Source organism: Pinus tabuliformis, chromosome J (genome assembly GCF_031772625.1).
Source record: "Pinus tabuliformis cultivar Carrire ecotype Pingquan chromosome J, CPIR1, whole genome shotgun sequence".
NCBI lineage: Eukaryota > Viridiplantae > Streptophyta > Pinopsida > Pinales > Pinaceae > Pinus > Pinus tabuliformis.
The window spans coordinates 797831268-797903356 of record NC_142295.1 but is presented as its reverse complement, the minus strand read 5'-3'; the positions used below and the strand labels follow the sequence as shown (position 1 = coordinate 797903356).

The 72089-nt window shown below is 36.5% G+C and overlaps 1 protein-coding gene across 1 annotated transcript; it reads right to left on the bottom strand.

Annotated features, from left to right (window-relative positions):
* Positions 1–24867: 24867 nt before the first annotated feature.
* LOC149229130 (MA3 DOMAIN-CONTAINING TRANSLATION REGULATORY FACTOR 4-like) lies at positions 24868–48862 on the bottom strand. The gene is made up of 4 exons (XM_089378491.1): positions 48419–48862; positions 47105–47561; positions 28764–28858; positions 24868–27174 (listed from the first exon to the last, which is right to left on the bottom strand). Exons 2-4 carry the CDS (start codon positions 47484–47486, stop codon positions 25345–25347), a joined length of 2307 nt encoding a protein of 768 aa, XP_089234617.1. The 5' UTR covers positions 47487–47561; positions 48419–48862; the 3' UTR covers positions 24868–25344.
* Positions 48863–72089: the final 23227 nt, after the last annotated feature.

Here is a 72089-nt window from a genome sequence, read left to right as displayed (position 1 = left end):
CATTATATCAAATCAGGATAGTAGGTTCCTGAGCACATTCTGGTCGAGCATCATGACACTATTGGACACCAAGCTCACCAAGTCAATAAAATTCAATCCCCAGACTAGTGGCTAGACAGAAGTCATCAACAGGATGATAGAGCACATACTGGGCATGTACAAATCCAAGCATCCATGAACCTTGGATGAAAGTATTCCTTATGTGCAACACAACTATAATAGAGATCTTTATAGCTCCACTAGTTGTATTCTCTTTCAAGTGGGTTTGGGATTTCAACCATTATGTCTTATAGATGTTGTCATGCCTCATGTGACTACATAGATAGAATCGACACATGTATAGTATGATATTAATAAAGCAATCAGTGTTATTGAACACATCCAACACATCTGCCAACAGGTTCAGGACATCTTGGATAAGTCGAATGCCAAGTACAACCAACGACATGATCAACATCGGGTGCCACACAAGTTTCGGGTGGGTGACAAAGTTTGGCTGCATTTGCAAAAAAGAATGTCTTACTTGAGCCCATCGATAGCTCAGATCACTCTGATATGGGCCTTACACCATCACCAAGGTTTTAGAAGACAATTATTTTGAGCTCATCATTCCCCCATTCTTTGGCCTACACTCAATGTTCAATGAGGACCGCCTTCGATCATACTCTCCACCATTACTAGACACATCAGACATTGCAGAGCATCTCACACCAACAGAGTTAAACTCAGACTGCATGGAATAAGCCATAACTAATCAGATCATGGACATGCGGATAAAGAACACTCGCTAGCAGAAGATCCAAATGTATCAGTTTGTCAAAGCTAACCAGCTCTTACACCAAGGCAAGTGGCTCACTAGGGACCAAGTTTAGCAGAAGTTTCTCGTCTCATGGAGGCACTCAACGCAATGGGGACCATTGCTCCCTAAGGGGGGAGGACTGATCCAAGTGGATATTGGTGGTCACCCACCTATTCCACTTGGACCCCCACCATTGTTGTTTTTCATTTTCCTTAATTGTAGCACAGTTTACTATTTTTGGCATTTTTCTGGGTCCTAAACTTTCAAAGTTTTTTTGAGGCCCTAAACGACATTTTTTTAGAAAAATGGAAAACCCATAACTTGTAGTATGGGTTTGCAATTGAAATTTGTAGTCATCATATAGATATTTCTAACGAGGTATCATACACGTTAAACAAAGATCGTATATCAAAGTTACGACTCCGGGAAGTTGATGTACCAATTTACCCCAACAAGGCCCATGGAGTTTTGGTGCTTCATCTCCTTTGGTTAGGTTTTTGGATGTTTATGGATTTTCATTGTTTCTCAATAATAAATAGGCCTTCAAGCCTCATTTTAACACAGTTCAGAAGGCATGTAACCACCAAATCTCTTCTCATAGATAAGCTACCATTGTTTGAGCTAGTTTATTGTAGGAATTTACAGGGTAAGTTCCTCAGACAGAACACCAAAGGACACCGCTCACAACCAGATCGCATATCAATACACCAGTATTTTTGACGTGGTTAAAACCCTCAAAGAGGGAAACATTCCACGGCCTGAGCCAACACAGCCACTTCAGGCAATTTATTAATAAAAGAATGAAAATTTACATAAGCTTCTCTCATAGACGGATTACCCTACAAATGACCCTCCATGCGCTTTAAATAGAAATCATGGACCAATCGGGTGTCAAGCCACGGATCAAGTGTCGGTAATACCGAGGAGAGAATGAACCGTCGGATCACTACATATCGTGACCGTCGGATTGTAAGTTACAAAATGTACAAGGTAAAGAAACACACTTTACCTAACTCTATACCTAACTCTATACTAGACCAAGTTGTACTTAACTATTTCCTATGTGTCGGAATATCCTAACATCCCCCCTTAAGAACAACTTGGGATAGGATTGAAGGATTTACAAATATGACACAATAGGAGAAGGAAGGAGGCACTAGAGCCTATCCCCCCTTAGTGACAACTTCCTGAACTCCAACCATAAATCGAAGTTTAGTGAACTTCGCCTCTGTGAGAGCCTTTGTAAAGATGTCTGCAACTTGATCATCTGTTGAACAATATTTCACTTCAAGAACATGGTCATGAATGAGCTTTCTGATGAAGTGCATGTGCAGTTCAATGTGTTTGTTGTGTTGATGTTGGACTGGATCTTTGCATAGCTAAATGGCACTTTGATTATCACACCAAAGTGTAGTCGGATGCTGTTGCTGAAAGCCAAACTCTGACAGGATCTGACGAAGCCACAAGGCTTCCTTACTAGCTTCTATGGCACCACGATATTCTGCTTCTGCTGAAGAAAGAGAAATGGCACCTTGTTTCTTGCAAGCCCATGTAATAGGTCCTGAACCAAGAGTGAACACATAACTTGCAGTAGACTTCCGATCATCAGGGTCACCAGCCCAATCGGAATCAGTGAAACCAACCAATAGAGGAGATGCTTCGGCACTGTAATGAATCCCAAACTGAACTGTACCTCGAACATAACGAAGTATTCTTTTAGATGCTTTCCAATGACTTTCACAAGGGTTTTGCATAAACCGAGCAACAAGGCCAACAGCAAAGGAAAGGTCAGGACGAGTATGGGTTAGATACAAAAGTTTTCCTACAAGTTGACGATATAAGGTAGCATCAACTTCAGGAGAAGTACAAGTGACTGAAAGTTTGACTCCAGACTGGAAGGGCGAAGGGGCTGGCTTACAGTCTTCCATGTGAAAATGGCGTAGAATATCACAGGCATACTTGGACTAGGAAATGGAAATACCCTCCTTGGATTGCAAGACTTGAAGACCGTAATGTAAGTGTCCTAAGTCTGTCATTTCAAATTTCTTTTTAAGTTTGGACTTCACATGGTTTATAAGGTTGGGATCACTACCGGTAAGGATAAGATCATCAACATAAAGAACAAGAATGATAAGAGACTTGCCCACTTTCTTGGTGTAGACAGTATTGTCAGAATGACACCTCGAAAAGCCAGATTCTAAAAGAAAGCTATCCATTTTGGCATACCAAGCTCGAGGAGCTTGCTTGAGACCATAAAGGGATTTCTTAAGCCGACATACAAGGCTCGACTCTGTTTTTATGAAGCCAATGGGTTGTTCCATGTAGATTTCTTCATGCAAGTCCCCATGCAAGAAGGCAGATTTAACATCCATCTGATGGACTTCCCATTTGAACGAGGCAGCAAGGGAAAGAACAAGGCGTATAGAGTTCATTTTGGCAACAGGGGAGAAGGTTTCAGTGTAGTCAATGCCTTCAACCTGTGAAAAACCTTTAGCAACAAGACGAGCTTTATGTTTATCAACTTTCCCATCTGGTCCATACCTGGTTCTGTAAACCTATTTGCATCTAACAAGTTTTCGTCCCTTTGGTAGAGGAACAAGACCCATGTATCATTTGCCAATAATGAATGATATTCTTCATTCATAGCTGCTTCCCAATCTGGATGGCCTGAAGCTTCTACAAAGGTGTCAGGATCATAATTTACTGGAGCTTGAGCCAGTAAAGAAGAGGCTCTGTCAAACTGAGAACGTGTGCATCGCTGATCTGTAGGATCACCGGCAAGATCACCTGCTGCATCTCGAGTAGCACGAACCCATTTTGGAAGCTGAGGAGCTGAAGGAGGATCCTGAGATGGTGGGGGAGGATTGTCATCCTCACTTTCATCATCTGAAGAAGAAATGTTTTCAAAAGTAGAAGAGATAGGGAGAGGTGGCACATCCGTCGGACTAGGCTCGCAGGCCGATATATTTTCATCAAATTTTACATCTCTTCTAATGATAACATTTTTGGACTTAGATGGAATAAGTCTATAGCCTTTGACATCTTCAGAATATCCAACAAAAGTACATTTTTCACTCTTAGGTTCTAAAGCTTTATGCTTTTCATCTGGAATATGGGCCCACGCTTCACTTCCAAAAACACGAAAGTGACTTACATCTGGTTTGATTGAGCTCCATGCTTCTTCTAGAGTGATATTCTTTAAAGCCTTAGTAGGAGTGTGATTAATTATGTAATTTGCACAGTTAATTGCTTCTGCCCAAAAACTAAGACCAAGTCCTTTAGATTGTAGCATACAATTAGCCATTTCCTTTAAGGTGTGATTCTTCCTTTCAGTTACACCATTTTGTTGTGGAGTATATGGAACGGTATGTTGCATTTGAATTCCATTCTCAGTGCAAAAGTTGATGAATGTGTTTTTAACATATTCTCCGCCATTATCAGATCTTAGCTTAAGAATTTGATGTCCAGATTGTTTTTCAACAAAGGCCTTGAAGGCCAAAAATGTGTTAAATACTTCACTCTTGAGTTTTAAGAAGTATACCCAAGTGCGTCTGGAGAAATCATCAATGAAAGTTAAGAAATACTTGCAGCCAGAGAATGAAACAACTGGAAGTGGACCACATAAATCACTATGCACAAGCTGTAAAGGGGCTGAGGCGTGCCAAGAGGCACGTTTTTCAAAACTGTCCCGATGATGTTTTCCGAGTACACATCCAGAACAAACACCATCTCTGCAAGATACCATAGGAAGACCTGTCACCATATTTTCTTTACATAGATGCTGAAGGGAGCGATAGCTTAAGTGACCAAATCGCTCATGCCAAAGTTTGCTCACTTCATCGTTATGAGCAACAAATACTGAGGGAAGATTTGATGACCCAAAGTTGTGAAACTTATACAACCTTATAGAATCATCAGCAATGCCAGTAGCTAAAATCTGTTTAGGATCTCTTAGGTCCTTGATTACAACATCATGAGGTGAAAATTCAACGATTTTACCTTCACCTGAATGAGTTATTTGATATACAGATAGAAGGTTGCATGATAAGGTTGGAACGCATAATACATCATTAAATTGACCATTGTCTAGATGAATAGTTCCAGTCCCTACAACATTAAGAGATCTATCATCACCAACATATATATTTTTGGTGTTACAATCATTTAAAGAAGAAAACATGGCTTTGTTTTTGGCCATGTGATAAGAAGCTCCAGAATCAATGAGCCACTCATGAGAATGAGAAGAAGAAGATACATTTAATGCATAACCAGACCGAGATGATTGACAACCACATGCAGAAAGTGCCATTCCTGAAGATGAAGTTGAAGGTGAAGAATGCTCCAAATGGATGTTATGTTTCTTCATCGCTGCTTCCAAGGCTTCCATCTTCTTAAAGCATTTGGATTCTAAGTGGCCATCTCGATTACAAAAGTTGCAATGTCTATCCGTCTTCTTACATTTGTTTTTATTTGTCTTATCATTTTGTTGAAATGATTTTTCATTTTGAGGCTGAGATTGCTTAGGACCCTTGTTTGGTTTAGGACCATACTTTTTAGGATATGACTTCTTAGGATTCTTTGAATTTGGTTGCTACTGGGCGGCTAACGCTTTCTTAGAAGAGTTTCCAAGATTAAGAAGACCAAGGTGTAAGAGTTTTTCTTGTTCTCTTATTAAAGAATCACAAAAAGAGTCAAAGGAAGGGGACTTGTAGTCTGTTCCTTGAGAAATGAAGGCTTCTCTTGTAGAATGGAAGGTGGAAACAAACACAGAGTAGGCTGGTCCCAACTTAGTAAGAATGGAATAGATAAGGTTACTATCTTCTTTCTTAACCTTAACACCTTCCAAGAGATATCTAAGGGTCTTGAACTTGGACAAGAAATCTTCAATGCAAGAAAAATTATTAGGGTCCAATGTAAGCAACTCATTTTCAAGTTGATGGGCTCTAAGTTCATTTTTAATCCCAAAAACTTTATTGATTTGTTTCATTGCTTCATCAGGAGTATCAAGTTCTGCAATATGGAATCTAAGATCTGGAGAAATAGACATCCATATCAATCCACGTGCTTGATCTTGCATATTTTCCCATTTAGCAGCCTTCATCCTTTGGTTTCTTTTCTTGGCCTGAGGCTATTCTGTAGAGACCTTTACTTGTAAGTAAATCCTCAATGTAGGACAACCATTAGAAGTAGTTGGTGCTGTCAAGGGTAACTTGGTATTGACTTTCCATTTCAACGGAAACTGAAGCTAAAGATGTTGAAACTAAGTGTTCCAATGGATAGATCTCGAAAAATTAGGCTGGTTTAAAAAAAACGGCTCTGAAAACAGCTTCCGAATGAAGAAGTTATGGCTTTTTGAAAAAAAGTTGTTGAAGATGCCGACGAAGTGCGGGAATGTGCGGAAATGAAAAATCCGCCCTCACAAAAAGGAGATTTGAACCCAAGACCTCTACTCTCTTAAAATAGCTTTGAACCAATTGAGCTATACAAAAAATTTGAGAGAGAGAGAGAGGGGGGGTTGATGCTTTGGGTTGCGTGCTTGCTTTGAGAAAGCTCTTTTTTTCCCTACAAAACAAAAAACACAAAACCCAACACGGACATACAAAAAAACCTTGCGGCTCGAAGTTAGCTTTAGCCGGAAACTAAATATTTTCCTCAATGTTTCTGATTTTCCAAGATCACACTAAGGCGCAGGGAAAAGAGCATACGCATGAGAAAAATCCTTCCTTTCTGTTTCTGATTTGCCCAGATCGCACAGAGTCGCAGGGCAAAGAGCATACGCAGAAATGAAAGGTATAGATCCAGTAATAAAAAAAGCTAAATAAACCGAAACCGAAATAAACAGAGAGAAAATAACTGTAAACTGCAAATAAACACTGTATACCTCCAGATCTTAAAAATGACGCAGCTAGGGCTACCGGAAACCTTTTCGCGTGAAACGAAAGGGGTTCCTCACTGGAACAGATGCTCCCAACACAATAGAGTGGTCCTCTTGGCCCGAAAGCAGTCAGAAACAGTAGATCTAGGAAATGGCATTCGGATGTAGTTCTACCGGCTTCAGATTTGGATCACCAACGGACGTGGCCCTCAAATAGCTCTGATACCATGTAGGAATTTACAGGGTAAGTTCCTCAGACAGAACACCAAAGAACACCGCTCACAACCAGATCGCAGATCAATACACCAGTGTTTTTGACGTGGTTAAAACCCTCAAAGAGGGAAACAGTCCACGGCCTGAGCCAACGCGGCCACTTCAGGCAATTTATTAATAAAAGAATGAAAATTTACATAAGCTTCTCTCATAGACGGATTACCCTACAAATGACCCTCCATGCGCTTTAAATAGAAATCATGGACCAATCGGGTGTCAAGCCACGGATCAAGTGACGGTAATACCAAGGAGAGAATGAACCGTCAGATCACTACATATTGTGACCGTCGGATTGTAAGTTATAAAATGTACAAGGTAAAGAAACACACTTTACCTAACTCTATACTAGACCAAGTTGTACTTAACTATTTCCTATGTGTCGGAATATCCTAACATTTATTTCCATTCTGCATGTAAACAGTTTCCAGTAATTTGTTATTAATGAATTGAAGTTATGTTTTCATTGTATCTTTATGCTTTTGTTCATATTTGTATTTCGTTTCGTTCCTACATAAATCTGAATCAAAATCTATCTCTATGTTGGGATCCATGTTTGAGTTCCCTAACATAAGGTATCTAAATTATCTTTGTGGCAAATGGCATCCAAAATAAATTTATGGTATCTTTGTTATACCCAAGTTTGAGATATTCTGTCCTAGATTCTTCATCAAAAATTTGAACACGTCTCAATGTTTGTGGCATCCAAGAAGCATTGTTCATATTTGTGTTATAAGGGTTGTAATCATTGAATTTCATATTCTAATTTGAAGGTTGAAAGTATGAGATGCTTCTATTGAAGGAAGGAGATATATATCAATTAAAGAAAGTCAAATGATCTATGTTGCAAAGGACCAAAAGTTTGTGAAAAGTTTCGAACTTTTGTAGTTGATCTTTGGATTTTGAGGTTGGGAAGGTATAATTGTAAGGCAAGTGAGACTAGTTTTTTACTCCTTGAACTCTTCAATCAAAGGACAATCAAATCATAGGTTTGTTGCTAGAAGAATGAGGTATACTATTATTGAGTTATGTTAGCAAAGGATGATCTCAAATATATATGTTATTAGAAGGCTTTGCCAATACTATGTCATGGATGGATCACATACAGGTATTTTCATAAGTAGATAAGTAATGACATGAAGTGTGAATCTAACAATCTCATTCTCCATTGAAAGATATTGTCGACATCTGATGTATTATGGAAGGGTCTGTAAAGATACATTAAGAGATGGTATCCTCTCTCTTGAGGACAGAAACACAATAAAAAATAATAGGTGTTCCCTGCATGAGTAAGTTATATGCTACAATCAAAGTTAGACGTTTAGGAAACAAAACATCAATGATCTCCATATCAAGTATAGAGGATATGTCTATGGAAATTTTAGGATTTGCAGCAAGCACATAAACATACTTGTAGTAGAACTTGAAAATCCGGAAGATAAAATGTCTTATCATTAGAGAATTTTGAGGTCTAAAATGGGACTCCTAAAGAATATTATAAAATCATAGTGGAAATAATAAAATAATATTAGATCATCTCATCAAGTTTTGGAGGTAAGAAATAAAAAACTACTTTTTCAACTTGTATTTTCAACTTATCTCCCTATGATTTTACTGAAATTTTGGGTGGGAGCACTTGTTGGATACGAAATTTAATTTTTCATCCAAGGATAACCCATGTTGCATACTTTAGATAGACCCTACAACACAAAAAATGTGAAATATATATTAAAGCATGATTGCAGTCACGTTTTTTCAGTATTTCACATTTCTAGTATAGTAGGGTCTATCGAAAGTATGCAACATGGGTACTCCTTGGATGAAAGAGATATATATTTTTTTTATATATGGGAGATAAATTGAAAATATATTTTTTTATCTTTTTTCCTTTTTACTCTAAAAAAAATGAATCATTCCCCATGGTTGACATCATCATATTGAATCCTATTGATACCTGTAAAGTTTATTTTTGTTGTACATTTTTGTTTTGAAACCCATTTTTTACCTCAAAATTTCTCTAATGAGATTTTGATATTGAAGCATATAGGGTTTGTAAACCCTAGCAAAAGTTTGAACTAACAAAACCTTAGTACTAATCATCTCCGTTGAAAGAAGAAACTCTAGCTTTTGTAAGAAGGATGTTGATGTTGAATAGAAGGATGATACAAGAAGTCCAAGTTTAAGAGTGAACTGACTTTATCAAAAGATAAGTACCCTATATCTCCTCTCTGTGATCACTACTATCATTTGTGCCTTTATCTTTGGATATTCTCTCATCTATGTACTCTGTTTATTTGTTCTTTCATGGCCTCCTAGTGAGAATTGCAAGTTAATGACAAGGGCCACCTAGGCCTTGGCAGCAGATGAATGAGGTGGAAGAACTAGAAGAATGAAGCAAAGTATGAGGACTTTCCCAATGTATAGAAACAAGTTCATAGGGAGAAAGCAATTTAGAGTATTTGTGCCTAAGAGAAGTCAAGATCTATTGTGCAACAAATGGGAGCATGGAAGCAAAATTTGAGAATTTTCTCTCATAAAGAGGGAGATGATCTTGACAAGATTTTTACCTCAGTTGATGATCAACTATGACTTGTCTCTGACTAAAGAAGAAAGACTCATATGTCAGAGGGAGCAGTGATGGAGAAGGTATTGCCTCCAAAGGGAGTCGTCAAAAAGCCATGTTATGACCCTAGAGAAAGCTCTAGATTCTTGGATGGTGAGAAAGCTCTAGATTCCTGGATCATGAATTGTTAGTGTGAAAGGGAGCATCCATTTTTGGTACCCAGAAAGGATTTGTGACTAGTGAAGGGAACATAACAATTTATGGTCAAGCTATGATGTGTTACCAGCATGGTACAATTGGTCATGGATTTTTTGAGAAGTACAACTGCAAACTTAGCTTGGGCTTGTGGAGATTACCTCTCTCATTGAGAGGGAGTGACGTTTGCATCATGGATATGGTTTCTCCCTATGCCGTGTAATTTGACCGAAATTATCCCTATGTTAAGTACATTGACTGGAATTAGGGAGAATGGTTTGAAAGATTAGGTAGCATTATGGACTGACATTCTTCTTGTGTCATGTACTTTGACCTGATTAGGGAGGGTATCCTTGTGTTTAGTTTATAAGAATTATTATGAAGAATGGTCTAGGGCACTAACATTCTTCATGTGGCATGTACTTTGACCTAATTAGGAAGGTTATCCCTATGTCAATTACATAATCCTAATTAGGACGAATGGTTCGATGGACAGACATTTTCCTGTGTCATTGTATAATGACTTGATTAGGGTTGTAGTCCCTGTGTCACTTTGACCTATATAGGAAAATGGTCTAGTAGAGGAAAATCATTCTCTCTGTGTCATTATATAGTGACTTGATTAGGGAGTTTATCCATGTGTCACTTTAACCTGAATTAGGGAGAATGGTCCTAAAGGTTGTAGCCTTTTAGCATCATGCTCGGATTTCTTTCTAAGAGTGAGCTTGTTGGTGTTTCACCTCGACTATGTCTATAGTTATTTGATGGGGAACCATGATTATGATGATGTTGGTGATTCTAATATTGATGATGATTCATATCTTAATCTTGATATTTCCTTTGAGAATTTGTCAACCTGATATTATCTAGATAGTCATTATGAATACCTCCCTAGATAAGAAGAGTGTTGAAGTTTGTAGCTATGGTCAGTGTTCATATCAATATATTCATCATTGTTGTATATGTAAAGCATGATCTTCATGCTCATATCAAAATTATTTTTTATTAAAAGTCAAATTAAAGTTATTTGGAGCCCCAAATGTCCAATTTAGCCCTCTTCTCCTCAATTCAACTCAGTCTCCTTTGGCACCCATTCGACCTCCTAATTGACTAGAAATTGAAGTGATTCGTCCTCCTCTCAAAGGACAAATCATCTTAGCAATAAGTAATACATATATGGGCATACAAAGAAATTTAGGGAGAAAATAAGGAAGTCAAAAGGTTGGATTTATCTATGGTATACCTTTGTACAAAGAAGTCAATTTTTTGTGGAACGAGGAGGCCAAAAATACTGTGATCATCCCTGTGCTAGAAGTGTTGAAAATATAACTAATTATGGTCTTCATAATTGTTGTTGTACTAATTTGAATATGTATCCTCTGTAACAAACAAGAGAAGAAAAGAAAAAATTATTATTATTAAAGCATGGGTTTCATGCTCATTATTGATGACCTTCTAGGTAAAAGCATGTTCTTCATGCTTCTAGGGTTTGTTAGGTATTAGGATTTATTATCATGAGTCAAAGGAACCAACATCATATTTATAAGACCCTTCTGGGAAAAATGTAATTGTAAAAATAATTATTGTTTAGTCTAGAAAGTCCCAGAAACTCCAAAAGTACAACTTGGCCCTATCAGTTACAAGTAGACCTAAAGGAGGGAATTCGACCCCTTGAGAAGGCTAAAAAAAGGAGCAATTTGACTTCATTTAGCACTCACTCACTCACTCACAAGAACTTCAATCTCTCCAAAAAGAAAGTGATTTGTAGCTGGGAAGCAAAGAAAAGAAGAATGATGGTCTAGAAAAAAGAAATTAGGATGAAAAATCTTGTTTTTGGGCTCTATCTCTCTCACATATACAAATTTCTAGGGTTTCTGGTGTTGCAAAAGGATGTCAAAGTTGTAGCTCTAAGTTGTAGGAGGAAGAAATGCAGTATATTATAGTTGAAAGGAAGAGTACCCTACCTTGATCTCGCTGACCTTGGGAGGAACGATCTTGCTCTAGGAAGGTCTCAGGAGATAGGTGAATTAGGGTTTCTAGAGAAGATTCAAGTCCCAAATTGCAGGGTTGAAGTTGTAGGACAAGTTGCAGTATTGAAGCTGGAAGGTCCAAGTTGCAATTTAAAGTTGGTTGGTGCATAATCAAGGAAGGAATTGTTGAAGGGATAACTTGATACTTGGAGGAGTACTTGGTCTAGGGTTGGGGTCTTTATGGTCTCATTTGAAGTAGATTCTATAAGAAGAGGAGTTTTTGGGTTTTTCCCTTGGAGGGGTTTTGCCTTGGCTTGGGCCTAATTTTTGTGTCCATTATCTTTATTTTTCTCTTGATATTTGTTTGATGAAGAAGATCTAATAAAAAACACAAGAAGAATAATAAAGTTTACAAGCAAGTATTAAGATTACAGAAATTTGAATTAATAAACTACCACTTTTCATTTTCCAACGTGGTATCAAAGCTAAGGTGAACAAGAGAAGGCAGCTGGAAGGACACTAGAAGAGGTTGATTGTCAAAGGGAAGGAAAAAGGAAACTCTCAAGGAAATTTTGATCAAGAAGACTTCAAGAAGGATTGTCTCTTGAAGAATGTAGTTAAAGACTCATTAATAGAAGACCTATTAATCTAGAAGGAGGGTTTCTACACCAAAGAAAATCAAGACTATATCAAAGGAAAATTACAAGAAGGTTGTTGATATAACTTGAAATAAGATCTATTTGGAAGGAATATTTTAAGGAAGCATCAAAGGAACTCGAAAATTGCTATTGGAGGAATCCTAGGGAACATCCTTCAAGGGCATTTTAAAGTTTCTTCATAAATCTTTAAGGATTCAAGAAGGTTGAAGGCATCATCAAGGAGAATATTGGTCATGAAGTAAGTATCATATTATTACATCATGTCTAAATCTACAGGGCATATGGATTATTTCTGGAAGGAGAGAAATAAGCTCATTGGAGCATCAAATTATCTATCATGGAAGAAAAGGGTTAACTTGATACTCATAGAACAAGAAGTAATGGAATACGTTACTAGGGAAATCACTGAACCTAACAAAGACAAGACACAAGAAATAGAAAAGTACAAGAAAGGGGAAGTAAGCGCTCAAAGGATCACAGTTGAATCCATTAAAGATTCTCTTGTTCCATTTGTTGCAAACTTGAAAAATTCCAAGTCTATGTATGAAAAGTTAGTGAACTAGTACTTTGTAAGTACATCAAGACAAAAGATGTATTCGTTGAATAAGTTATATAGAATGAAGAAATCAAAGGATGAGGGGCATCCTTTCTCATGAAAGTCTCTCATCTAAGAGACCATCTACAATGGCTTGGGGAAACAATTTCTTATTTAGAAGTGGCCATCTGTGTGCTAAATGCATTGCCACCATAATGGAGCATCTTTGCAACAAGCATCTACTCCAAGAAAGATTCAATTCCCTTTGATGAGTTGTGGGCTCAATGCATATTGGAATAATCAAGGATCAAGGTAAAAGATGGCATTGGATCAAATGAGCAGTCTCAAGCCTTTCTAGCCTGAGTCAAGAAGCTGAAGAAAGGAAAGTTTGGAAAGTCCAAGAAGAAAGACATGTCCAAGGTTCAATTCTTTAAGTGCAATGAGTTTGGACACTTTAAGAGGAACTAGCCAAGCCAATAAAACAACAAGAGAAAGGAAAGAAGTGAAGCTCATGTAGCTGAGGCAGTGGAAGAACCTGAGAAGAAGTCGAAGAAGGAAGAAGTGAAGGATCTATACTATTAAAGAACGCAGTTTGTTTCGCAAGTTCTTTATATGTAGAATTTTATTTCCTTTAGGTAGTATGATTATGTATAACATCATAGAGAGAAGCATATGATAGTAGCATGTCTAGAATTTACATGATTAAGTTGCTTTGAGATCATCTAGATAGATGGATATATATCATTTTTTCATAATGCTCATCCAAATATTACCTAATATTATGTTAGAAGTTGTCATCTTGCTTAGTTGAATCATCGTCATTCAAGAAGGACCATTATTTTGGAAGGTCCTTGGGAAAAGCGCCATGAAAAGGCTAGTAGAAATTCCATGTAATGTGGAATCAATATTGTTAAATGGATGAAAGAATGCAATGGGTTCGGCTACAGGCTCACTTTAGGACAGATAGCTAGATGATCGGATGAAAGCATAGGAATACATGTTGGATGTAAAGCTTTGGATAAGATTCATAAGTATAGAATTTTGTGAAAAGAAAGTTGGTCATAAAATATGCTTGATTATATAATATTATGCTTGCAAAATAATAAGTTGCCTTACTCTAGGACAAACATAGAATTAATACTTTCTCTAGAATATACAACATTGATTAACATCCAATATAAATCTCTGGAAAATAAGTTCTGACTTGGTAATCAAGTTCGATCCTTGGGCACCCCGATGCACGAAGGAAATTTCAAATAGAGATGGTCGATGAGGATGTTGATGGTACGATAAAGTCATCATGATGAGGTAAGTTTGATTTTAATTTTTGGTTATCTGGTTAACATATTATTTTGTTGCCTCGAAAAATGTTGTAGGAATACATGATGACAGTTGAAGCAAATCATTAGAGAAATTTTGAAGTCTAAAATGGGCCTCAAAACAAAAATGTACAACAAAAATCAACTTTATAAGAACTAATAGGATTCAAGATGATGATGTCAACCATTGGGGGTGATTCATCATTTTTTGAGTAAAAATGTAAAATGATTAAAAAATATAAATAAATAAAAACTAATTTTTCAACTTATCTCCCTATGGTTTTACTCAAATTTTGAACAGGAGCACTCGTTGGATGTAGAATTTAATTCCTCATCCAAGTAGTACTCATGTTGCATACTTTCAATGGACCTAGCTATACAAAAAATGAGAAATACATTCCATTTTTCGTATAGCAGGGTCCATCGAAAATATGCAACATGGGTACTCGTTGGATGAGGAATTAAATTTTGCATCTAATGAATGCTCTCACTTGAAATTTGAATAAAAATGTAGTGAGATCATTTCAAAATATGAGCTGAAAAATAGTTCTTTTCTTTTTTCCTCTAAAATTAGATGATGTAATCTAATATTATTTTATTATTTCCACTATTACTTTATAATATTCCTGAGGTCATTTTAGACCTCAAAATTTCTCTACTGTCAATTGTATGGATGAAGAGTACTAAGGAAATCTCAATAACTAGTACCTGGCTATTATGAAGTCAAGATATGTTCATCTCAAAGATAGCAGTGCGAGAAGATAACTGGAAGGTCAAAGAAGATCACTTTCATAAGGAAACTATGATCCACTTGAAGTTAGAAAAGGCTCAATGCAAAAGCCTTCATCTATGATGTCGAAGATGAAAGTGATAAGCAAGAAATATGACCTGGATCTTGTCACAAGATTGAATAGAGAAGGTGGCTCCATGATACCTTGAAAGAAATCAAGTTCAATGCAAGAGATGCGGAAGAAAGAAAGAGCCATGTAGCTATGAAGAACAAGTAGTTGATGCTCTCATGAAGACCAGTTGTAAAGTTTGTGGTGTTGGCTTCCATTATTGAAAGGAATTTTGGAATCTTCTCTACTTTTGAGAGGGAGCAAAAGGATTCTCCTTGAATACATGCAAGGATCTATTCTTTAATCAGAAAGGAGAATAGGTATGTCCTCTCATGAGAGGGAGTGATGTTGGGCATCACATGTGCATTATTTTCTTCAGGTGACGAAAAGAGAATGGCGGAGGATTGGATAAGCATATGTGGTTTCCTTGAGGATAAAACATCCAAGAAAGGAAAGGTATCGACACTCTTTGAGAATGGGACAATATTTCAATAGAAGAGTGGTCGAAGAGGACCGATATTCTTTGAAGACTCAGGTATGAGATCCAAGATAAGAATAGTCCTAAATGGGCATACCTTGTGAACATCTAGATGGGGTATTTGCCTTATAGAGGTAGTGTGATATCACATGTAAAGCCTCCCAACATAACGCTCTTGAAAGAATAGTTTGTCTAGTTAGGCCTCAAAGACAGTGTTGGTCATAATAATGATGCTTACAATATGGTTTATCAATATGAATCTTCTTATGAGAACTCTTCAATGTGAGAAGGATGTTGTACAATTATGAATACCTCCCTAATTAAGAGGGAGTTAAAAATGTAACTAGTTTCGCTCTTCATAATTGTTGTTGTACTCATTTCAATATGTATCATGTGTAACAAACAAGGGAAGAAAATAAAAAGTTATTATTATTAAAACATGAGTTTCATGTTCTTTATTGATGGTCTTCTACGTAAAAGCATGTTCTTCGTGCTCCTAGGGTTTGTTAGGTCTTAGTATTTATTGTCATGAGTCAAAGGATTCAACACCATGTTTATAAAACCCTTCCGGACAAAATGTAATTGTAAAAAGAATTATTTTTTAATCTAGAAAGTCTTGAAGACAAAGAAGGGAATTCAACCCCTTGAGAAGGCTATATAAAAGAGCGTTCAACCTCATTTAACACTCATTCACTGATCTCTCAAGAAATAATTTGATCTATCATTGGGAAGCAGAGAAAAGAAGAGCGAAGCTCTAGAACAAGAGAGAAGGATGAAAATTCTTGTTTTTAGGATCTATCTCTCTCACATGTGCGAAGTTCTAGGGTTTCTGGTGCTGCAGAAGGATGTCGAAGTTATGGGTCTGAGTTGCAAGCATTAGGGGATTTTGAGGTCTAAAATGGGCCTCCTAAGGAAATTATAAAATAACAGTGGAAATAATAAAATAAGATTAGATGACATCATCAAATTTTAGAGGGATTTTCAACTAGATTTTTCAAATTATCTCTGTTTTTTCATGTATTTCTCGTTTTTCGTGTAGCAATGTTCATCGAAAGTATGTAACATGAGTACTCCTTGGATAAGGAATAAAATTATGCATCCAACGAGTGTTTCCGCTTGAAATTTGAGTAAACCCATAGGGATATAAGTTGAAAAAATAGTTTTATTATTTTATTATTTCTTAATCTTTTTACTCCAAAAATGGTGAATCATCCCCCATGGTTGGCATCATCATCTTGAATCCTATTGGTTCTTATAAAGTTCATTTTGGTTGTACATTTTTCTTAAGAGGCCCATTTTAGACCTCAAAAGTCCCCTAATGAGGACGAAGTGCAATGTCTTGTAGCTAGAAGGAAGAATACCCTACCTTGACCTCGTTGACCTTGGGAGGAATTATATTTCTCTAGGAAGGTCTCATGAGGAAGGTGAATTAGGGTTTCTAGAGAAGTTGCAAGGCCGAAATTGCAGGGTCGAAGTTGCAGGACGCATTGTAGTATTGAAGCTAACATATCCAAGTTGCAGTTTGAAGATGGTTGGTGCAAAATCAAGGAATTGTTGAAGGGCTAACTTAGTACCTAGAGGAGGACTTGGTCTAGGGTTTGGGTCTTTGTGGTCTCATTTAAAACAAATTATATAAGAAGAGAAGACTTTATGGTTTTTCCTTGGCTTAAAGCCTAATTGTGTGTCCATTGTCTTTATATTTCTTTTGATATTTGTTTGATGGAGAAGATCTAATAAAAAAACATAAGAAGAATAATAAATTTCACAAGCAAGTATTAAGGTTAAGGAAAATTGAATTAATAAGCTGTCATTTTTTATTTTCCAACAAGAATAGTCGAAGTTTGTGGTTAGTATCTGAGGTAGAGGGTTGAAACATTGTGATAGATATTCTGTGATAGGAGGTCGAAACACTCTGAGTCATCTCTGAGAACAAAGACTGAGAATCTGTATATAATCTCTGTGGTAAAATCACTGAGGCCTATTTTTGTGCATAAGGGTCACATCTTTTGTGATTTCCTTGTGGAAGAGGGAGCACTTGGACACTTGGTGCATGCTCTAGCTAATCAGTTTATTCTTTGACTTTGATATCTCTTGTTGAACTTGATTCTTTGAGGAAAGGATTGGGTTTTCCCCTTGTGGGTTTTTCCTTAGTCGTTGACCTAATCTTTGGTGTCTCTCATCTCTTGTGCACTACTTCCTTTATATTTTGAATGTATAATTATTTGATGACATAACTAAATGAGGTAAATGCTAAATGGAAACATATATATAATCACAAGTAATTATGATGATTGGAAATTCTAGTTTGCAAATGAATTTCAACACATAAAACCAAAACTAGATATAACTAGAGAGTGATTAAATCCATTTTCACATAGAATGTTTTCCAGGAGGCTCCTCTAACAATGGAGTCAAGCACAAGGACACACTGGAAATGCATGAATTAATATCACCATTCCATTTGTGTCTAGTGTTTGTTGGACTACAACATGTATAAGGATCTCTTAGTGGCATGGTTCTGCTTGAAAGAATCATTGTAGAGATTTCGGGCCTAGTTTTCTTGCCCGTGTTTGTGGTCCTAACTCACAATTATCCCCTCAATTGTAGAGATTTCGGGCCTAGTTTTCTTGCCCGTGTTTGTGGTCCTAACCCACAATTATCCCCTCAATTGAGAGGGTTCCATAGTAATCATTCTTTAAGTCAACCTTTCTATGTGACTGATCAATTGGGAAGTACATGTACCTGAGACGGGCATTATATTACCATATCCGTGCTCCTAGATGACCCTATCCTCCATAGTTTGGGTGAAAACTTATGTTCATATTTCAATTTTTCACTATCCTCTTCACATGGCTAGTGAGAGTGAAGCCTTGACAATGGAGGAAATAAGATCCTCTTCACCAAGTGTGTCACAGATTTCCTTCATGATGTCCTTGCTACTATTGATAAGCGTGATACGACCCACTCCCTCAACCTCTACCCCATCTATATTCTTTAATCCTCCTTTGACTAATCCGATTGACCCTATCCTCCCTACTTTCTGTGAAAACTTGTGTTCATATTTCACTTTTTCGCTATTCTCATTAGATGGCTAGTGAGAGTGGTCCTAACCCACAATTGTCCCCTCAATTGTTTGATTATGAGAGGGTTCCATAATAATCATTCTTTAAGTCAAATCTTCTATGTGATTGCAATTGGGAAGTACATGTGGTACCTGAGACAGGGATTATATTAGCATATCCATGCTAATATGTTTGATTATAAGAGGGTTCCATAATAATCATTCTTTAAGTCAAATCTTCTATGTGATTGCAATTGGGAAGTACATGTGGTACCTGAGACAGGGATTATATTAGCATATCCATGCTCCTAGGTGACCCTATCCTCCATAGTTTGGGTGAAAACTTGTGTTCATATTGCAATTTTTCATTATTCTCTTCACATTGCTAGTGAGAGGAAAGGGTAGTTATATATTGAGGTTTAGTGAGTGTGGCTAGTTTTGAGATATCGAAGTTTATAGTTGAAGTGTTGCAGGGTATTTCAGGAAGAAGAACCCCAGTGGTCATGAGAATCAATGAAGGATCAGGAGCAGTAGGATTGTCCAAGGGAATGAGGTCAGGGGGTGTGGAGTTGTTATTAGAGGGCGTGGGAGTCTCTAAAAAAGGGTTTTCACAGGAAGAGTTTAGAGGGCCAGTGAACCGGGTAGTTTATATAGCAACTTAAGAAGCAAGGGAGCCAGCATTAGAGTCAGGAGCAGATATTGTAGATGATGCATATCCTGGGTAGCTACTCGACATTATAACCAATAGATACAAGGGATCATAGATACCTTATACCCATGCTAAAGACCTTGCTAACCATCCATCTTGTATCGTGTGTCACATAGATAGCCGGAGAGAATAGAAGGAGGGGGGAAGGCAGCATCAGGGACGGGGACACCACCAGCAGGCGAAGCCTTGACAACGGAGGAAATAAGATCCTCTTCACCAAGTGTCTCATGGATTTCCTTCATGATGTCCTTGCTACTATTGATAAGCATGATACGACCAGCTCCCTCGACCTCTACCCCATCTAGATTCTTTAATCCTCCTTTGACTAATCCTATTGACCCTATCCTCCCTACTTTCTGTGAAAATTTGTGTTCATATTTCACTTTTTCACTATTCTCATTAGATGGCTAGTGAGAGTGAAGCCTCGACAATGGAGGAGATAGGATCCCTTTCACCAAGTGTCTCATGGATTTCCATCGTGATATCCTTGCCACTATTGATAAGTGTGACACAGCTAGCTCCCTCAACCTCTATCCTGACTATATTCTTTATTTGGGGATACCATCAGTTCTACCAACAACCCCTGTCAGTCTACCTAGTATCTTAATGTCCCTTCCACCTATTGTATTTGTATTTAGTGCGGGGAAAAACCAAATCTCTCGACCTAGATTTGGGTGGTTTCCACCTTAGCTTTGTTGTACCTACAATCAATGTACCTTCGACAAACATGGGACAATCAATAGTAGGATATCTAGTAGGATAGTAGGATATCTACGAGGGACAATCTTGTTGGGGGCAGTAGTGTTTTTAAAGGATTCACTAATCCTTGGGGAAAGTAATCATTACGAGGAATGCCATTCCCAAGAGGCTCAAATGTATTCAAGAACGTCCAATCCTTTGGGGCCAATGTCCCCACTAGCATTGTTTATCCCATAAGTGTTCCTACATACCAAGGTGCCTTCGCTTCTAGAGTCATAGAGTCATATTCCCAAAGCCAAATATGGTCCCATTGGTAATCATCCCTTAAGGAGTTCCCTTGCCCTTGAGGACTATAATCCTTTTATTAATATATTTACTCCCAAGCCTCGGAACACTAGGGGAAATAACCCATTTGGTAATCCTCGGAACACTAGGGGAAATAACCCATTTGGTAATCCTTCAACCTCTAGGAAATAACCCATTTAGTAATCCTTCAACCTCTAAAAATTATTCTATGGCAGGATCGCAAGGTCCATATGGGGCATCATCTCTTCCCTAAATCCATTCAATCAAAATCAACTTACCTTTCTAAATCCATTCAATCAAAATCAACTTATCCATTCAATCAAAATCAACTTACCTTTCTAGCATCTCTCGACTTGTTAGCTTTGGAAAATCTTGGCAACAATCATGTATGCTATGACCCACGATGGCCACCTGCATGTTAAACTACCCTCCAATATACCAAAGTTCGATGGAAAGTCAGAAGAGAACCCTACGGGACACATCACCAGTTACCATAGTATTTTGACAATTAAAATACTATTTGAAACTATGTGTAAAATCGATGTAAAAACTAATAAAAATTATATGACAATTATTATTATAAAAATAAACTGATATAAACACACAACATTAAAATAAAATAAAATATTAAATATTAAAAATTAAAATACAAGGGAACAACAAAATAGAAGTACTTAAATAAAATAGAATAAAACAAAAAATATTACAAGAAAACAAACATGAAAATATGATAAATGATCATACAAGAGAGCACAAGAGAACAAATCTGAGAGTAAATCCATAAATTTTGTGCACGGTGTACACATTTAAATCCATCAAAATTTTGAACACGTTGTACACTCATTTGGATTATGATGGCGTTTGTATTATACAAAAGGATTATGATGGCATTTGTATTATACAAAATTGAGGGGAGATCACTGTTTGATTAGTCACTGATAAGATACAAGTAGGGGAGTTTTACTGAAGTAATATAATAAATTGATAATAGCACTATATTACATGTTCATGCAACCTAACATGGGCTAGAATAAGTCTAGTGAACACACAACTTGACTGTCTAACATGGCCTAGAATAAGTCTAGTGAACATACACCTTAACTGTCTGAGGCGAAAAACTGAAGGCAGCATTTGATCCCAATGAAGAGGTGTCCCTCAGCTCATAAAGCCATCCCCGAAAGATGATACCAGCCACCCATCCACATTTTCCTCAACATAATTCGAATAACATTTCCCTAGCATTGGGAATACTCAACGCTAATTTACCAAGGCCATCTGCGACATCTGATTTATCGTTAGCGAGTTCAACCGCTTATCATTTTAATTCTCCAATGCTATAATCAAAGCTTTCTTCACAACCTCGTGGTGGAAGAAGCGCACATTAAGGTCCCCGTATACATTGACATGCTTCTCCAATTTGTCCTCCTCTCTCCACTTCCACTGCCATAACCATATATGTTAAGACCTAAGTTCCACAAAACGTGAGAACATGTATAAATTAAATGGGAACGCTTGAAAAAGTGACCCTCAAAATGACTACACAGTATACTTTTTCAATAACACATTGTTTAAAAAAAAAGTGGCAGACATAAATGACAGTATAGATTTTCAATAACACATTATTAAAAGGTGACATACATATATGATATTTTAGGAGGAGATCATAGAGTCATCTTAGGAGGAGATCATATGGTGATCTTGACTAATCAGAATTCTTGACTATACCTTCGTACATGATAGAATTCAGTGAAAATGTTACATTTCACCAATTCTATCATAGAATTGCTAAAAATGTTACAGATTCACTGTTAAAGATTCCCCGATTCTATGTTAAAGATTCCCCGATTCTATGATAAAATTCAGTAAAAATGTTACAATTTCACCAATTCTAAAATCCTAACTGTTAATTCTGCTGAATTCTCCATATAAAATTCAATGAGATTAAAACTGCTCTCAAATATCCTGAAACAATTTTAAGTAAAAAGATATCACTAAAGTCGCAAACTCCCCAAAAACTCAATCCCCGATCTTTGTTGTCTTGTTTTGTCTTAAAAATCGTTGACTCAGGCAAAGCAACATTTTCCTAGATCCTATTGAACACTATAGGTAAACCTGGTAACTTCAAAAAAAATGCCTGAAACCTCATTGAAAATGGCTAAAATGCCTAGGAAACATTATTAAAAGGTGACATACATATATGATATTTTAGGAGGAAGTCATATGGTGATCTTGACTAATCAGAATTCTTGACTATACCTTCGTACATGATAGAATTAAGTGAAAATGTTACAACTTCACCAATTCTATCATAGAATTGCTGAGAATGTTTTTTTTCAGTAAAGAATTGCTAAAAATGTTACAGATTCCCCGATTCTATGATAAAATTCAGTAAAAATGTTACCATTTCACCAATTCTAAAATCCTAACTGTTAATTCTGCTGAATTCTCCATATAAAATTCAATTGGATTAAAACTGCTCTCAAATATCCTGAAACAATTTTAAGTAAAAAGATATCACCTTTTACTTAGTGATTTAATATTCCTATTAATCACTAAAGTCACAAACACCCCAAAAACTCAATCCCCGATCTTGGTTGTCTTGTTTTGTCTAAAAAAATCGTTGACTCAGGCAAAGCAACATTTTCCTAGATCCTATTGAACACTATAGGTAATCCTGGAAACTTCAAAAAAATGCCTGAAACCTCATTGAAAAATGGCTAAAATGCCTAGGAAACACTGCCAGCGATACCATGCAGCATTTCCATATTTGGTAACGCCATGCAATAACAGTGTTTCCAAGATGTTTCATACCGATTTCAAATTTCCAAGGCATTTCAAACCCATATCAATATTTCCAAGGCATTTCAAACCCGTGTCTGTATTTCCAAGTGTTCAGGTACTGGTACGTGTCCAAGCTAAGCGCTGCAACTTAAGGCCGATCTTTGTTTTGTCTTAAAAAATCGTTGACTCAGGCAAAGCGACATTTTCCTAGATCCTATTGAACACTATAGGTACACCTGGAACTTCAAAAAAATGCCTGAAACCTCATTGAAAATGGCTAAAATGCCTAGGAAACACCGCCAGCGATACCATACAACATTTCCATATTTGGTAATGCCATGCAATAACAGTGTTTCCAAGATGTTTCATACCCATTTCAACATTTCCAAGGCATTTCAAATCCATGTCAGTATTTCCAAGGCATTTCAAACCGGCGTCAGTATTTCCAGTATTTCCAAGTGTTCAGGTACTAGTACGTATCCAAGCTAAGCGCTGCAACTTTGGTGGAGATGTTTCTCCTTAGGTTGAAATGTTTCTCCAATATCTACTCGTCTCTCAGTTTGTTCATTTTGTTTTTCTACATCCTCGACTACCCAACTAGTGCCACCAATCCCAACATCTAAGAATAAGCTCATCAGGAAGTTTCTGGTAAACAGCCAGGAGAGATCGAGCCATGAACATTATTTGACTACCAATAGAACCTTGGCATTAAGTCGCTGCTTTCTACCAAATTAAGTGGAGTCAACAAATCGTACAGTAAGGACAGCAGTTACTTCATCCCGCGGCATCAGGAGTGTCGAATGCACTGTCGTCGGTACATTCTAGTAGAAAACAAAACCATTCGCAACATCCTCAACCGAAAACACATGCAAAGCGAGTGGAGTAAAAAAACAAGTAATCTCTCTCTAGTCTGTCTATCCGTCCCGTTGCTAATGTTATAAGAATCATAGAAAATGTTTAATTGAAATCAGGAGCAGCAAGATTCCAAACTCCTCTAGATTTCAAATATGCGATCACAAAGAAGGTAATCTAGAGTCTATATATAGTTACTGCCCTTTTCTTGAAGAGCCTAATTATCATGTTCTGCATGTCCATTCAGTGGACTGGGAACGGACCTGCAGAACATTTGCCATCATTTTCCTTTATATCAACATTTTTAAAATATCCAATTTCCCTACATTAAATCCTAAAAACGAATATGAAAAATAAAACAACAAAAAATGCAATGCCCTATTTCTTTAAGGGCCCCCAGCAGTATCATGTTCTGCAGGTCCATTCAGACTTTCAGTTGACAGGGGATGGACCTGCAGAACATTTGCAAGCAATTGCCTTGATATCAGTTAGTCAAAAATATCCATTTTTCAGTTGACAGGGGATGGACCTGCAGAACATTTGCAAGCAATTGCCTTGATATCAGTTAGTCAAAAATATCCATTTTCCCGAAATCAAATTTTATAAAAAAATTCAAAAGCAATCTCCTTTTATCGTCAAAGACTTTGGAGGCAAGACATACTTCAAATCGTAATACGTTTTGAAGTTTTGATCAGGATAAAGAACAAAAGGGCAGTGTAACAAACCATGAACAACAAAGTCCATGCTTATCCACTCCACACACAGGATTGCGTTTTCACATGCACATGATACAAAAGAAACAATGAATTGAAGGAAAAGTAGGAAACATTTATACAAATAGATTACCATGTTCTGCAGGTCCACTCAGACTTTCAGTTGACTGGGCATGGACTCGAGAACATTTGCCAGCATTTTCTTTTATATATATTTTCCCTGAATCATATTCTATAACAAATATAAAAATCCAATCTCCTTTTCTCATCAAAGATCTGAAGGCAAGACATGCTTCAAATTGCAATATGTTTTGAAGTTTTGAAGAAAAGAACAAATAGGCAGTATAACAAAGCCTGAACAATAAAGACAATGCTTATCCACTCCACACACAGGATTGAGTTTCCACATGTACATGATACAAAAGAAACAATGAATTGAAGGACAAGAAGAGTGCATCATTTATACAGATAGATTACCACACCTCGTACACCTTTTCCCACCCACAAAACCACCCAATTCTGTTCTAGCACCTCAGACTATGCAGCAGTAACCAAATTTAAACACAGCTACAGAATTAACCCTGCACCCTACATTCTTCATGTCAAACTTTTATACAGAGGCATACAACTTAACTTTGTGAGGTAAAAGGCAAGAAAAAACTGATTTATATGTTTGTGAAGGTGGTATCTCTGCCCCAGAAGGAAGAGATATGTCCTCAGCTCACGAACGCATATCCCCATTTGACTCCGTTGGATCAAATATTGTGCCAAAGGTGAAAGATGATACCAGCCAGCCATTTGCTTTTGCCTGCTGAACGTAACTTGCAAACTTGTCCCTAGCATTGGGAATATCCAACGCTAGGTCATCAAGGCTATCAGCAATTCTTGTGAAACCCTTCACCATTTGATTTATAGTAATCAAACCTTCACTTGAACATTCCTGCAGCAAATTCAACAGCCTATCATTTTTCTTCTCCATTGCCATAACCAGAGCTTTCTTCACAACCTCATGGTGAAAGAATGGCATATTAAGATCCCGAATACATTGACATGCTTCTCTAATACCTCCTCCTGTCTCAAATTCCTCTAACAGCTTGTTGATTTTGTCTTTTGCATCTTCAACTGCCCAACCAGTGCCACCACCCCAACACCTAAGAATACGTTCACCAGCAAGGCGAGCAGCTAGGAGAGAACGGGCCAAGCGCACTATTTCACTCCCAATAGATCCTGGCTTTAACTGGCCGTTAATTTCTTCCAAATTAAGTGGAGCCAAAATATCATCTATAACAGCTCTAGCCAGGAAAAGAGCTAGCTCATTTGCAGCATCAGGTATGTCTAATGCAGTGTCCTCAGCAGCCTCTAGTAGCAAAACAAAACCATTCACAATATCTTCAACCGGAAATACTTCTGTATAGAGAGCAGACAGTAAGGCAGAAGCCATTTCTTTCTCCCTGTTCTTCCTGTCCATAGCTAATGTGATAAGCTTCTTAACAAAAATTGCATTGAAATCAGGAGCAGCAAGATCTTCCAAACTCCTCACAACTTCAAAGATATCATCAGAAAGGAAGTACTCTTGAATAATAGTTATTGCCCTTTCCTTGAAGAGCTTAGCATTATCCTGTTCCGTCAATTCATCCAGTTGACTGGGGATAGACCTGACAGATGCTGGGATAAGCCAACCATCTGTTGTTGCCTTGAGAATTAAAGATTCAAACATGTCCTTTGCATTAATTATGTCAAGTGACAGATCATCTACAGTGTCAGCAAGCCTGCCAAACCCCTTTGACATCTGACTAGATGTTATAAGACCCTCCTCAGCAGCTTCTTTCAGTAGAGCCAAAATAAGTGGCTCTGCACTTCTTCGTTCCATAGCTAAAATTAAAGCCCTCTTTACAACTTCATGATGAAAGAAACGAACCTTCAGATCTCTTATGCACCGGCAAGCTTCTGCCTTGTCCCCACTTTCAACATACTCATGTAGTAAGTCGCTTATCTTCTTTTTTACTTCCTCTACTGTGACGTGAGTGCTGCCACCCCATCGACGTTCAATAATTTCTGCATGAAGAGGAGCTGATAAATAGCTTTTCTCGGCCTTCTGTATTACTTCAACTCCCTTCGAATCCTCTGGTAGAGATTTCGATGTTTTGGTCAGAAAGGCCGGAGGAAGTATGTCATCAACTACTGCACGAGCAACAAATAATGCTAAAACATCTACTGCATCAGGGATATCCAGGGCCAAATCATCTGCTGAGTCGAGCAATTTGCTAAAACCTTTGCTAACCTGCTCAGGTTCAATCACATCAGCATACAGAGAGGACAAGAGCACTGCAGCCATCTCCTTTTCTCGGTCATGCCTATCCATTGCCATGGAGATAAGTTTTTTAACAAAATAATGGTGATAGCTCGGGCAGCCCAGATCAGAAAGATCAGCAGCTGCTGAAGCCACATCGTCAGTAGCAAAATATTCCTTTATTATTGACCCAACTTTTCCCTTGTATTCCTCCAGAGACTCGGATACAGTTTTACCCACCAGTTGGTGAGATGATTTTAACTTCAATCCTAGTCGGATGCATCTCCATCATTAATTAACAAAAACATGGTTACATTTTTGCATTCAATGGACACTTTCTGAATAACTTCCAAAGTTCCAAGTGCAATCCATTGTTTGGTGAAATTTTCAAAATGGGTTCAATACAAGAGCATCAGCAGAAGACTAAATTCTAATATCAAAGCAGAGTAGATCAATCACATCATATGGTTTTTTTCCAGAACGGGTTCTCTGCACAAGAATCATAAACAGGAGTAACAGTGTGTCAATGAGTGGCTCCATTTGAGCATCCTGTTGCATCCATGTCTAAGAATAGCAGCATCAGACTTGAATTCCAGGAAATCTTTCAACGATACTTCCATATGGGACAGTATAACATAATTTTTAGAGAACAGATCCTATACAATCATCACCAATAGTAAGAGGGACACTAATGAGAAAGCAGTGCGGTGCCATGGAATTTTCAGTTAATCTGTCATGATGGCAACAGCTCAGCCTTGAAATTAAAGGCACTCTCTCCACACTTCCGTATGCTACAATCCATACTGCGTGAATTTTAACACAACTGGTGATTTTCTGAAAATTGGTCCCATGCACAAGAAGCATCATCTACAGAAGAACAATAATGACAAAAGTACAGTGATTTTCACGAACAGGTCCCAAATCTATGTAAACAAGTTTCAGTTCACCAGATAGGACCTCGGGCAGGGCATTTAGGCACAAGTAACTACTAACAGATCAACATATAGCAAAGCTTACAAGTTACTAGTAACTACTTAGAAACAACTCCAAGAACCTGGCAGTATATTCTTCATCTATCAGTTGCCCGAGTTTGAGCTCATAGAAATCTTTGGCCGCCTCATCATATTATTCCTAAGATAGATACTTCTTCCTAAAGTATCTCCCAAACCTTTCCCTATGAAAACTCCTTCTCCCTCATATCCTTCATATTCCTTAAATCTTCCCACTAGATATCAGCTTTACCTCTTAGGTTGAAGACAGCTACCCTTGCTATCATATTTTAGAGTAGTTATGGACTCTTCTTCTTCGACCTTCTTCACCTCTCCAAAATGTAGGAGGCTTTTCCTTCTTGAATTCTTCTGGAATGAAGTCCTTTCCTTTCCTTCTCTACTGACTATGCACAAATAACTACTAACAGCTCAACATATAGCAAAGCTTACAAGTTACTAAGAAACAACTCTCGACTCCCTAAATGTCCTACTCATATCAGTTTATACCAATGTTGCAGATATCATTTCCAGGAGACAAGGGCCAGAAAGAAACTTACTGGAAATAATGGAAAATATCGACCACCATAAAATTGGATCTCAAAAATCAGGAAAAAAAATGGAAAATTGGGAGAGATCAGCAACAATGGTTTTAACAAGTCTTGCAATATTTGGTTTCTAGGTCAACAGACATTAGAGCAAAACCATTATCACCATTACAGGGAAGGAACTTTTAGAAAGAAAATAATGGACATGAAACAAAACCCACATCAATGGCATAGAGGACTTCGATGCATAGAGGCCTGCAAAACTCTAGATAGTAAGAGAATGAGCTCAATAAATGCTTGAAAACAAAATGGTTACCTCCTCGCTATCATAGTTTGGGTCATTATGATCAAGATGCACATCCTCATCTGTGTCTAGTAATCCTCCCCAAGTGCCTTTGCCACCACATCCACCTGCCAAACATAATTAAATTCTAATGAGTTCGACACCAAAATGGCAATAACCACCAACCTCTTTAGAATATCATAAAATATTAAAACACCCACAACTCTCTTCTTTACATAAAATAAGAGTAAATGGCATCTACTTTAGAAGGAAATTATTTATAATTAAATAGAAAGAATAGTCCCAAAACATTCAAAAAGATTTGTATTGATGCGTAAAAAGTGACATATTAAACCAAACCACTACTCATTCAACTAAATTCAATTCATAACCAGAGTAGGTTATACAGCTTAAAAAAGGGCACAAAAACAAGCCCTGATGATGATCCTCCTTTTGTTTTGTTGATCATGGCCTATTACAATACTTTCCATGCATCTTTGATATGTTTATCTCAACGGTTCCCATTATTATATTGCATCCATTCAGCTCAAATCCAGTTCATAACCCATAGTAGAGTAGAGTAGGAAAAAAATAAGTAGTCAAAAAGATTTGTATCAATGAATAAAAAGTGAAAATATTAACCCAAACCACTACTCATTCAGCTAAATTCAAATCACAGGCAAAAAAAACGAACCCTGATGATGATCCTCCTAACTAAATTTAATTCACAAACCAGAGTTGGGTAGAGTCAGCCTAAAAAAGGGCACAAAAACGAGCCTGATGACGGATCCTCCTTTTGTTTTGTTGAATTGTGGCCTGTTACAATATTTTCCATGCAACTTTGATATTATAATCTCGAGGTTCCCATTATTATATTGAGGCTATTAAGCTCAAATTCAATTCATAACCCATAGTAGAGTAGAGGAGGAAAAATAAAGAGTCAAAACAAATTCCTAATAATGATCACCCCGCATTTTTTATTCAAAGTTATCAGAACTGGAACCAGACGAGAACCAAGAAAAATAACTGGAAAAATAACTAATTGTATAAAAATTATATAGAATATTCAAATTTTAAAAAACAACCATGTATCATGGACATATATATAACTCCAAACAATTGGACGCCCACCATCACAAAGCAATCACAAGTATTTATCATGCTGCAATCCTACGATTCCCCAACCCATGAGGATTGGGAGACCAACATTGCACAGTTTTATTTCAAATAGTGATGAAGTGTTGAACAACTGTTCAGTCTGCCGAAACTGGAAAAAAATCCTCATTTTCTACTTTCTCCACGTGAGGCCCGAGTCTAAAGACCTTTACCAAACATCCTGGAACAGGGTTCCCACTCTTAACTTTTAATGTTAAATAATCACAAGTATTTATCATGCTGCAATCCTACGATTCCCCAACCCATGAGGGTTGGGAGACCAACATTGCACAGTTTTATTTCAAATAGTGATGAAGTGTTGAACAACTGTTCAGTCTGCCGAAACTGGAAAAAAATCCTCATTTTCTACTTTCTCCACGTGAGGCCCGAGTCTAAAGACCTTTACCAAACATCCTGGAACAGGGTTCCCACTCTTAACTTTTAATGTTAAATGTTTTTGGTCAACTTTCTCCACGTGAGGCGAGTCTAAAGACCTTTACCAAACATCCTGGAACAGGGTTCCCACTCTTAACTTTTAATGTTAAATGTTTTTGGTCAACGAAAGTAAAATATAATGTAAATATCAATAAATTATTAGGACAAGGTAAATATGAACAATAACTCCACAAGTTGGATAAAGAAATGTTAAATACAAAAATCGAACAAAAAACTTACCTCTTGACCACTGATGTGCAAAAAAGACAGCGTCATTTTATAGCACTGGTTAGGTTTTAAGATGGGGTACCCTTTTTTCTTCTTTTTGCATTTTGAGGGCCACAGTACTGGTTTCAGGTGGACCAATTCGGTTGATTCTTGTTTCAACCAACCGTTTTGTGCATTCATTATAGATACTTGGATTACGTTTTAGCCTTTAGGCAGGGGCCCCTCCCAACTCACACCCCCGCTCCCAATTCGTGCTTTGGACGGGAGAGACTCCCGGCAAAAAGAAAACTCTCCCTGGTTTTTTGGGAGCGTTTAAACTTCAGTCAAGTGCAATGGATTACATACGAGGTCCGTAGATATGAGGGGACCTGCACTCCAACTCTTCACATGCCCAAACTTGATTTCAGTCTATCCCTTGAATGTTGAGTCAAGGTATATATTGCCAAGGTGGTGGGATAATCGAATAATGAATTTCAAGCTGGGAGTGTGTATCAAAGGCTGGAGCAACGCTTCTCTAAGTCTCCTCTTGGCAGTGGATTTGTAGGAATCTCCCCCTGGATAATTTTATGGAACTACTGTTTGAAGGATTTGAGTTCAGGTTCTGTGGCTTCTGGAAGTTGGGCATTGTGTTTTGGCATTCCAACATATTGGCTCATAGAATTCCGCTGTTTATTTGAGCCCATGAGTTCAGTTCATCCTGCAGCTGCTCTTAGTTCTTGTGTTCTCGTTCTTTTGGGGGTTAATTTTTGGGGTCTCCTACCTGTCAATGTTCTAGACATCTCTACCAGGTGTCTAGTTCCTTCGTTCAGCATCACATAGACCTCCCTGGGTTCATTTGTGTCTTAAGCGACCTGGTGCTTCTCTCTGGTTGGGTGCACAATAGGGGTTCTCTGGTTCTTTGGTCTTATGGTTTTATGTTAAATTCTGAGATCATTCCTGTAAAGAATTGGCAGCCCTGTCTTGTTATGTGTATATGTCTCATGGATTATAGGGAAGCTCAGTAAATCCAAATGGCACTTCATCAGCATGAGGAACCCCTCCATCATAATTGGACCTCTATTTTCTCAGTGAGAGCAAAATTGCATAAGAATGAACACAATTGCACTTCTCAGAAATCCAATGAATACATTAGCACATGAAACAACAGATTAACACACTGGTAGCAGAGTGCAACATGGTCAGAAAATTGCTTCTTAAACAAAAATTCTCAATCAACAGATTCCAACTGGAAGATGTCTACAAACTCTATTCACCCAGAGTCCAGAAGAATGACACAGCTCATCAGGTGCTTGATGATATGGGCATTGGAAACTAGGAATCTCATCCAACCAAACTGGGGTTACAAGAGTCAAATAGTCACTGTGTCTTTTACTAAATTTTATGTTATGCAAAGTAAGTAGAATCTTGAGAGTTTTTAAAGAATATATACATGTAAGAAACTAAGACATACCGTCCAGGTTTGACAGCGATTAGGTTCAGTAAGAATATGAAATTTTTGTTAAGAGTTTGAAATTTTTTATGAGGTTTGGATTAGGTTCACCATTAGGTTCATCTATATACATTTTCTACATATATAAATATATTACTTTAAAAAGAAAGATAACATAAAATAGTAAGAAATTAACATTAATAAACATAAAAGATGCTATCATGGACTTGGAAACTGCAAGGATAGATTACAAGCTTGAGTTGTGGCATGAGGCGGACTGGGAAACTTCCAGGATAGATCACAAATTTGAGTTGAGACATGAGGTTATGAGCTTGAGCTACGGACTTGGTTAATGGCCATGAAGGTTGATGAGGTTGGCCAAACCTCAAAAAAAAAAAAAAATTGGTTCACCGAATTTCGAAGTTCAAGGTTGAATTTTGAACCTAAAGGTTGAAGTTCAGTGGAGGTTGAAGTTCGGTGGGCACTGTGACATATGTAAGAAATACTGGGATGTAGTTTTTGTGGACATAGATATATATATAATTTTTTTTGGGGGAGGGGGGGCCATTTTGGGAATCTAAGGCCAACACTTTCCGTAATCTCACTGTTTAGCTTTGGTTACAACTTTTATAATGCAAATTATCCCCGTAAATAAACACATCTTTTCTGATATGACTTCAACTATATAGCTGATATATACTATATTATAAACAAATTATAGACACATTAGTAATTACACTATATAAGCCTGTAATATTTAATTTTGTATTTTATAAGATTCAAAAAGATACTGCTTCACATTCGTGAGATGTATACTCCCATATCCGACCAATAGTGGATTTTTTTCAATACATACTTTTTATTAAATATAGGGGGGCACATTTCGAGCTATTGGTATCAAGTTAGGGAGGTATTTATCCACTGATGAAAAAACTAATAGGAAGGAGGCCACTGGGCTGGCAAAAGTTAGTACGGTATTGCCTTGACGATGGATTGCCAGATCAAAAGGAAAGATATGTGGGAAGATGCTTGTATTCAAACAAACTCTCAATTACGTGAAAGTCTAATTTTTGCAAGGACTATGGACAATGAAAACATACTTGCCCAAAAAGAATTGAAGAAGCTTCAGATTACATGCAAATTATGTTGAACCCATTGAGATATGGCAATTCCACACTCAAGTTCGGTGGACATTGTGACATATGTAAGAACGTTGTGACATATGTAAGAAATACTGGGATGTAGTTTTTGTGGACATAGATATATATATATTTTTTTTGGGGGGAGGGGGGGCCATTTTGGGAATCTAAGGCCAACACTTTCCGTAATCTCACTGTTTAGCTTTGGTTACAACTTTTATAATGCAAATTATCCCCGTTTCTGTTTAAAAAGGAAAAAGAAAAAAAACATAGATATAAGTATAATTAGAAACTATAAATTATTATATTAAATAAACACATCTTTTCTGATATGACTTCAACTATATAGCTAATATATACTATATAATAAACAAAGTATAGACACATTAGTAATTACACTATATAAGCCTGTAATATTTAATTTTGTATTTTATAAGATTCAAAAAAAGACTGCTTCATATTCGTGAGATGTATACTCCCATATCCGACCAATAGTGGATATTTTTCAATACATACTTTTTATTAAATATAGGGGGCACATTTCGAGCTATTGATATCAAGTTAGGGAGGCATTTATCCACTGATGAAAAAACTAATAGGAAGGAGGCCACTGGGCTGGCAAAAGTTAGTACGGTATTGCCTTGACGATGGATTGCCAGATCAAATGGAAAGATATGTGGGAAGATGCTTGTATTCAAACGAACTCTCAATTACGTGAAAGTCTAATTTTTGCAAGGACTATGGACAATGAAAACATACTTGCCCAAAAAGAATTGAAGAATAGGCTTCAGATTACATGCGAATTATGTTGAACCCATTGAGATATGGCAATTCCACACTCAAGAGAATAGCCAGGAAGGACTTCCTAGTACCTACAGACCCTGGAAGGGACAATCTTAATGTTGCAAGGCATTTCAAACTGACAGGGTAGAGTAGAGGCTCCTTGGGTGAAATCGTAATTAGGATTCTCCAGCGTAAGGTTGAGGTCAACGGGGGGCGGAGGTTGTTGGGAGGATAGAAGTTGGCATGATTAGGGGAGAAGGCCTAGGAGTGCTAACAATGAGGAAGACAAGAAGTTGTTTTATGTGCTTGTCAATCGTTGATCATATCAAAGATCTATTGTTGTTGCTATGAGTATACGAGATCCTTGTCATACTCTTGGCGTTGAGAACACAAATAATTTCATTGTATGAGATGCTCTAATGGGGTTATCTAGACTTCCTCTAGAGTCCACGATCAGTTTGCTGGTTAGATCTTTTGAATTTAGTCGAAATCTTGTAACGGCCTTTTGGATCAGGTCTCATGCCCTGGGACGAATAAATTGTTACTCAGGTAGTGGAACTGCTGCGTGAATATGAAGATTTTTTCCAGCTGATAAGAAAAATGCTTCTCTCCAAATCAATCCAAGAAGGTTTGGTGGTATCATGGTTTCTCAAAACGTAGGGGGACAGGTCTTGATGCCACAGGTCACCATCATTGTTGTTTATGACCATCACGCACAAACCATCATTGGTGCGGTTGTTTGTTATAGCTATATAATTCCATGACCTTACCTTCTAGTTATCTTTGTTGAAGGGAAGAAATGAAAATGACAGAAAAGCATAATTACATATATAATGAGATATATCTTTGTCTAGATCAAGAAAGCACCTTAAAGAAATAATATACTTGTCCCATTTCTAAGGCTAATGTCTTTTTCTGGAATCTATACTTGTCTCCTTCCTTTTTATTTAGGGATAGTTTGTGATAGTTATTGAGGGGAAGCGTAAGTGATAGGCAGCCATCCTATTGGGAAGCGAAGAGATCCATGGAGTTTTGGGAACAAGGCCCCGAAAACAATTGATGTCTTTGTTTATTTGATCCTCTCTCAAATCCGAAGATTAAAGATTATTCTTTGTTGACTCACCTGATGAAGACCTAGCTAGAAGAAGCAATTTAGATCCTTAAGCCATAATTCAAAAGTTGTCACTGAGCATTCCTAGCCACACGGGAAGAGAGGTCAAATGGCAAGGCCATACGCTCGTGGGGCTCTGGATAGGCCTTTCAATTGGTTTCAAAGTCGCCCTCCATCCATTGCTAACTCTGGTTTGAATGGAGGGATAACTAATCTATAATGCCCGGTTCAAATCCTCTTTGTAGCCCACCTATGAGGGATAACCGCCTTCAATAGGTTCAAGATGTACTAGTGAACAACTTAGACCAAGGACGATTATACTCCTATAGCTCTTAAGACGGTCATACCTACATGGCTTTTAAGACAATCATTCACATCCCATCGGTCTGATAAAGTCTAAGTAAGGCAAATCTGATCTCATAAGTTCTAGGGTAGTAATTCCTTCTATTCTCTCTTGTCTGTTGGCAACTAGGCTCTACCTCTGGCCCAGGTTGATAAGCAAAAGTTGCCCATTTTATTCCTTCAATTCCCTTCCCTTTCTATAGTTCTCCCTTAAGGCTATCCCAAGGCGCAAGACCCCCATTCAATCCATACCTGCAAGGGCCCAAAGCCTTTTTTTTCACGAAGGAGTCTATCTTTAGCCTAGTCCACCACCAAGTCCAACAGATGCTACAAAAATCGGGCGGGGCCTCAAGAGAGTATTACTCGACAAAGAAGGCTCCCTCGCTTGTAGATGTTCCCCACTCCTGCCACAATGGTTTCAACGGAGGGAATCTATAATGCTCGGTTCAAATCCTCTTTGTAGCCCACCTATGAGGGATAATCTCCTTTAGTAGGTTCAAGACATACTAGTGAATAGCTTATACCAAGAACAGTTATACTCCTATAGCTCTTAAGACGGTCATACCTACATGACTTTTAAGACAATCATTCCCATCCCATCAGTCTGATAAAGTCTAAGTAAGGTAGTTTGATCTGATCTCATAAGTTCTAGGGCAGTAATTCCTTCTATTCTCTCTTGTGTTAGCAACTAGGCTCAAACTCTAACCCAAGTTGATAAGCAAAAGTTGCCCATTTTACTCCCTCAATTCCCTTCCCTTTTTTATAGTTCTCCCTTGAGGCTATCCCAAGGCATAGGACCCTCGTTCAATCCATATCCGCAAAAGCCAAGAGCCTTTTTTTCACCAAGGAATCTATCTTTAGCCTAGTCCACCAAGTCCAACAAATGCTACAAAAATCAGGCGGGGCCTCCAGAAAGTATTACTGCACAAAGGAGACTCCCTCGGGCCTCACTAGCTGTTCCCCGTTCATGCCTTCCTCTTCTCTCGAAAGCGGGAAGTTGGTACTCAATACCTGATTATCGACAAGTTATAATGGCCAGGTCTAAGTGGATCTTAGATTTCCCACCCTAACCCGACTAGAAAGCTTTGACAAATGCTCCTAGGTGGGGCCTTCCAAGAATGCATCGGGCAACTATCCCTTCCCGAATAAAGGCAACAAGCACTTGACACACCCCTTATCTCTCAGCTTTAGTCCCACCACTAGGGTATGAATGGAGTTAGTTGGGGCGATTCTATGTGTGCAGCGAATGCTGGTTGGTGCGGATGGGGATATTTCAATATAAATGGAGGCTCTGCCAACTAAAGCAAGTTGAGTTACTTCATGGAGCCATTGGGTCAAGTTGAGCAAACTATTGGAACATGAAAATTCTACTATTCTTTTGCACTTCCAAGGGTCAAACTTGTCCAAACTCTCTTTTCTGGAGAAGCATTATAATAAAAATATATTTGTTGAGTTTATTGCCTCCAAGTTATGGATGACAAATAACAATATTATTGAGTGAGATCCAACTAGCCAATACTATAGAAAAATATAAAAGGTTAGTCCTTCCTCTCATTTCAGTTGTTGTTGAATTGTGAGATCAGATGCCATAATAAAACTCTTTTTTTGCAAACATCTTGTGTAACTTTGTGGGTTGCCTTTTTCTATATTGCTTTTCTTGGCTCTTGTCATAATAAATAGTAAATAAGATAATCATAGGTACATCCAAGTTACACAAAGGTTGGAGAGCTGATCCATGGATCAGCTATTAGCCACGTGGAGAGAATAACCAAAGCACCAATTTTTGTTCTTTCCTTAGTTGGAAGTTGAAGATCTCTTCTACCACATAGTTGACCTGAAGATTAAAGACACTTTGCTAGAAGTCACTGCTAGTTGGATCCAAAAGCTTGTGGAGTATCTTAGACAAAGGTGGGGGTGACACAGACTTCTCTACTCCAAACTCACCTCAGTGTCCGAATTGCAAGTCCAACTTAAAGAGTGAATGTGATTCACAACCTGACACTTCATGTAAAATTGTGGTCAAGGTAACCATATCTCAAAAACCAGCATTCTCTTAAAAAAAATTATAGGAAAAAAAACTTAATTGAATATTTACTAGCTTGAATTTTCAAATTCTTATCTTAATATTAGCTAGTAACCCATGGAGTTTTGAGCATATATTTTATATTTAATCCAAGGGATCCATATACCTTAGTTTAAGCTTTCAAACACATATTTCACGTAGTGTATTGAGCTGGTTTTGCAGATCTGTGTTTAATTACAACCGCACTACTTTAGATTTTGCAGAATTCAAGGTACAAGGGCCTCCTCCAAGTTTCTATCTTAAAGACCCTTGTAATAGTTGTCAAATCCATTATTCCACATTATAATTTGGGACTATTTATAGCTCATTCCAGCAATATTAATTTATAGGCTGGAATAAATTCCTAAGTTACTAAACGATGGGGATTTGACCCCTAGACCTATGTAACATATTTCCAACTCACTGGAAACGCAGATATGTTGCAGATCTGAAACTTACGAAGGGCCATTTTCATGTATATTTGTTTTCCTAGCTTCTCCCACCATTAGACTATCAATCTAGAGTGTCTACACATTTTTGGGTGCTCTATAAACAGAAGCAGATTTGCTGCAGATCTGAAACTTACGAAGGACAAATTTCATGTATGTTTGTTTTCCTAGCTTCTCCCACCCTCTAGATTATCAATCTAGATATCTAGGTACTTTTGGCTGTATAAACAGATTTCCTTGATTTTTCTTGAGTTTTCTGCAATTTTCTGATTTGCAATCACATAACAACACGTATAAACACAGAAGAACCCATAGGCAAAACTACACATCAAGTACAGCTCATATTCTTGGTGAGAAGATTAAATATTTACTCATTTGAGCTATTTATTTGATTATTTATTGTCAATCTAGAGTAAAATACCTTGTTCGTCTGCAAAATTATTTTGCATAATTTACATTTACGGATCAACAAAAAATTAAAGAATTAACTCCCCTCTTCACCCAAGACTCCATTCAAGGATAGTCTACTAATTGTGGGGTGAAACATCGATTACAAAGAATCTTGCCAAAGCCATTGAAGTAGGAGTCAGGCTTAAAGAGTGGGCACTCGTGCCAAGGTGATAATGGCACTTGTCCTATGTGTGACATCTTAGCAGCTTGCACAGACCTTTGCGAGCCTACTAGTTTGGGTGGTATCAGCCCCTTGCCTAGAACAATGAATATTTAAATGCAAAAAAAAAATTGGATGGCCATGATCAATGGAAAACTCAACAGATAACCTATAAGGAAGAGAAATTTACATCTTATTTAAAGCCAAAGAAGGTAGATGGGCTGTATTTTTTTGGGAAGGGGGATGCATCTTAATCAATGGACCCTAGAGATTGATCCCAAACTAGATGTTACATCAACCATAGTTACTTGGGTCCACTTTCCTCACCCGCATTTACATTGCTTTAATGAAAATTCATTAAGGAACACTGGCAACAAATTGGGAAAATACATCAATGGTCTGAACTGAAATGAAGGCATGTTTGCATGTGCAAGGATTTGTGTTATAGTAGATTTAGAAACAGGGCTATCAAAAGACAATATGTTCACTGCAGATTCCTTGAAGCATGTGCAAAAGTTGGACTATGAAAAATTGCCATTCAAATGCAAATCCTATTGTGAATACAAGCATTTTGCCAAAGATTGCAAGAAAAATCTACCCCAAACACAAGCAACATTAGAAAAGGAAGATCACTGGCAAACAATGAAGAAAAACTAGGCTTGAATCATGTCACCCCCTCTAGCACAACTCCAGTTGCTCCCTCAATTTGAAAACAAGTTTGATAGTTCTTCCTCAAATCATGTAGCTCCCTTATGTTATAACCAAGTAGCCCCTTCAACTCCAAAGCATGATGCCCCCATAGGCACCAATGCTCAAATTTCAAAATCAATAAGTACAACATACACATTTGAAATCCTCTCAGTCAATAAGTTATCTATCCCTCTATTGAAAGCTCTCAATCATTTCAGCAACTTATCTATTCAAAATCTCAAGTGACAAGCCTTCTAAGTCCAAGATGAGATCTCATCTCAAATATGCAAGAATAAATAGATCTTACTCCTAGAAAACCTCATCTGCAACCTAATGTAGTAACCAAAAAGCAAGCTCAATAACACCTTGAGGGAGCACATATCGAGGAAGACCAAACTCTAAGAAAGTAGGGAGAAAAGGAAAACTAGCAAAGGATAAAGGAAAGAAGCAATAAACAAAGGAAAAACCTTTGGTATTCAAACCACTATCAAAATTTTGTTAGGAGCAAAATTCCACTCAGTCAAAAGCCCAAGATCTCAAGTGCCACAAGATGGTCAGTTAGGTGGGGCAATTCTAAACCTCCATTCGTGAAACAATGGTAACAGTCACCTGGACTTGTAGAAGTACAGATCGCAAGTTCAAAGAAGAAGCATTTATAGATATGATTAGATTTGAAAAACCAATCATAATCCTCATCCAATAAACTTACATATACTAGATGTCGAGGAAAAACAATGGAAAAATATTGTAGGCGTAGCGATTAAAACTAAATGAGACTAAAGAGCAGTATACACTCTATGGGACAAGACATTGTTAAAATTGGATTTCCCAATACTCAAGACTAGGTTTTAACTTGCCTCATTCATCAAGTCACAGGTATGAAAATCCATATCTTTAATGTCTATATGCCAGCTCATTATAAGGAAAAAAAAAGTCTTGGCAATCCTTACAAGTATTAAAAGATTCATTACTTACTAAGAATGGTATTGTGGTTGGGGATTTCAACATGGTCTTATCATATTTTGTTAGGAGTGGGACAAAAATTTCACTCAAAAGCCCAAGATCTCAAATGCCACAAGATGGTCATTTAAATGGCAATTTTAAACCTCCATTTGTGAATAAAGATAATAGTCGCCTAGACTTATAGAGGTATAGATCACAAGTTCAAAGAAGCAACACTTATGCATATGATTAGATTTGAAAATCCAATCATAATCCTCATCTAGTAGACTTCCATAAACTAGATGTCAAGGAAAAATATTGTAAAAGTATTGTAGGTGTAGCAATGTGTTCAGTGTACACTCTATGGGACAATTCATTACTAAGATTGGATTCCTCTCAAAATACTCAAGATTGGGTTTTAACTTGCTTCATTCATCTAGTCACAAGTATGAAAATCCATATCTTTAATGTTTATATGCCAGCTCATTACAAGGAAAAGGAAAAAGGTTGGCAATCCTTCCAAGTATTAAAAGATTGATTGCTCACTAGGAATAGTATTGTGGTTGGGGATTTCAACATGGTCTTATCAAACAAAGAAAAGAGAGAAGGTCATATAGTAAGGGATCCCTTTAGAGAAAGTATGGAGGATATTATTGGTCTTATCAAACAAAGAAAAGAGAGTAGTTAATATTGTAAGGGACCCTTGTAGATAAAGTATGGAGGATATTATTGCAAATTAGGATATTGTTGATGTCAAGCCAATAAAAGTAAAATACACTAGCGCTAAGAGGAGATTGGGACCAAGAAACAAAGTAGCCAAGTTATACAAATCCCTCACCCATAATGATCTTCTTAATAACTATATTATAACATCAAATGTGTTGAACCATAAGCCCATCTCACTTATCTTTCACCAATCTCAAGATCTTGGCCCTATTCCCTTAAAATTTCACCCTCATTGGCTCGATAATCCAAGAGCTATGAAAATTATTTGAGGCATAGAGTAGACCAATCTTTAGATCTCCATCCTTTGTGTACGAAGCAAACCTAAGAGTTGTAAAGTTTGCTCTAAAAAAAGGGCTATATCTTCTTTATTTCTCCTAGCCAAGAACAATCGATTCTGCAAAATCAACTCAAAAGCCTTTGAGTTAGAATGGAAGACAGAGAGACTACAAAGCAAAGCCTATTAGAGGAAAGAGAGTTGTACAGCAAAATCCATTAAGCAAATAGAAAGGAAGAGGAAATGTGGCACATAAAATCTAGGAGTCTTTGGTTGAAATCTGGCAACAAAAGCACCACATTTTTCTAAAATAGGCAAAAAGCAAGAGTTCCAAAAAAAATAAACCTTGAAAATGGAATGTGATTGAGCAACTTCACAACCATCAAACAAGCAATATGCTCACTTTGAGTACCCTTATATTAATGAGGTGGCAACTAGTCCAGATTCCAACTTAACAATGTTGCACAATATGCCTTTATTGGTTTCTATAGAGAACAAAAAGTTAAATAAGGAAATAGAAGAAGTAAAAATCTTCAGAACCACCTGGGGTCTTAAACCAAACAAATACCCAATTCTAGATGGATTTTCCTCTAACTTATTCCGTCCTTGTCAGTCCATTATCAAGACATATCTAAACCATATGCTAAATCACTAGCAAAAAAGAATAAAGTTGGGGGAGCACAAACTCATCCTTCCTATTATTCATCCCCAAGAAGTCAATCCCAACACCTCTAGGCTCCACCCTATCTCTTTTTGAAACTCATCTTGCAAAATCCTAACTAAAATATTGGCAAGCAAGCTCAAAAATATTCTTCCTAAAATCATCTATAACTACTAGGGTGGGTTCCTGCGAAAAAAGACAAATCCTTAACAATATAATTTTAGTGTAAGAGGCAATCCACCTCAACAAGCAAATAAAGAAAAAGGAATGATAATCAAGATGGATAAGGAAAACACATTTGACCTAGTAAGGCATCTCTATTTGAATTTCTTCATAAATTTCTTTTTAATGAATCCTTTGTTCTATGGGTAAGATCTTGTATAAATTGTCCCTAGATTACTCCTATACTGAATGGAAAGCCTACATTTCTCTTAAGAACAAAAGAGGATTCAAATAGGGATATCTCCTCTCTCCCTTACCTCCTTACATAATCATGGTGGATTCATTATTTGAAAGACTAAAATATGAAAGAAATGAGTATCAAAAGAGTCATCAAAGAAATTAACCATTCCCAATCTCCTAATGATAGTAATGGGGTTCTAATTGGTTGAATACGAATATGCAAGGTGGTTCTTGTTGTGTCAATTCTAACAACCTTGCCACTCTACCAATGTTCAAGTATGCTAGCTCCAACTAGCACAATGCAAAAGGTGACAAAAGAAACTCATAGATTTGTGTGGCAATGTAGGAAAACAAACACAAAAAAGATTCATTTAATCAACCAAAATATAGTTAGATCTCCATAAGACAACAACGTCTTGGGAATAAAAGATCCATCATTAATGAATATTGCTATGGGCGCCAAAGTCCTATGACATCTCATACCCAAACAATCAAAATGGTGGAAAAAGCTCATGTTTAAGAAGTACTTCCTTGGCAACAAAAAGATGCTTAGATGACCCTTGGCTAGTGTGGAAATGGATCCCCGATCTAGAACCTTTGTAAAGTAGTACTTCAATCGCAAATTACTTGGATTCCTATAAATGGCAAATTGATTACCATAAAGAATGGTAGCATTATAGGGAAGCCTACCCTGAGGGATAATCAAGAGCTTTCAAGGTTCAAGAAATGGATAATTCACAAGGAATTAGAACTATTTACGAGTTACCATTTTGGGATGAGCAAATCAACAAGCGATGGGTAGGTTGGAAGTTACTTTCTCTCCCAATCCATCTTGTCTCCCAATTGAATGCCCTTCTTTCTCTTCTTTAGGGTGTGCACCAATGAATAAATCAGTGTCAAACAATGAGACTTGGGGTCCCATTGTCAACAGGTATGTGATTAAGATAGGGTGTAAATATCAACGTATGAATTTTACTTTACTTCCTTGTTCAAGGATCTAGAATCATATTTGGGGTGGTGATGGACTACTAAAAATCAGTATCTTCCAATGGATTATGGTACATGGGAGATTGGTAATAGTAGAGAACCTTAAAAAGCATGGGATCCAAGAGCTCTCAACGGTGTGCTTTGTGTACTTCAAAAGGCAAAAACTCAATCACATCCCTCTTTTCATTGTCCTTTTTCTAAACATACATGGAAGTTCACATTTGCAGAAACTAGGGAATAGTTCTCCCTAGTTCTTGGAACAAAATGTTCGACTCCTAGTCAAAAAATAACACTAGAATATTCTTGAATAAGCCCATTCTAAAAAGAGCCTAGCAAGAAGTGCCTAAATTTGCCTATTGGAAAATACAGCCTACAAGAAATAGAGCCATATTCCAACAAGACAGACATATCTCCCAAAGCTACTACTATCAAAGCTTGTGGCCTTCTGACTGAAACAATTTAGGTTAAGAGCGTGAAAGGCTAGAATATTTTGATGTCGAAGCAAGGGTAATAGGATTGCCTCAAAAATGTGTTGCAAGGGGATGTCTCACAACCAAGAAGTATTATATGAAAACCCAATGATAAGAAAATTTGGAAAATCCACTTAAAGGAAAAGGAGTTTAGATGTCAACAACTTTCCCAAAGGAAACCAAAATTTGCCTACTAGAAGTATAACTTGCAAGAAATAGAGCCATACTCAACAAGAGATCATTTCTCCCAAGCCTACTACTGCCAAAGCTCGTGGCCTTCTAATCAAAACAATTCATGATAAGGGTTTGAAAGGTAGCAATATTTTGATGTTGGAGAAATAGAAACAAAACTACCTCAACCATGTAATATTCAAAGATGTCTCACAACCAAGAAGCATTGTTTCAAGGCCAAATCACAGAGCAAATTGAAAAATCTGCTTGGAGAAAGAGGAGCTCAAACGTTGGTAACCCTCTTAGATGAAGTTTATTCTTTTCTTTGATGAGGCCTCAAAAGGCAACCCAAAGGCAACAAAAGCAAGGGGGGTTGTCCTAGATCACAATGGAAAACAAGAAGCAAGTTTCAAAGAGAGACTAGGCAAAGTTATCAATAATCATGTTGATGCACTATCTCTCTACAAAGGGCTTAAGGTCATTGATCCATGGCGAATACAAAACTTAATTGCCATTAGAGACTCAACAATAATTATAAGACCTATGCGCAATTCTTCCATTCATCCAATGGCAAGCTAGCAAAGCACAACATCCTGCAAATCCAAAAAGAGGTTAGCCACTCTAAATCTAATAGTATTTTCATATTTAAGAGATTGAAATCAAAACGTTGACCATTTGGCCAACGAGGCCTCACCTAGAAGATGGAAACCTTAGGAAAAGGTGGTATCCCTTTCCTCAATTCCGTAAATTCATTAAAATGAATTATAAAAAAATTTGCTTGCCATCCATCCAAGCAAAGTGGCATGTCATATTTAAGATAAGAGGAGAGAAATCAAATACCATCATAACCCTTGTACCATTGCACACATTGTGAAGGAGCAGCCTTTTCAATTGGCTTTTATTATGAATTTGGGTGCGACTAGGATAATACAATCATGGACTCTTGGCAAGTATTTCAACACTACAACTCCTCGTTTCTTCTAAAGATGCATTCTTCCTCAATAGCTCAGTCACAACCTAAATCTTCTTAGCTTATGTCTGGTGTTTATCTAGAGGCTTTTTTTAATCCCAATATCAATGGAGGTTAGTCACTTGGACTCTATGAGAAATTATTCAATTATAGCCTGCACCCCTATGTTTTATGGTACCAAGTTAGTAGAGAGTTCAAATCTCTCACAAAGCACCTCCCCTTTGCTCCCCTATGTTTTATGGCATCAAGTTAGTAGAGTTCAAGTCTATCATAAAACACTTCTTCTTAGAGTATGTCTAGAGTTTATCTAGTGGCTTCTCTTTTTAGCCTAGGTATCAATGGAGGTTAGTCACCTGAATTCTATGACAAATTATTCTATTATAGTTTGCACCCCTATGTTTTATGGTATCAAGTTAGTAGGTTAATTCAACTCTCTCACAATGCTAGCAAAGGATTTTAAAAGAGGGAATTAAAATCACTTCTCAAACTTTCTAGAGCTTAAGATTACATGAAAAATCATTATTGTCTACATTGCCCTTTGTGTGAAATTAAAGACATCCATAGGGTCTTTCGAAGGAAAAAGGCCCTTATAGTACTACTTTCTTTGCTATAGGCAAAAATTCATGCTTAAAAGGAAAATCATAAAAATGGGCATGTAATCTTAATGGGGACTTTGTTATAGGAAAAGAGACAAATTGAAACTTTATAGGTTAGGTGCAAATATTTTACATTATCTAGTTTCAAGTTTGGCTAGGAATTCTTAGTCAACATCTTAAAATTCTTAAAATTGAGGAAATCAAAGAGGAGTTGTCTATTCACAAGATGCCTGGAGATGTGTAGTTGGCATAGACCAAGATCCCTAGCCTTCTATGGAACCAGAGGAAGCACACAACAAGCATGTTTTTCATTAATTCTAGGTTTTATTGTGTTTGTATCTCCAGTTTTAGGTGTCTATTATAGAATTAAGCATGTTTTTCATTAATTCTAGGTTTTATTGTGTTTTGCAAAGTATCTCCAGTTTTATGGCATCAAGTTAGTAGAGTTCAAGTCTATCATAAAATACTTCTTCTTAGAGTATGTCTAGAGTTTATCTAGTGGCTTCTCTTTTTAGCCTAGGTATCAATGGAGGTTAGTCACCTGAATTCTATGACAAATTATTCTATTATAGTTTGCACCCCTATGTTTTATGGTATCAAGTTAGTAGGGTAATTCAACTCTCTCATAATGCTAGCAAAGGATTTTAAAAGAGGGAATTAAAATCACTTCTCAAACTTTCTAGTGCTTAGATTACATGAAAAATCATTATTGTCTACATTGCCCTTTGTGTGAAATTAAAGACATCCATAGGGTCTTTCGAAGGAAAGAGGCCCTTATAGTACTACTTTCTTTGCTATAGGCAAAAATTCATGCTTAAAAGGAAAATCATAAAAATGGGCATGCAATCTTAATGGGGACTTTGTTATAGAAAAAGAGACAAAATGAAACTTTATAGGTTAGGTGCAAATATGTTACATTATCTAGTTTCAAGTTTGGCTAGGAATTCTTAGTCAACATCTTAAAATTCTTAAAATTGAGGAAATCAAAGAGGAGTCGTCTATTCACAAGATGCATGGAGATGTGTAGTTGGAATAGACCAAGATCCCTCCTAGCCTTCTATGGAACCAAAGGAAGCACACAACAAGCATGTTTTTCATTAATTCTAGGTTTTATTGTGTTTTGCAAAGTATCTCCAGTTTTAGGTGTCTATTATAGAATTAAGCATGTTTTTCATTAATTCTAGGTTTTATTGTGTTTTGCAAAGTATCTCCAGTTTTGGGTGTCTATTATAGAATTTATACTGGTAGAATATTTTGAACATCTCAACAAAGGATAGCAATGTTTTTTGGTAGATAATCCTCAATATTCTAGACAATTCCCAGATAAAAATTCTACTTTAGATCAACAATAATGCAACCGGCCATAAAAAAAAGGTAATTTAGAATATGCCTCCTAGTGATTTTGAAGGTCATGTATATCCGACATGAAAAATCTCACTTAGATTACAAAGAAAAGGCATAGAATGTAACTCATACGCTAAGCTTCAGCGGTACATCACACTACTCACACCCTTAGTGCATAACAATGAACATCAAAAAGCATCTTGATCATATTAAAGCTTAAGAAGTAAGAATCAAGATACACAAATAGCATTGATTCTAAAAGAAAACAAGAATAACAATAAACTTTACATTGAAACCAGCTTTTAGAAATCAAGATCTAAATTTCAGTTTGCATGTATTTAGAACATCACATAAAGAACCGACTTCTCCAGAAGGAGAGAGAACAGTAAACCACATACTCTTTTTGGGACGGCCATTTTTCCCCGAGTGAGAACGCTTGTCATGTTTGCCCACAACACCTCCAGCATGGTTCTTTGAACCGATTGCAACATGTTTTCCTTGAAATTCAGGTCCAGACCTTGGAGATTTGGGAAGTTTTAAAGAATGTGCCGAATCCCTACCCAAGGATGCGGATCTCAAAAGCTCTCGCTGTTCATCCGTCAAGAACCCATCAACAGAAGCTTGGTTCTTCGCACTGCCTGCAACATGTTTTCCTTGAAATTCAGGTCCAGACCTTGGAGATTTGGGAAATCTTGGAGAATGCGACGAATCCCTACTAAGGGATGCGGATCTCAAAAGCTCTCGCTGTTCATCCGTCAAGAACCCATCGTTGGAAGCCATTGTGCAAACTTCTATATACGCAACAAGGCTACAGGGTCAATCAGAACCACAACTCTATATATCTACTTCCTCGCTCTGCAAACATAAGAGACATTCATAGACCATCAAAACTACTAATGCTAACACCATTTTTCTTAAATAAACCTCATGAGTAAAGGTAAGTTATCAGTGCATGTAAAGAAACCCGAATGTACAAAATAAAAGAAACCCGAATGTACAAAATAAAAGTTGGAACGCCATTATTTCAGATCATAAATCATAATCATATGCTAGAGAAATCACTAGCATATATCCATCAAAAAAGAAAGAAGAAAGATGGGTAAGAAGGATCTATGCTAATTTCTTTTAAGTTTTTTAATTAATTTAAAAACGTGAAGGTAATTTTTTTCCCATTTTTCAATTTCATTAAGGCGTTAGCCGCCCGCTTTTATTTCATTTTTTTAATTTAATTGGCAAGCAATAAAAGCATGTTACATCAACATTCTCCTCTCGGTTCAATAAATTTTAGAATTAAAAACAATATTCAAATTCCTAACCCCTTTTAAAGAAAGAATCGCAGAGAACAGTCAAAAGCACAGAGAATTCATTTTAATAATTTCAAAAAAACACATAACGCCAGGGCAACCGCACTGCCCATCAAATGTTATGTTCAATAAGATAAATTTCAAAAATCTACTCTGATACAAGTCCCATTTACTTCCTCATAACATCGAGAAACTCTGTAAACCCCAAAATGAACTCCATAATTAGACAATACAATATCTCCAACCACCCCTAACCAAGATAATAAGGGTTCATTCCTCAAACTAATGTCATTATTGATTTATTTTAAAGAAATTTCGCGCATTTGCATTTTTGTCAGTTTTAGCACAAATCCACTAGGAGAACGAAATTAAAAAAGGTTAAAATTAAAGCAGGGAAAGGAACAGCACCTTGTTGCGGAGAAAATCAGTCCGATCAGTGCAGGGTTATAATTTACAGTTAAAACATTTACAGACAAACCGATCCAGAAGCGGATCTCGCTCGAGGCTCACTGGAAAGATGGAGATTTTGCTCGAGCCTCGAGCCCCGGCAACGAGTAAAAAATGTTCAGTCGCAGGGATTTGATCTCCTGATCCACCGACTGAGAAATTTCAGTGGGCCAGCCTCGCGCGCCAGTGTTGAAACCGAGAGAAAGTTGTTATGCAGACCCAAAACAAATTTCAAAGGCGAAATGAAAAAGAATTCGTGAAGAAGACGTATGCACACAAAGGAAGAACGCGCATCTACAATTGGACGTAGAAAGAACCGACCGACTGATATAGTGAAACGATTTGATTTCGTTTACTAATAAAAAAAATAACTGAGGCAAAATTCATTTATTGGGAATTACACATGTCCTTCTCAGAGCATTGGAATTTATAAATAACCGTCCACGTCTCTCCCTCTGGATAGGCATGCCATGCTCAGCCTGTCGATCCTGTTTCACCGAATTTATATGATTCTATTGGCCTCTGGTCACATTGGGCTCTACATTTTCCATTTTCCGTTTTGATAAGCACCTAGACCGTTACATAGTGTGACAATATTCAATACATCGCAAAACCTGAGGCACTCATACCGTTATTAAATGCAGTCGGTAAATACAATGGGAAGGAGAAAAGTAGAGCAATATTAGTGTGCAAAAATTAATTATAAATTAAAGATGGTGTACCAAACCTGACATCGAAATTAATCAATTTTTAAATATTTTTTCCCAAATGTATTTAATAAATTATTTCCTCTGCGCCATTGTAATGTATATAAAAGTATTTTAAACACAATGCTTAATAACACATTAATAAGCAAATACATTAAGAAAATGAATATTAATATGTAGAGAAATTTTAATAAAAATTATTTTTTTGGGGATCAGTTTGGTCTAAAATTGGGTGAAAATTTGTTGTTACGGTAGATTAGATTTGGGTGGTTAAATTTGTATTAGCAATTTTAAATAATAAAAAATAGTGATTTAATTAAAAATTATATTGTCCGATTTTAATGAAAAAAATAAAAATTTAAAATAGTTAAATTTCACATTTTCTTTATATTGAAATAGTGTGTATAAAATATTAATATGGAATATAATTTAATAATAAAATATTTTATATGGTAAGTATGATATATATTTATTATGGAAATATTTACACAATATTGTTTTGAAACCATTAAAATAATGACCTTGAAAAGAGAAGAAGAACAAAAATTAATATGGATGAGTAAGTTAATAGTGGATTAATTAAATATTTCCATTAAGTTTTTTTCAAAACAATGTTAAATTTCATCTTGATCAACTCATTTTTTCAAAATTAAAATGATTTAGTTTATCTAAAAATGGTCCAAAAGCATTGAAAATAAAGTTTTATGCTAAAACTCTTATCAATCATGTGTAACTATAACTCTAGATAAAGAGATTGAGTTTGTCTAACTTATTAACTTACTTTCAAAGAAATAGATGAGAATAAATGAAACCATTCTGAAAACCAAATTATATTAATGAATTGAGTAGTAAAAAGTAGTGTACATAGTCAACCATCACCTAATGAAAGTGGTTAGTTAATATAGGCTTTGTGATGGTTCATATTATGATAGCCAAACCTAGCCAATAAGTTAAATACCAAAAATATTTGGAATATAATAAAGAAATTCACTTAGTATAATACATAAAGAATAATGTATGAGGGAATATGTGATATGATAATTACAAATGAAGGTCATATATATATATATAGAGAGAGAGAGAGAGAGAAAGACATATACACTTGGGGGCAAGAATGTGTGAGTATCCTTTCATGAAGAGTCGCATCTTTTGGAAGATACATGACCATTCATTGTTACTAATTATCACTTATTAAAAAAAAAAACTATATTCATTACAAAGTCTTATCAACTAGCATGTTTGTGCCAATGCATGTGCTTATGTGTGCATGTCAGTGCACATAGCAATAGTTAAAGCTAGGTTCAAGTCATCAACAACTTTGCCAAAATAGATAACCATCCACTTATGGATTATAGGTTGAAGGTAATCAAATTGAATGGTTGCAATGTTTCCACTATGATATTAAATCTAGGCATGTTAGCCTCATTGTGACAAGAGGAAGCTAGTTCAAAACAAAGATTTATTATCATTTATCTCTATGGTGATTTTGTGGTTCCTTTGATTTGCAAAGCGTTCAATCATGAGAAATTAAAACCTTGTTTTAGTCAAGTATGTAGTAGAAAACCTAGAAAGCAAAAACCCTAAAATGAAAACCTTGACCATGGAGGCTATAGAGGCAAAAAGGCAATGATTGTAATGCCCTACGTAATCTTATAATGCAAATTTTATTAGTGTTTAAATTACCTGAAAATATTGACTTATAATTAGCAAGAAATATAGGTACAAACCTACATTTATGAAACAGTAAATTTATTTACTGATACAAATTTTATTATTGTTTTACTCAATTCCCAACTTGTCTTCTCAAATTTAATTTTGGATAGGATATGGTCTCCTTCCATTTATTCCACTTTAGATATCCATATCCCAAGGTGTCTTCTCAAAATCTACTTAGGAGAATATATGGTCTTCTCTAATTAATTTCCAAATTAAATATCCATATCTTATCCCCAAAATGTATTCTCAAAATCTATTTGGGAGAAGATATGGTCTTCTCCAATTAATTTCCAAATTAAATATCCATATGTTATCCCCAAAATGTCTTCTCAAATCTACTTGGGAGAAGATATGGTAAGAAAATTCAAGGATACTAAATGAAAGGATGAGGGGGTAGTCATGACATTAATGAGAGGTGGTTAAGGTGGATGGAAGGAAGAGGCATAAAAAGGGAAGGATGATGAGAGGAGAGGAGGAGATCCTTGGTCTTGATTTTGTTTTGGAGGATTGTGTTTGGGGGAGGAATGTGGAGAAAGAGAAGGGAGAGAATGGAGAGATAAATGAGAGAATACAAACTTGGATCTAGAGAGTGTTTGTTAAACTTGGACACACTACATCTAGATGGACTTGGGCTTGGAGGGCTTGGGAACTTGTGGAGGTTCCTTGGGCCAGGAAATACTTTCTAGTTGGCTGGGAGCCAAATCCAGTCGAGTAGTCAAGAGGAGCATCCCCACAGAATCAAGAGCTCAAGAGCATTTCAACTAAGCTATTGGAACAAGTATTCCTCCGTTTATTGATTACTTATGTAAATTGTTGCAATAAAATTCTTACTTATTCAATGTGTGGTAAATAAATTTTAATGGTATATTATCATCAAATAAATGTTTAGAGATAAATAAGTTATTTCCCACCTTTTTGTGTTTAAAATTAGAGAAATTTAGTTTTTAGTTAGAGGACCCTAGGAGGGAGCCTCACAATGACCATTAAAAGTTGAGTGGATATAAACTTTATTTTAAACATAATATACATCATTGGAAAGATCTCAATGAGTTGTACATCATGAAAAATCATTAGAATTAGTTTGTCTAGGGTATAGACCCTTAAAAACACTCAAAAAGGCCTGCAAAAGGCCTAATAAGAGCTCCACAAGTTCAAACCTTGAAATTGTATAATTCAATTTTTATTCCAAATGACCCAAACAACTAAAGGTTGTTCCCTAAATTAGTGGAACAAAGCCCCAACATAGAGACTCTTTTAAATTCTATCCCTTTTTAGACCACTTAATCAAATTGTTAGGTCAATAGTTTAGAAAAATCTATTTCTTTCTCCCCATCTATAAAAATTGCATTGGCTTAAACCAAAAATATCACTAAGGCGCATTTCATATTTTACATTATTAAGAATTCTAACTAAAATTTTGCAATTTAAATTTGGATTAATCTTTGATATTTCAAAAATTTGCATATAAGTCATGGAAATTCAAATATGTGAGTGTACTAAAAACCAAAAAAAGTTGGAAAATTATTATAAAATAGCTTAAAATTGTCTTCATTAGATAATAAAAATTGGTCAACCAAGCTATAGTCATATCAACAAATACTAAAAAAAATCAACAATAATTTAATAATGCCACAATAGAATTTATACCAAACATGGGAAATTAAGGGGTACAAAAAGGACTCTCCTCCTAGCCTAATTCCTCAACCTAAGCAATTGGGCCTCAAGTTCACAACCTTCAAATTATAACTAGACTTAATCAATGATACAATATACAACTCACTCATAAGCATGTAAGAACTTCAACATAGGCTCCACACTCAACAATGAAGTAAGACTCTTTATAATAACCATATTTCATACTCTCAAATAAAAAAATTGTTATCACAACCCAATATAAGTAAAATTTAATTAGAGCTAATCTTTTCCAAAATTACATAATGAAATTCCCTAAATTCCCACTTTTTACTAATCTTAATCACCCTTTATTGATTGGTGATGCATGCAAATTATTCTAATTTCATCTTCCCAAAATCTCATTAATTGCATTTATTTATTTATTTTTAATTGTATTCTTTTAATCTAACTTGGTTATAATTCCATAAATATTATAGATGCATCTCAAACATATTTTGCTTATCCACCTAAATGTAATTATTAAATCATATAACACCACCAAGGCATGGTGTTACACAAGAATTCAATTAATTAAACATATACCTAATGATTCAAGACTACATGCAAATTAAGCATCAAGTAAAGAAAAATATTATATTTACTACCGTGAGCTCTATTTGTCAATATGAAGGGTGATTAGTAAAGGTTTAAAGGTTGTGTCATACTCTTGTCCCTGACCTATGTGGTAAGATGAAACAAATACCTTCATGATCATGGGCCCTCGCAAATATATAATTGTATTAATGTGCTAAGTTGTAGATAACTCATATGAACCTGAGCTTAGTCATCTCAAAGTACATGTCATCTTCGTCAATCAACTATTGGTGTCAACATAATAAAATGGATGACATTCTAAATAATTAGTTATTGGAAAGCATCATAGTAGATACATATACAAACATGGCAACCATGTAAATATATAATATCTTGATATAAATCATAAGATGGCTTCATTTAAACTTTAACAAAGAAGCTTGACACAAGGTTTTTTAATCAATTTTGCTTATAATATAGTCATCCCTCATAATGAAATAAGGTTTGTTAAGTTGGGTCATTACACTCTCTCAAGGATAGCATTGTGGGGGCATTCATTGACAAAGAAATATGGTGGTTGGTGGCTCACTCATCTCCATTTCATTGGGAATAGGTGATCGGAATCTAGATTAGGGGCAAAAATTTGCTCAAAATCAAAGTGCTCGGAATCACTCAAAACATGAATGACTACGTCCATATTGGCAATACGATCCCAATGCAACTCGTTTCACTCAAAACGGAGTTTGTATGAGAAAGTTAGACCCTGTTGTCTGCTTTGTCAAACAGGCAAAATTTAGTGACTAAGATGTTGACTAGGCATCCGTACAACCCAGTCAGCAAAAAGAATATTCCAAGGAATATTACTTGGAATATTCTGACATATGGCTCAATCGGGTTGTGACACATGTCTGTACGTTATTGGTCAACGACATTGGGTGGACCAATGAGAGGGTGACACGTGGCAAGCCCGAAGGCTGCCACGTGCCCTCTCAAAGGTCATGTAAAATTTATTAGCAAGCTGGGGAGTCAAACCCATGACCTCGCCCATGAAAATGCCAAGCCTTACCGCTATACCACCACCATAGGTCTTAATAGACTATGGGCACATTTTATATTTAAAGTTTATGCCGGCGGAGTTTGGAGATAACTGCTAGCATGTGACTACCATTGCAAACCAGTCGCTAGCATTTTACGCTAACCACGCCATTAAATGTGCTAACTGCATATTAACATTAATTAATCATGCTTACTCGTTAATTAATTTCGGGATTAAGTTGGTGGATCTTTTGGCGGGTCCGATAAATTCGGCACTAACTCCAAATTTGGCGAGGTTAACTGGAGTTTCTCCAGATTTGGTGGAGTTTTCCTAGAGAAAATTGAAGAGACCATAACTTCTTCAAATTTTGACCAATTTTGGCTCAGAAAGAGTCATTCTTAGATGATTTGGATGCTCTGAACACAATGAAACAAGTTTCATAGGCAAAAAGACACTTATATGTGTGATTTTGCTATGTTGAAGTTTAAGGAAGCCTAGGGCCACCAGGAGAGGAGGTCAAGCCTAGATTAGCTGGAGTCCAATCGCATAGCTTGGAGAGTCATTTTTGGGGTTTTTGGGTCTTGTAAATCGAATGGATCAGGTTGCAAAGCCATTGGAGCACTGAAGGTGCATGTAATCATAGAATTGACCATTAATCCAAAGAGGGCCTAACCATTGAAGCAGGTCCAAGGAGATGTAGCCCAGGAGGGGTGAACTCCTTTATCAGCTTTGTGTTATGAGTTTGTTGTGTTTTATTTCTTTGCAATTTACTTGTTATATATGTGTTTTAAACAGCTCATTAATCTCATAAGTTGCTCATAAAAGACACTCAATACTTGACACATAACCATTCACATTTCGGTTAAATGAGACGATCCTAGACACTTTTTTTTTAATACTGATGAGGGAGCATGCATAGCATTAACAAGTTTGCCCAACATTCAAATCAATAGGGAATAGATAGAAGTTTCTTGGATATAATAGCAAGGGGATGGGGATTGAGTTTAACAACAACAAATTGGAGTAACATACTTTATCCATCCTTTTCAATTGTGAGATGTAGTTAGATGTACCTTATTCAATGGTTTTGTTGAAGTGAGTTTAAATAATAAGAAGCTCATATATACATTTGCATTAAGTTGCACTACAAAATTCACTAACAAATATAAAGTTCATATAATTCAATTTAAGTAAAGTGTTTATTAATGTGGAAAGAAATTTCATATATAGATATTTTATTGTAGTGATATCTTGGAGTACAATTTACATATAACAATCATAAGTCAAAAAAGTCCCACAAAACAGAACATCCATAACTAATTATATTAAAATTTAATAAATTTAATAATTTTGAGTGAAAAGGCTCTATATATACATATTATCATATATATCAGTATAAAAAGAGGAGTATTAATGTAAATTAAAAATTAGTATGAAGATATTTTATAAATATGATTACTATGAAAAAAAAATATTAGTGTAGAATAAAATCTTAATATAAAAATAATTTGTAATATTAAATATATAGCAATTACAAACTAAAAAGGTAAAAAGGCATGATGTTGAAACTCTCATTAATATTAATTAAAAATAAATAAAATAATTATTAATATAAAACAAAATTCCATCCAAATATCATAACATAACAATAATCACTGCAAGATAAAGATAACACTAACTTGTAACATAATAGGTAGATAATAACTACAAGTTAAAGAGAACAATAACTTGTAACATAATAGATATATAATAACTACAAGGGAAAGAGAGCTTAGAAGAATAATTTCATTGTGAAATGGAGTGATGGACGAGACTTCAAACGCCTCAACACAAAGGAACATTAAAATATGTGAAATCAATGAAGTGAAAAATGAGAAAAACTTTATATGGCAATGTCCAACCTATAAACTCATTATATGTAAACCTATGTAAAGGGAGCCTATTATCAAATGATATTTAGGAAAAATATTTTTAATGTTATATTTTGGAATTTTTGTTGGAATCTAGTGATTTTTTTATACCAAATCTTTTTTTCTTTTTTTTTTTTTTGTTTAAAATGGATTTTTACCACATATATGGATTTAATTCCATTGAAAACTTTTGGGATACTTAAATTGTGGAAAGTGTACAACTTAAACTTATGATTTTAAGAAATCCATCCTGAATTCTAGACAAATTAGACTAAAAAAATATATTGGAAAACCCTTCAAAAGTAGAACAAATAGACTAAAGCATTATGAAAATAATATAATAAATTAAAAAATAATGATTTTATTGGTTCAATAAAACAAAAAATAATAAATGATTTTTTTTGTAAGTTTGGTAGGACTACATCTTCATCATGTCCAACTTCTCACCCAGGGGATATCACAAGATTTGAACCCAAGACTTCCATTTGGGTGAGACTTTATTTCCACAACCATTGCCAATTGAGTTACCCCAAGCAAGCATCATCATTATCAATATTATTAATAATATCATTTTTTATCTAAATATATTATAACCTAAATTTTGCAACTTACACTCTAAATTTAATTTCTATATTTACAAATCATATTTATTGAGTGAGAGGCCCAGAGTAGGAGTGATGTATTTTCTATATTTACAAATCATCTCCAGTATATGAGTGATGTGTAGGTGTAATGTAAAAAAGTTTGTAAACATTTTCACGTGTTGGCTTAATATGTTGAATTTATATTAATATGTTCAATTTATAATACATAAAGGATTGGTAAACATTTGCATGTCGATTAAAAGTAATATAAAGCCCAGTATGGGGGAGATGTTGTAGTGTCCCTAAAAAGTTAAAAGTAATAAAAATAATAAAATTCAATTTGTTACATTGTAATTTTATTTTTATTGTGATAAGACTCAAGGAGTAGGCTCCCCCACTCTCGTGGAGTCTCGGCTCTTTCTAAGTCATAAATTTCCGGTATATCTGGTTACAGGTTATTGAATATACTCTTGGTATTATAAGGGCAACTGCTAGGTTTGATCTTGGGCCTTGCCTAGATTACCCCAACGAGTTACCAATTCACCTTGGTTAAAACAAAAACAAAAAAACCACCCTCAAATACAAAGTTTTCCAACCCCTTTTCCTTTGAAAGAGTTGTTTTTTATACTAACCTACCACATTGTCTTTTCATTCAAGTTAATGAGACTTTTTTGTTACGACAGTCTCAATAATTTAGAAAAGAAAAATTGTTTGGAAAATTGTTTAATTATTCCTCTCAGGCAATAATAATGATACGAAACCTTTCTTTTTCTAACAAACTTTAGCGATCAAATCATCACATAGAGGGGGTTTCTTGTTCCACAAACAAAAGGGTCTCATACACCAATTGGGTGTATATATACATATTTTCACCTTAGAAATCTCTCTCTCACTCTTAATAATAATTGAAAGTGAAATTTTTGTCATGTTTAAAATATTTCAATGTTCACCTTAAGTAAAATATCAATTTTATATAAAAGCAATTGAAAATATAAAATTACTTATTCTACCCATAGGTGATGAGGGAGATTACAACTCCTCCAATACTTAACATGTGTTGATATATGGAATTAAAAACAATATTAATAACAAAAAGAACATTTGAATGTTAGCCCCCCCCACACACACAATTGAAAGCGAAATTTTGTCATGCTTAAACATTTCAATGGTGTATTGCTTAGTATGAAGGAGATGTGCAATTCCTTCCATGCATGACAAAGTTTAGAGTCGAGGTTGAAGGTTTATAATTAAAGTTTTTCTCATGGAAATTAAATGTGTTAAAATATACTATTTGATTATATACGAGGATATTAGATATCACATAATCTATGACATTGTTGCGAACCCCATGAATACAAGTCACCTAGTTGGATTTTTGATCCGGATTTAAACAGGAACGCAATAAAATACAGAGATAACCATAAAGACAGATATGTAGCGGAAATAATACCTCAATTCATTACTGTAAAATACTGAAATATGCTTACAAACAGAAATGGAAATAAACCAGCTAGTGCGATGGTAGCTTATCTCTGAGAAGAGATGTGGTGGCTACATGCCTCTGAACTGTCTTACAATGAGGCTTGAAGGCCTATTTATTGTTGAGAAACAATGGAAAACCCTTCACATTCCAAAACCTAACCCTAGAAGATGAAACGCCAAATTGTGGGCCCCGTTTTTGGGTAAGTTGGTACATCAACTTCCCGGGGTCACGAATTGGTCGTACTATCTCCGTTTGACGTGCATGATAGCCCGTTGGAAAGATCTCTCTGAGGAATACGACGGAAAGGACGATTTTTACCAAAAAAACGCTGGCGGTGGATTTCCCAAAAAACGTCGTTTAGGGCCTCAAAACGGCTCCGGAAGTTTAGGACCCGAAAAACTGCTAAAAATAGTAAACTGTGCTATAATTAAGGAAACTGAAAAAAACTGTAAGAAGCACTAGAGGGGATCCAAGTGGAATTAGCGGGTGGCCACCAATATCCACCTGGATCAATTTTGGCCACTTCATCAAACCATTGTAGATTACTAGATCTTGAGAATTGCAAGTCTTAATTTACTTGATACCAAACAAATTCTCAACCAAGTCTTCAAAATTTCTTTTGTATTCATTAGCTAAAACAAGGTCCTCACCTGGCCGTAGAGGATTAGGATTGGAATCATTGCTTAAAATAATAGCTTCACTAGTTGTTGTTCGAACATTAAAGTCTCTTAGCAAGAGGATATTGCATTCATTTCTTTGATTTAAATATCTTGTTTTAAGCCATTGCAAAGACAATTTTTTTAACTAGAATGTTTTTCTTATAAAAGGTAGAATTATTAAACATGAAATGACATATTGTTATACAAATTTTCTAGCACCAATATTTCAAATCTCCATCCACATGTACGACTTGAAAGAGTCTTTCTTATGAAGTCTAGTGTGATGAAAGATGTTTTTTTTTTATGACAAGCTATGCCTCTATTCCCTTTGCAGTAGGATCTCTTGTCTCATATCAACCATAAGAAATATCCTTCTATGTTAGGGACCTTAAATTCTTTATGCTCTCAAATTGTAACAAGCAATACAACATCGATTTCACTTGGGATCCAATTTAACATAGGCCATTTTCTCTATGGAAAGGCACAACAATTCTAAGAGACAATGTGGGCTCCAAAGTGTTCCAAATTGTTGTTTATTATTATCTTTTTTTGTCTCTATCTCTATTGATAGATTTCCTATTCCTAAATACTACCCATTTTCCTTTCTTTCCGACTTATTTTACCTTTAGAACCTCCTTCCCCATTTCAACTTATTATTTTCAAACTAGTTCTTCATTCATAAATATTCTTGACCTATTTAAACTCATATTTTTACCCAAATATATCATATTTATGGCCATTAAAATTTACCTTTTTTTCACGGCTACATCAAGCTTAGGCCAGGGACAACCCCAGTGTTGGATGGAAGAACTATTTGCCCACCAATGGGATGTTATCCCTAGGATTATGCGAAGCTTAGTGAAGTTTGGACACCCCTTGGGATAGTTTAATTGCGCCAAAGGTGGCTTCCATTCTTAAGCCCTCCTCATGATATTTGAACCCGAGACTTGGTGGGCACTAAACCTCACATAAGCCAATTAGTCTACACCTCATGGGTCTAAAAACTTAATACAAATTGATTTATCGATCTCGATGGGGTTAGATTATGTGGTGGAAAGCAAAGAGTTTTTCACCATTGAAAAATGTTCAATTCCCATGAGGACCTGCCTTGGAGCCATGGGGGCACCTTGAAGTAGTGGTTGAAGATGTGGTTGCACCTAGAGAGACCATATTAAGTGGACTTATGACCTATGCACACATAAGTGGATTAAAGCCCACCTACATATCCTCCTTTTTTAAAATGGTGGAAAGCAAGGAGTTTTTCGCCTTTGGGCAAGGTTCAATTCTCGTGAGGGCCTAGCCCAAAGCCATGGTACACCTTCAAGTAGTGTTTGAACTCATGGTTGCAGCTACTCAGATTATATTAAATGTTATCATGGCTCATGCACACATAAATGGACCAAAACCAACCCCCGTGTCCTTCAATTTATTAGTCAATTGGATGTAGCTTGAGTTGTTGGGGGAAATGTTATTATCCTCCCCACCCAAGTTCACTTCCTACAGGTAACATGTTTATGCTCATAATAAGTATATTCTTATAATGTCTTTGTTATCTAAAAGTCCTCCGGAAACCAAAAAATATATATACCTCATATAAAATATAAATATATTTCTTTAAAAAAAATACAAATCAACTCATCTTTATACTCAATTATTTTCTCCAGAGCAATAATTCCTATTTTTTAATAAATTAAAATAAACCCAACAACAAAAAAAAAAAAAGTCCTATCCATATAAATAATGTTTCATACACCACTCTTATTTAAACAAATTATCTATATAATAATTAATCCCTAGACATATCTCAAATAGAATTGACCACGAGAGACATGATCCATGTTGACACCATTGATTGCAATTCAAAAATGGAGAATGACTAAACGAGCCAACAAACTACAATTAAACCAAACATATTAAGGCCTCCTTGTTTATTGTTTTGGATTATTGTATTGATATCCTAATGAATATTATAATTTTAAGTTCCTTAATATGTGATGTCCCTCCCCCTATTTCTATCCGTGTGTGGCATCTTATCTTATCTACAAATCTTGATGTTGACGTTAACATTATCAACAAAGCAAAGTTTTTCTTGTCAAAAGTGAATAGGACGAGTTTTAATATTAGTGAAAGCGATATCGGTGTATTCAAATTTATTGTGAGATCTTGTCATTTAAAATTATGGAAAAGAATTAAATGAATATAATATTGATTTCGCCATTAATAAACAGTAATGTTTAATAAGATTACAATTTTCTAAGGTGTTATATTTTTATGGATTATTTAAAAATGATATTAATAAATATTATAGGAAAATATATATAATGAAGTTAATATGGTTTTGAAATTTAAATAAAATTGACCATTTTTATAAATTATGATTACTTATTTGTTATTATATTTTGGTTATTTTTTGTAAATATATAATTTAACAAAATTATTAGTATTTTAAATATTAAAAAATATATAAAAGTAATGGAAAATGGAATGGTTGAGTGTTTTTTTTAAATGTTGTTTTGATGGAGAAGAGTTGTGTCGTCTAGTATCTTTATCATCTTTTAGTTGGTGCATTATTTCCTCTTTCTTATCGTTATCATCTTTTAGTTGGTGCATTATTTCCTCTCTCTTGAATATGACTTGGGCTAAATTATTTGACTTTTTCTAATTGGATGCTTGGAATGTGTGTCTTTATCGAGGTTTACAATCATGTTTCATAACATTTGGCATTCTATTTCCAAAGGATTTTTTGTTTTTGTTTTTGTTGAAGTAAGACTCTCATTATTGTAGCATTTTGTGATGTACAAAGGTGTTTGTTTTCATCCTCTTTACTAAGTAGAGGGATGATCTTGTACATTGGATTGAGTCTTAATGCACATGGAGAGCCTGAAGGATCTCTTGAGCTTCTATGTGGTTCATTCTTTCTAAGCCTAGAACAAATGTGATTTTATATGGTGAATCTAAACTAAAGTTAGTGCTAAAGAACCACTCACTCCTAAAAAATATTAGCAACATTACCAAAGTATAGTATTGCCAAGATTTCCTGACTTTAAACTTGAACTTTGAAAAATCCTTTCCCAAACCCTTCAAGTTTTGTGCACTAACGACCAAAAAATTTAAGAGAGAAGACAATAAATAAAAGAGATTAGAAAGAAATAAAAGAAGTCCCTAAATGTAAAACCTAATTACATACTAATTGATAACAATGCCCAATTATAAATGAAATCCAAAAGCTAAACCCCAAGTTAATAATAATACCAATGCACACTTATAATAATCAGCATGTGGCATTCATAAATTGAATCCTTGAGGTGAAATTTGACCATTCATTCTTGTATTTGATGTTCAAATGGAATTGTTGCAGGTATGTGGACCATTTCTAATGGTGGTCATTTTGCAACTTCCCTTGTGTCTGCATAAATTGTATAGGTATGTGATCAATGTGAATGATTGTCTCGTTCCCTAGAATATAATGCTTACATTGTTGGAAGGAATGCACGATGGATTACATCACCTTATCATAGATGGGGTATTTATGGATAATATCAGAGCGTTCAATTGTGATAGGTTAACAAATTGCCTTGTTGAGTGAGGACTGCACCAACGGAATATTTAGAGGCATTTGTCTCAATCTCAAATGGCTATTGCAAGTCTCGTAGGGTGAAGAGTGGTGTAGAGAAAAGGTGATGTTTTAGATCATTGAATGCCTTCTGTTGTGCCTCAAACCAAAAAAACTTTGATTTTTCTCCTCCCTTGGTCACCTAACTTAAGGGCCAAGCAAAATAAGAGAACCCAAACATGAATCTTCGGTAGAAGTTAGCAAGGCCCAAGAAGCTACGAAGCTCTGTTAAAGTCGTTTGGGTTAGACGATCCCAAATGACTTGGATCTTGGCGATCTTGGCTACATCCACATGCACACCTTGCTAATTAATAATGTAACCTAGGTATTTGACCTTGTTCATGCCAAAGGAGCAATTTTCCAAGTAGCACAAAGCTTATTCTACCACAGAGTGTGAAGAACTTGTCGAATATGTTGCAAGTGTTCTACCCAACTCTTGTTGAAGATGACGGTCTCATCCAGATATGCAACCTCAAAATAATTGGTGAAAGGCTATAAGATATCATCAATCAACCTCATGAAATTTGTTGGGGCATTCATCAAACCAAAGGGCATGAGCAACCATTCAAAAAGACTCTCCTTGGACTTGAAAGCAGTCTTCTATACATTAGTTTGTTCTATTGGGACTTAGTGGTAGCTAGACTTCAAATCAATATTATTGAAGTACTTGTCCCCCTGGAGTGCTTGTCCCCCTTGAGTTGGTCAAGATGGTCATCAATCCTGGGAATTGGGTATAGGTTCTTGATTGTGATTTTCTTCATGGCCTAGTAATCAATACAAAGTCACCAATTCATGTCTTTCTTCTACTTGAGTACAATTGAGCTTCCAAAAGGTGAGGAACATAATTGGAGGTGCCCTGATCCAAGTGGATGTTGGTGGCCACCCACCTATCCCATTTGGACCCCCACAACTGTCTCTTTCAGCTTTTTTAGTTTCCTAAATTGTAGCACAGTTTACTATTTTTAGCAGTTTTTCGTGTCCTGAACTTCCGGAGCCGTTTTGAGGCCCTAAACAACGTTTTTTGGGAAATCTGGGGTGCTCGGATAGATCTTTCTAACGAGCTATTGTACGCGTCAAACGGAGATCGTATGCCAAAGTTACGACCCCGGGAAATTGAAGTACCAATTTACCCAAACGGGGCCCACAATTTGGTGTTTCATCTTCTAGGGTTAGGTTTCGGGATGTGAAAGGTTTTCCATTGTTTCTCAACAATAAATAGGCCTTCGAGCCTCATTGTAACACAGTTGAGAACAATTCAGAGGCATGTAGCTGCCACATCTCTTCTCAGAGATAAGCTACCATCGCCCTAGCTGGTTTATTTCCATTTCTGGTTGTAAGCATATTTCAGTATTTTCCATTAATGAAATGAAGTATTATTTCTGCTGCATCTTTGTGTATATGGTTATCTCTGTATTTTGTTGCGTTGCTGTTTAAATCTAGATCAGTGGTATCAGAGCGGTCTACTTTTTCTCTGTTTTTCTTTGCATGTCCCCAACGAGGTCGGGATATAAGGAGATAGGGCTTGAACTGGTCGAACCTTTGCAAGACCAGCCTTGCAAATCCCGACGGGCTCCCATGGCGGATGAGAAGAAAGACGAGGGAGTAGGAGATCCTATCAAAATCTTGCTCGAAGAAGCCCTCGAGCGACAACGGAACGCGATGATGGATAGCTTTGCGCAGATCCTTCAGCGACTACCTAGAAGTGACGCATCGGCTTCCAGCAACTACTTTGGAAATGCCACGCCCTTTAAGGTACAAGTTAATTTTGAAATCCCCATATTCGAGGGTCAATAGACGCAGATGTTGTAGATAAATGGTTAAATCTGTTAGAGGGTTATTTTTCTGTTCATGAATTTTCGAGTCGGGAAAAGATTGTTTTCGCTCTTCTCAAAGCAACCCCCCACGTCAAGGACTGGTGGGAAACCTACTGCGAGCAGAAGGATGAAAGTACAGGCTCACTATTTTCGCTGCACCCACTTGGAATGACTTTCGGGATGCCATCAAGGAGCAGTACTACCCTGTCAAAAGCTATGAGGACAAATACATCAAATGGACCACACTACGGTAGGGACGAGGCCAAGATGTGCCAGAGTTCACAAACATTTTTCATACCCTTCGCACACAGTTGGGTATCAAAGATTCTGAGCTACATCTGGTACTTAAATACCGCGGCTGCCTACACAGATACATCCAGGAAGAGATGGAGTTCTTGAACATCTCCTTGCTCGGCACGGCGTACCGATACGCTGTCAAAATCGAGCAAAAGTTCAAACAGAAGAAGCGAGACTTTGGATCTGAAAATCCGAAGCCCAAAGGACAAAGCCAAGGCGGGGTGACCCAGAACAACACCACAAAGCCGAAGAAGGACACAGGAAAGTGGTGTGAGTTCCACAAGAGCCCGACTCACAACACAAGTGAGTGTCGGACCAAGTAGTCGCTGGTGGCCGAGTTGAAGGCTTCCGAATCAGATGCATGTTCTGACCCTGAGCCAGAACCCGACAAGGGGAATGGCAAAGGGAAGCAGATCATTGATGCGGAGCCCAGCGCCACTGTGGCCACCGCCAAGATCCAGAAGAATGAGCCTGAAGACCCAGAGGAGGGGGAGTGCCTTTTCCACTCACAAATGTGGGTGAAGGGTTCGCCGCTGCAATTCATTGTCGACAGTGGCAACCAAAAGAACCTTATTTCAGCCGAGGTCGTGAAGCGGTTGGGTCTACCAACTACACCACACCCGCAACCGTACAGTATCGGGTGGCTTCATGAAGGACGAGATCTCAAAGTTCGCTAGCAGTGCCGCCTTCCCTAAAGCATCAAGCCCTTCATAGACAAGGTATTGTGTGATGTTACACCTTTGGATGCTTGTGATGTACTATTAGGCCAGCCATACTTGTGGAAGCGACATGCTTTGTATGAGTCAAGGCCTCGTGCTGCCATTATTTCTTTGAATAATTCATTATACAAGATACTGGAGGTAGCCCCACCTACCGCCACATCTTTGATCACTGCTAAGAAAGGCAGCAAGCTCATCTCCCAGACTAGGAAATTCATTTTCTGTCTGGTTCACTCCCAAAGTAAGGGGAAGATCGTTGCTACATACATGACCCCGCAAAGGGTTCCTCCACGCATCAACAGCCACAGAGGGATACGGTCATGAAAGAACACAGGAACAACTTCTCCTTACCCACAAGGGTACCACACAAGCTTCAGGTGGGCAACAAAGTTTGGTTACATCTGCAGAGAGAACGCCTTACCAAAACCCATCAGAAACTCAGACCACTCCAACATGGTCCTTACACCAATACCAAGGCTATGGGCAACAATTCTTTGAAGCACAACATTCCCCCATTCCTTTGCTTGCACTGAGTGTTCAATGTGGACCATTGTCGACCATGCTTCCCACCATTTCTGGACACATCAGAGATTGCAGAACAGCTCACCAGAGACCCAAATCAGCAGAAGCTTCCTCATCTAAGGGATGAACTCAATGCAATGGGTACCATTGCTTCCTAAGGGGGGAAGAATGATCCAGGTGGATGTTGGTGGCCACCCACCTATCCCATTTAGACCCCCACAACTATCTCTTTTAGCTTTTTCAGTTTCCTAAATTGTAGCATAGTTTACTATTTTTAGCAGTTTTTCGGGTCCTGAACTTCCGGAGCCGTTTTGAGGCCCTAAACGACGTTTTTTGGAAAATCAGGGGCAACATGGGTCCATGGACGAATGTTGCCTCCCAAAGTGGTAGTGCTCGGATAGATCTTTCTAACGAGCTATTGTACGCGTCAAACGGAGATCGTATGCCAAAGTTACGACCCCGGGAAATTGAAGTACCAATTTACCCAAACGGGGCCCACAATTTGGCGTTTCATCTTCTAGGGTTAGGTTTCAGGATGTGAAAGGTTTTCCATTGTTTCTCAACAATAAATAGCCCTTCGAGCCTCATTGTAACACAGTTGAGAACAGTTCAGAGGCATGTAGCTGCCACATCTCTTCTCAGAGATAAGCTACCATCGCCCTAGCTGGTTTATTTCCATTTCTGGTTGTAAGCATATTTCAGTATTTTCCATTAATGAAATGAAGTATTATTTCTGCTGCATCTTTGTGTATATGGTTATCTCTGTATTTTGTTGCGTTCCTGTTTAAATCCGGATCATGCCCTTTTTGAAGCACCTATTTGACTTGGAGCTTGGTTTCTTAAATTTTCAGAACATAGAGGTAGTAGATTGCCACATTGGGTAGAGGTGCATTGAGGGTTAGATCAATTGAATGCTTGGCCTGATAGTGTAGAGGTACCCTAGTGGGTGAGGAGAAGATGTCTTTGTATTCTTCCACGACTTAGTCCACTTGCTTTTATTGTGTGAAGGCCATGGGTGTGACCACAATCTTCTCCTTACTTTGAGAGTGAATTAGGAGGAAGATAAATTTCTTGGACTGGGAGACGACCTTACTATTTACTTAGCAGAGATAAAATAAATGGTAGTAGGTGGAGCCACATTTGGTATCCTATATATTTGTTTGCCAAAAGTTATAATAAAACTACGAGGTTTGGACTCGTATATAACATGATGCTTCCATAAGTATGGTTGGCCTAAAATAACTTCACAAAATTCAAGGGGAGAAATATCACACAATACCTCATCCTTTAAGGGATTGGTGTTATAGGGTAGGTAACATTGTTTGCTAACGTGAAGATTTCACCCTTGGTAGAACCACCAAAAGTTGTATGGTTGTGGGTGTGGTGATGTCAGTAGGTCCAACTACTTGAAGATCTTTGCTAAGATGATGTTCTTTTGAATTCTGTTATCGAGAGTGAAATATAATGGAGCACCCTTCATCCACATTTGTGAGTGAAAAATGAGTTCAACTTCCTTTAGATATTTGGGCTCACTTTGCTAGACCTTGGTGGTGGAAACAATGGCACTGGGTTCTACATCAATGATATGATTCCCCCTGTTTAGGTTTCATTCAGAGTCAAAACCTACATCTAACTCTGAGGCTTTCAGCTCACCACCAATGACTACCTTTTTCAACATTCATAAGTGTTATGAGAGGGTCTCTCCTAGAACTCACACCACTTTCCCATGTCTTTCTTTGTCTTCCCATTATCGTTCTTTATTTGTGGTTTAAACGGGTTTTCCTAGGGTGGTTCACTCAGGCTCTATTCTTTGTTTTGTGATTTGGGGATGCCCTTGCCCTATTTTTGCTGTGAAGGATTTGTAGATCTAAAGTATTGATTCTTCTATTTAAAAATTTGCTTGATTTTGATAACATGTTGGTATGTTGTGCCAACTGAGGAGATGTCCACAAACTCCATTTATGTCTGTATGTATTTGTGCATACTGCCATGGTACTTAAGCACTAGATGTCGCTAAGAGTCTTTAATACCTAACTTGGTGGGCAAGGTATGAAGATATGTGTGAAATCTAGCATTTTTTGGTCCCTCTCTTTCCATAGTGTGGTCCATCTTGTGTATTAGTATTCATAGCTTCCAACAAGGTAATATTATTCCTTAATGACATCCCTAAAAAATTACTAAGTGGGTGCGACTGTAAACAGTGAATATTCCTCATTGGTCTTTATCTCACGGTAAGTCTCCCACCAATCCTTGACATGGGGGAAAACGCTAAGGAGTGCAAAGGTAATCTTTTCTCTATTGGAAATTCTAGCAGATTTAACCATTTGTCTAGAGCATTCACATTTATATGGCCTTCAAATATAGGAATATAAAAATTAACTTGTACCTTGAAGGGGGCAGCACCTCCAAAGTGGCCACTTCATGAAGATGTGTTGACTATTGGAATATGTTGAAGGATCTAGGAAAAATGATCTAGTAGATTTTTCCTTTGTTGCATGAGGGATTCCTCAAGCAATAGTTTAATAGGATCACCTACTCCCTCATCTTTGATTTCTTTTGTTATTGGAGGTCATTAGGGTAAGTGAGGATAGTCTTGCAAGGGCTCAAGCAGTTCTAGTCCCAACTCTTTATATCCTGACTTCAATGGGGACATGCATAGAAAAATAGATAAAGAGCATACCACTCTTATACCATTGATCCAAATTTATGAAGGGAACAAAATGAAATACATACTTATAACCAAAACACAAAGATATAGTGAAACTTGATTTCTATTAATAAATTGAAGGCGCTAAAACTATAAAAATGCAGAAGGAAACAAATTAGCTCGAATGGTGGTAGCTTATCTTTGAGAAGAGATGTGACAACTACGTTCCTTCACCAAAGTGAGTTATAATGAGGCCAAAAGGCCCTTTTTAACATTAGAAGCAATGAGGGAACCCTAAATCTAACCATAGGAGATGAAACACCAAAAGGATCATGGTCCCCACTGGGATTAATTGGTACATCAACTTCATAGGGTCATAACTTTTGCATACAATATTTTGTTTGTCATGCTCAGTAGCTCTTTGGAAAGGCATAGCCAGAATTACACATTTCAACCAATCTAGGATCTACCTATGGTTATATTTTGGGTCCCGCCACATCATAAAAACATCATTTAGAGCCTCAAAACAACCCTGAAATTTTAGGACCCAAAAAATTGTAGAAAAAGTGCCAATATGGAGAATTGTGCTTTGTTCCAGTGGAGTAGGTGGATGGCCATTGATACCACTTGGACTAAATGAGCTAATAAATACACAATTTCATAACTAAGGAAATAATTAGCTTATTTCCAAGACAACAATGAATTCTTAGCCTATTAGTGAAAATTTATAATAGTTAGTATTTTGATGTAATAAGTGCTCATTAATGGGAGCTACAAAACTGAAATAATAAGTATGTGAGAAGAAACTATCTACTCCACATATTAGTTTGTGACCTAGTGGCAAAAAATATAACAAAATACCTACATGGATGAACTTGTTCATGAATAGTCATAAACAAAGACATGATGCATGTCGGAATTCAACTTTAGTAATAACCTTCAAGGTTTCTTAATATTGTAACATTGAATATATAAGTACAAGCTTTCTAACTTCGGTCTACAGGAATATTATGAAATTCAAAAGTTCGCAACCCTTCCTCTTGAGAGTTTTAAAATATTTGTAGATTGAGTTAGTAACTACCCCTATGACTATTCAACTTATGTGGGGTTATTTACAACTTTTCAGTTTCTTGTGATTTACTAAATATAATAAGGGAAAATATTTTAAACTTTTGGAATTGAGGTTGACAACTACTACAATTTGATTGGATATGTAGTCAAGAGATTATGACATATTACATATATGCCACCCAAACTTCATAGTGTGATGTAATAATCTTGATCCTGGTGGGCAGAAATCTCTCCATGACTACATGATATTCTACTATATTATGGGAGAGGATTGGCATGTCCTTCTTCAATGAAACTGGGAAAGGGTTCAAGATTGTTTTTTGCTTAGCAAGGTCCATAAGATGTTGCTTCAGGTTTTCTTTAGGGAGCCTCATGGTGAAGATACCAAAGGAAAATTCTTTTGCATTTAGCTACTCCTCCAAATCCCTACTTACTTCGTCACTTGGGTTAGCTTCTCCTTGGGCCCCGATGGATGGAAGTATATTCATCTTGATAATCCTTTTAGTAGAGGAGTAGTGTTGTTGATATTATGTTACTGGTCTAGTTATATCCTTTTCTAGTTTCTCATGTATCTTTATGTCTCGATTGATAGAAATAGAGTCATATGCCAATTCCTAAGTATTGATCCTATGAACTTTTGTTGGGGCATTAGAATACTCTTTGGGCCACTACTTGACCTAATTGACAGCATTCAGGACTCCTTGCAGATAGATGCCTCGCTCCTTAGCTAGCTGCCAAAGTGTTAATTATCCGGTTGATATCTCTTGCATCATCTATAGATAAGGGTATACTTGTAGGAGCAAATCCTTATAGGAATCATGCAATTTTGAGGCACATGCCCTGTAATCCTCTACCGTGATGCTTGCCTATTTTATTGTCTTAGTTTATGCTTTCAACACTTTGACTTGTTGTTCAAGCTCGACTATCTGTATGTCCTTCTTCTTCATTTTCTCTACGAAGATACACACATTTCTCTTGGTGGCTTAAGAGAATGGTGTGCCCACTAAGGCCATGGCAATAGGATCTTTCCTTGTGTCAGAACTATTGTCCTATTTATGGTGATTTGTATATGTGACTAATGAAGTGTGACATATCTTTTCTTCATGTGTTCCACAGTCATTTTCAAATTATGATCAAACCTAAACTTGTTCAAGTTTACCACCTTTTCCCCCTTAATTGGTGTGATGCCCATTTCTATCATGGTTAGGTGGCCTCCTATAATTTATGGAATTTCCATATATATTGGGTCAATCTCCATTATAGTTGACTTTGCTTAAGCTTCCGGCTTTATTCTTGCTTGTTAAGCCTAGAGAGCTTCTTCTTTGGCTTTAGCTTTGGCCTCACATTGTAGTATTTTTTGTTCTTATTCTTGTCTTTTATTTTGTTCTTCATCTTTCTTGATTTCCCCTAATTTTATATATTCCTCCACTGTCCTTATGCATTCCTTTTGTCTCATCATTTCTTCTTCCTCATATTGTTTAAGTTCTCTAGTTGTTCTAGCAACTTCTTGTACTTGTTTTAGCATTTCCTCTTGCTTTTTTATGAGTTGCTTTCTATTGAGCTACTTGTCCATGAGCTCATGTTTTTGTCTCTTCCTAGACATTTTCTGCTTTTTCCTAGGCAATATTGTAGCCTACTCTTTAGAATCTGACTTGTGTGAAATTTAAAGCATTATTCTACTTCTCTTCCTCTACCTAGGTCTTTTATAGATATTCACATATGTACTTGTATGATCTACAATGATCCTCACTACAAATCTGCATCATATTTGTGGAACTTCAGGTCCTCAAAATAGAAAAGTGTTAGAGCTTCAAAATCTTCCTTTTCTCTCTTGATGTCTTTCATTTCACATGCTCCTATGCGGAAATCCATGTGAGGCCATGGATCTTTCTTGGTTCTTGAGAGAGCTCCACCTACCCTGTATAGACTTGATAAGTTGTTTCTTGCATAAGTACTTGTCAATTACAAATTTTGGTAGTAGGTGGAGAGGTTTCATTCCTCAAAACACTCTGATGTAAATGTTATTATGATCCACAAACCAATCACCGACTAAAGTCACTACTTGTCTAGCTCTTTCTAACATGCATGGGGCAACCTCATTGAATAGAGTCTAATATAATGGCACCAAGAACTTGTTAAATTTTTTGCATAAGATGGTATATAATGATCGTTTGAGAGAATTTGGTAGTAAATGTGATTATCTCTTCATAAATTGTCCAACTCTAGTGAATGGTTGGGAATGACGTTTTGGCACAAACTATGTCCATAAGGTAAGATATCACGAAAAACTGAGGTTGTTGGTCCTTCTTTTGGTTCTAAGCTTGTTCAATATTGTTTCCCACATAGCTTGACAAGATGTTTTCCCAATTTAAAATTGTTTCTTTAATTGGTATTGTGTACATGAATGGAACCCAACCTTCTGGGAAGGTCTTTGCATTAGGTCGACCATACAGTTGGCACAAAACATAAACCACCAACTAAAAAGGGATCTTTAGCATATTCACCAAATACTCCTTGTTTTCTCTTGTTCTAAAAGTACCCTTATTTGTCCACCATGTCTTAAGTAGTTCCTTTGGCAAAATTTAAAAATTAGTTAACCAATATTTGTCCAGGAACACTTCTTCCCTGGGTAGTTTGTAATACATA

Coding starts and splice junctions, on each gene's coding strand:
- LOC149229130 (XM_089378491.1), bottom strand. CDS start 47,486: ATGGCTTCCAACGATGGGTTCTTGACGGATGAACAGCGAGAGCTTTTG. Junction 28,859..47,104: donor AAATGGCCGTCCCAAAAAGA/GTATGTGGTTTA, acceptor TATGTTTGGCAG/GTGGATGTGGTGGCAAAGGC. Junction 27,175..28,763: donor CAAACTATGATAGCGAGGAG/GTAACCATTTTG, acceptor CTAGGATTGAAG/TTAAAATCATCTCACCAACT.